The sequence below is a fragment of the Pelophylax lessonae genome (genome assembly GCF_965119305.1).
Source record: "Pelophylax lessonae genome assembly, chromosome: 5".
Lineage (NCBI taxonomy): Eukaryota > Metazoa > Chordata > Amphibia > Anura > Ranidae > Pelophylax > Pelophylax lessonae.
Genome location: NC_138772.1, coordinates 77,243,889 through 77,315,977, shown reverse-complemented (window position 1 = coordinate 77,315,977; position 72,089 = coordinate 77,243,889). Strand labels below are relative to the sequence as shown.

The 72,089-nt window shown below is 43.4% G+C and overlaps 1 protein-coding gene across 1 annotated transcript; it reads right to left on the bottom strand.

Annotated features, from left to right (window-relative positions):
- Window positions 1-48,627: 48,627 nt before the first annotated feature.
- THNSL1 (threonine synthase like 1) lies at window positions 48,628-70,546 on the bottom strand. The gene is made up of 2 exons (XM_082257977.1): window positions 70,499-70,546; window positions 48,628-51,365 (listed from the first exon to the last, which is right to left on the bottom strand). Exon 2 carries the CDS (start codon window positions 51,345-51,347, stop codon window positions 49,128-49,130), a length of 2,220 nt encoding a protein of 739 aa, XP_082114103.1. The 5' UTR covers window positions 51,348-51,365; window positions 70,499-70,546; the 3' UTR covers window positions 48,628-49,127.
- Between the last annotated feature and the right edge of the window lie 1,543 nt (window positions 70,547-72,089).

Genomic DNA, 72,089 nt, shown 5'->3' with positions numbered 1-72,089 from the left:
ATTGTAAGGCTGACAGTTACAAGAATGACTCCCAAAGGCAGAAGCATGATAGGACTTGTAGTTCTACAACTGCTGGAGGGCCACAGGTCAAGCACCCATGTCACAGGGTATGTACCTGGATAGAAAATTGGTTACAGGGGCATGTCCAAAGGGTGACGATAAATAGTGTGTACTCAGAATGGTCTGATGTGGTAAGTGGGGTACCACAAGGCTCTTCCCTGGGCTCAATTCTGTTTTATTTATTAATAACTGATATAGTAGATGGTATAAATAGCTCAATCTCAGTGCTTGCTGAAGATACAAAGTAGGGCAATAACATCACAGCAGGATATAGAAACCTTACAAGAAGACCTCAATAAGATAAAGGGATGGGCAGTTACATGCCACATCTTGAGTATGCCGTCCAGTTCTGGTCATCAGTCCTCAGAAAAGATGTGCTGTAACTGGAAAGAGTCCAGAGAAGGGCGGCAAAGCTAATAAGGGGACTGGAGGATCTCAGTTACGAAGAACGACTACAAACGTTAAACTTTTTCTCCCTGGAGAACAGACACTTAAGAGGAGATATGATAGCTATATACAAACACTTCAGTGGTGATTCTAGCATAGAGAGAAAACTGTTCTAGCCTGGGGAGGACCTTAAGAAGATACGCGGCCACTCAATAAAATTAGAGGAGAAGAAATTTAACCTTAAACTGTGTAGGGGGTTCTTTACTGTTAGAGTAGTTATAATATGGAACTCCTTTCCACAATCGGTGGTGTCAGTGGAAAGTGTTGATAGTTTAAAAAAACTCTTAGATGGGCATCTTTTACAAAGAAATGGGAAATGGTAATGCCATAATCACACACATACACACAGCTATACAGGCTGAACGAAATGAACTGGTGCCTTTATTTGACCTTACCAACTATGAAACTATGAAGTTTGGGGTCAACGCTACCATTGGTTTGAAATTTGTGGTCTTTGGTGGTTATTTAAAAAAAAAAAAACATAATGCTCTGTGTGGATTTTTAACCACCGCCAACAGGGTTAGAAAGGCTAAGGATCGCTTTAAAATACGTAAGGGTGTGCACAGACCAGCCATAGTGTTAAAGGAGAAGTACAGCCAAAGCATCGCCATTTTAAATTTGGTGCCATTTCCACTGGCTTTTGGGATTAGACACTCCACTGTGTCTTTGCAGCCTCTTTATTGATGGTTAGTGTTGAGCGAACACGGACTGTATTATTCGTGTTCGTACCGAATAATTGGATTTTTTGTACCCGAACACGGACACGGACACTTTACTGTATGTTCGGGTAAAAATCCGTGTTCGGTCGTTTTATTTCCGGGTTTTGCATGCTTTGGCGCTCTTTTCATGGCGGGCTTTCAACAGCCAATCAACAATCGTTTAACTGGTGTGCCTTAAGCCATCCCAGCCATGCCTGCAAATGTCTCAGTAGCTGTGATTGGCCGTCTGAAGCATGTGACCAAGTCTTTATAAGTTCGAGGCAGCCGCAGCGGCGTCATTATGCTGCTTAGATTCAGGGACAGAGAGCACACATCAACGTGCTGGCTGCTGATTAGGGAAAGATAGGCAGGAAAAAACCATTTGTGTCCGGATAGAATTGAGGGACAGGTCGGAGTGTTTAGGCAGGGCGAGTTGTAGGCATTTTAGGGATAGAGTCTGCTGAATTATATAGGGTCAGTGTCTTCTACAAACTACAATCGATATTGCTGTGTGGGGGGTGGGGTGAATCTGCACTCAATCCTGATCTACGATCTCTTCTCAATCCTGTTAGGGACAGAGTCTGCTGAATTTTAGGGAAACTGTGTTCTACAAACTACAATCGATATTGCTGTGTGGGGGGTGGGGTGAATCTGCACTCAATCCTGATCTACGATCTCTTCTCAATCCTGTTAGGGACAGAGTCTGCTGAATTTTAGGGAAACTGTGTTCTACAAACTACAATCGATATTGCTGTGTGGGGGGTGGGGTGAATCTGCACTCAATCCTGATCTACGATCTCTTCTCAATCCTGTTAGGGACAGAGTCTGCTGAATTTTAGGGAAACTGTGTTCTACAAACTACAATCGATATTGCTGTGTGGTGTGGGATTGGAGATAGGCAGGTGTCAGTGATCCACATCCATTTTTCTGTGTGTGAGCTGCAGTGAACACAATCTTTTTGGGCTGCAGTGAACACAATCTTTTTGGGCTGCAGTGAACACAATCTTTTTGGGCTGCAGTGAACACAATCTTTTTGGGCTGCAGTGAACACAATCTTTTTGGGCTGCAGTGAACACAATCTTTTTGGGGTGCAGTGAACAAAATCTTTTTGGGGTGCAGTGAACACAATCCTTTTTGGTGTGCAGTGAACACAATCTTTGTGGGGTGCAGTGAACAAAATCCTTTGTGGGGTGCAGTGAACACAATCTTTTTGGGGTGCAGTGAACAAAATCCTTTTTGGGGTGCAGTGAACAACATCCTTTTTGGGGTGCAGTGAACACAATCTTTTTGGGGTGCAGTGAACAAAATCCTTTGTGGGGTGCAGTGAACACAATCTTTTTGGGGTGCAGTGAACACAATCTTTTTGGGGTGGAGTGAACAACATCCTTTTTGGGGTGCAGTGAACAAAATCCTTTTTGGGGTGCAGTGAACAAAATCATTTTTGGGGTGCAGTGAACACAATCTTTTTGGGGTGCAGTGAACACAATCTTTGTGGGGTGCAGTGAACACAATCTTTTTGGGGTGGAGTGAACAACATCCTTTTTGGGGTGCAGTGAACAACATCCTTTTTGGGGTGCAGTGAACACAATCTTTTTGGGGTGCAGTGAACACAATCTTTGTGGGGTACAGTGAACAGAATCTTTGTGGGGTGCAGTGAACAAAATCTTTGGGGGGTACAGTGAACACAATCTTTGTGAGGTGCAGTGAACACAATCTTTGTGGGGTGCAGTGAACACAATCATTGTGGGGTGCAGTGAACTCAATCTTTGTGGGGTACAGTGAACACAATCTCATACTGAAGGTTTGAGGGTGCTGCCTGTTCCATACTCCCCCTACTCCTCATCTAGCCTTTTAGGGGTACAAACAATAGTAATTGGGGCCTAGTGTGGTTGTGTACGTGTGATATACATACACTTTTTTGGGATCATATTTTCTATTCCGCTATTTAATCAAAAACCTTTGGGGATCAGTTAAATTGGGGGATAGTCTGTGTTGGTACGTGTGAGAGAGATCCACCTTTCCAAGTTGTTGGGGTTCATCTCATACTTCTGAAGGTTTGAGGGTGCTGCCTGTTCCATACTCCCCCCTACTCCTAGCCTTTTAGGGGTACAAACAATAGTAATTGGGGCCTAGTGTGGTTGTGTACGTGTGATATACATACACTTTTTTGGGATCATATTTTCTATTCCGCTATTTAATCAAAAACCTCTGGGGATCAGTTAAATTGGGGGATAGTCTGTGTTGGTACGTGTGAGAGAGATCCACCTTTCCAAGTTGTTGGGGTTCATCTCATACTTCTGAAGGTTTGAGGGTGCTGCCTGTTCCATACTCCCCCTACTCCTAGCCTTTTAGGGGTACAAACAATAGTAATTGGGGCCTAGTGTGGTTGTGTACGTGTGATATACATACACTTTTTTGGGATCATATTTTCTATTCCGCTATTTAATCAAAAACCTCTGGGGATCAGTTAAATTGGGGGATAGTCTGTGTTGGTACGTGTGAGAGAGATCCACCTTTCCAAGTTGTTGGGGTTCATCTCATACTTCTGAAGGTTTGAGGGTGCTGCCTGTTCCATACTCCCCCTACTCCTAGCCTTTTAGGGGTACAAACAATAGTAATTGGGGCCTAGTGTGGTTGTGTACGTGTGATATACATACACTTTTTTGGGATCATATTTTCTATTCCGCTATTTAATCAAAAACCTCTGGGGATCAGTTAAATTGGGGGATAGTCTGTGTTGGTACGTGTGAGAGAGATCCACCTTTCCAAGTTGTTGGGGTTCATCTCATACTTCTGAAGGTTTGAGGGTGCTGCCTGTTCCATACTCCCCCTACTCCTAGCCTTTTAGGGGTACAAACAATAGTAATTGGGGCCTAGTGTGGTTGTGTACGTGTGATATACATACACTTTTTTGGGATCATATTTTCTATTCCGCTATTTAATCAAAAACCTCTGGGGATCAGTTAAATTGGGGGATAGTCTGTGTTGGTACGTGTGAGAGAGATCCACCTTTCCAAGTTGTTGGGGTTCATCTCATACTTCTGAAGGTTTGAGGGTGCTGCCTGTTCCATACTCCCCCTACTCCTAGCCTTTTAGGGGTACAAACAATAGTAATTGGGGCCTAGTGTGGTTGTGTACGTGTGATATACATACACTTTTTTGGGATCATATTTTCTATTCCGCTATTTAATCAAAAACCTTTGGGGATCAGTTAAATTGGGGGATAGTCTGTGTTGGTACGTGTGAGAGAGATCCACCTTTCCAAGTTGTTGGGGTTCATCTCATACTTCTGAAGGTTTGAGGGTGCTGCCTGTTCCATACTCCCCCTACTCCTAGCCTTTTAGGGGTACAAACAATAGTAATTGGGGCCTAGTGTGGTTGTGTACGTGTGATATACATACACTTTTTTGGGATCATATTTTCTATTCCGCTATTTAATCAAAAACCTCTGGGGATCAGTTAAATTGGGGGATAGTCTGTGTTGGTACGTGTGAGAGAGATCCACCTTTCCAAGTTGTTGGGGTTCATCTCATACTTCTGAAGGTTTGAGGGTGCTGCCTGTTCCATACTCCCCCTACTCCTAGCCTTTTAGGGGTACAAACAATAGTAATTGGGGCCTAGTGTGGTTGTGTACGTGTGATATACATACACTTTTTTGGGATCATATTTTCTATTCCGCTATTTAATCAAAAACCTCTGGGGATCAGTTAAATTGGGGGATAGTCTGTGTTGGTACGTGTGAGAGAGATCCACCTTTCCAAGTTGTTGGGGTTCATCTCATACTTCTGAAGGTTTGAGGGTGCTGCCTGTTCCATACTCCCCCTACTCCTAGCCTTTTAGGGGTACAAACAATAGTAATTGGGGCCTAGTGTGGTTGTGTACGTGTGATATACATACACTTTTTTGGGATCATATTTTCTATTCCGCTATTTAATCAAAAACCTTTGGGGATCAGTTAAATTGGGGGATAGTCTGTGTTGGTACGTGTGAGAGAGATCCACCTTTCCAAGTTGTTGGGGTTCATCTCATACTTCTGAAGGTTTGAGGGTGCTGCCTGTTCCATACTCCCCCTACTCCTAGCCTTTTAGGGGTACAAACAATAGTAATTGGGGCCTAGTGTGGTTGTGTACGTGTGATATACATACACTTTTTTGGGATCATATTTTCTATTCCGCGATTTAATCAAAAACCTCTGGGGATCAGTTAAATTGGGGGATAGTCTGTGTTGGTACGTGTGAGAGAGATCCACCTTTCCAAGTTGTTGGGGTTCATCTCATACTTCTGAAGGTTTGAGGGTGCTGCCTGTTCCATACTCCCCCCTACTCCTAGCCTTTTAGGGGTACAAACAATAGTAATTGGGGCCTAGTGTGGTTGTGTACGTGTGATATACATACACTTTTTTGGGATCATATTTTCTATTCCGCTATTTAATCAAAAACCTTTGGGGATCAGTTAAATTGGGGGATAGTCTGTGTTGGTACGTGTGAGAGAGATCCACCTTTCCAAGTTGTTGGGGTTCATCTCATACTTCTGAAGGTTTGAGGGTGCTGCCTGTTCCATACCCCCCCTACTCCTCATCTAGCCTTTTAGGGGTACAAACAATAGTAATTGGGGCCTAGTGTGGTTGTGTACGTGCGAGATACATACACTTTTTTTGATCATATTTCCTATTCCGCTATTCAATAAAAACCTTTGAGGATCAATTGAATTGCGGGATAGTCTGTGTCGGTACGTGTGAGAGAGATCCACCTTTCCAAGTTGTTGGGGTTCATCTCATACTTCTGAAGGTTTGAGGGTGCTGCCTGTTCCATACCCCCCCTACTCCTCATCTAGCCTTTTAGGGGTACAAACAATAGTAATTGGGGCCTAGTGTGGTTGTGTACGTGCGAGATACATACACTTTTTTTGATCATATTTCCTATTCCGCTATTCAATAAAAACCTTTGGGGATCAATTAAATTGCGGGATAGTCTGTGTCGGTACGTGTGAGATCCACCTTTCCAAGTTTTTGGGGTTCATCTCATACTTCTGAAGCTTTGAGGGTGCTGCCTGTTCCATACTCCTCCTCCTCCTCATCCATCCTTTTAGGTGTACAAACAATAGTAATTGGGGCCTAGTGTGCTTCTGTACGTGTGAGATACATACACATTTTTTGATCATATTTCCTATTCCGCTATTCAATAAAAACCTTTGGGGATCAATTAAATTGCGGAATAGTCTGTGTCGGTACGTGTGAGATCCACCTTTCCAAGTTTTTGGGGTTCATCTCATACTTCTGAAGCTTTGAGGGTGCTGCCTGTTCCATACTCCTCCTCCTCCTCATCCATCCTTTTAGGTGTACAAACAATAGTAATTGGGGCCTAGTGTGCTTCTGTACGTGTGAGATACATACACATTTTTTGATCATATTTCCTATTCCGCTATTCAATAAAAACCTTTGGGGATCAATTAAATTGCGGAATAGTCTGTGTCGGTACGTGTGAGATCCACCTTTCCAAGTTTTTGGGGTTCATCTCATACTTCTGAAGCTTTGAGGGTGCTGCCTGTTCCATACTCCTCCTCCTCCTCATCCATCCTTTTAGGTGTACAAACAATAGTAATTGGGGCCTAGTGTGTTTCTGTACGTGCGAGATACATACACTTTTTTTGATCATATTTCCTATTCCGCTATTCAATAAAAACCTTTGGGGATCAATTAAATTGCGGGATAGTCTGTGTCGGTACGTGTGAGATCCACCTTTCCAAGTTTTTGGGGTTCATCTCATACTTCTGAAGCTTTGAGGGTGCTGCCTGTTCCATACTCCTCCTCCTCCTCATCCATCCTTTTAGGTGTACAAACAATAGTAATTGGGGCCTAGTGTGCTTCTGTACGTGTGAGATACATACACATTTTTTGATCATATTTCCTATTCCGCTATTCAATAAAAACCTTTGGGGATCAATTAAATTGCGGGATAGTCTGTGTCGGTACGTGTGAGATCCACCTTTCCAAGTTTTTGGGGTTCATCTCATACTTCTGAAGCTTTGAGGGTGCTGCCTGTTCCATACTCCTCCTCCTCCTCATCCATCCTTTTAGGTGTACAAACAATAGTAATTGGGGCCTAGTGTGTTTCTGTACGTGTGAGATACATACACTTTTTTTGATCATATTTCCTATTCCGCTATTCAATAAAAACCTTTGGGGATCAATTGAATTGCGGGATAGTCTGTGTCGGTACGTGTGAGAGAGATCCACCTTTCCAAGTTGTTGGGGTTCATCTCATACTTCTGAAGGTTTGAGGGTGCTGCCTGTTCCATACCCCCCCTACTCCTCATCTAGCCTTTTAGGGGTACAAACAATAGTAATTGGGGCCTAGTGTGGTTGTGTACGTGCGAGATACATACACTTTTTTTGATCATATTTCCTATTCCGCTATTCAATAAAAACCTTTGAGGATCAATTGAATTGCGGGATAGTCTGTGTCGGTACGTGTGAGAGAGATCCACCTTTCCAAGTTGTTGGGGTTCATCTCATACTTCTGAAGGTTTGAGGGTGCTGCCTGTTCCATACTCCCCCTACTCCTCATCTAGCCTTTTAGGGGTACAAACAATAGTAATTGGGGCCTAGTGTGGTTGTGTACGTGTGATATACATACACTTTTTTTGGATCATATTTTCTATTCCGCTATTCAATAAAAACCTTTCTAGGGCAAGATCTTAAATTACAGAAATATGAGGAGACCGTCAAATAAGGGCCGTGGCCTGGGTCGTGGTGCTGCTGGTAGAGCTCCTGTTGCAAGGAGAGGACATGGTCGATCTGTGCCAGCTACACGCACAAGTGAAACACCTTCCTCAAGTGTGAGTAGGCGACAGAACCTGCATCAGTATTTGGTAGGGCATCAAACGCCCCTAGAAGTGATGAGGCCAGAACAAGTTGAGGCGATAGTAGATTGGTTTGCTGCTGACAGTGCCTCCAGTTCCTTCACATTGTCTCCCACCCAGTCTACTGCAGAAAGGTCAGAGTTGGCACCTGCAGCCAATGTCCAACCGTCTTTCACCTCACCCCCTTGCAAATCAGGCCAGCAGTCTGAGCCCCAAGCCATACAGCAGTCTCTTATTCTTTTTGAGGACTCTGTCAGCAGGGTTTCCCAGGGCCATCCACCTAGCCCTGCCCCAGAAGTGGAAGAGATTGAGTGCAGCGATGCCCAACCACTTATTCCTCAAGATGAGTACATGCAAGGATCATCGCAGCACGTCTCCGATGATGACGAAACGCAGGTGCCAACTGCTGCGGCGTTCAGCATTGTGGAGACCGACAAGGAGGGCAGGGGTGAAGACTGGGTGGAAGATGATGTGGAGGACGATGAGGTCCTCGACCCCACATGGAATGAACGTCATGCAGGTGAACTGAGTAGTTTGGAGGAAGAGGCGGTGGTCGCACAGAGCCACCAGCACAGCAGAAGAGGGAGCAGGGTGCAGAAGCGGAGCGGCCGTGCCCTAGACACTACGCCCGCTACTGCCCAACGCAGCAAGGGAACGAGCGCACCAAAGTCAGCTCAAAGGAGTTCTCTAGCGTGGAAGTTCTTTAGAAAATGTGCTGATGACAGGACACGAGTGGTTTGCACCCTGTGCAATCAGAGCTTGAAGCGAGGCATGAACCTTCTCAACCTGAGCACAACCTGCATGATCAGGCATCTAAGTGCAAAGCACGAGCTGCAGTGGAGTACACACCTTCAAAACCAAGAAACGTCTCTGGCTCATCCTGCTTCCTCTTCTGCTGCAGTCTCGGCCGCTCCAGCCACATCTGTAGTGATACCGGCACCTGCCACCCCGCAAACAGACGATCTGTCAGCAACACCACCACCTGGGTCACCAACAACCATCTCCACAATGTCCCGTGGAAGCGTTCAGCTTTCCATCTCCCAAACACTTGAGAGGAAGAGGAAGTACCCCCCTACCCACCCGCGATCCCTGGCCCTGAATGCCAGCATTTCAAAATTATTGGCCTTTGAAATGCTGTCATTCCGTCTGGTGGAGACGCACAGTTTTAAAAACCTTATGTCGGTGGCTGTCCCACAGTACGTCGTGCCCAGCCGCCACTACTTTTCCAGGCAAGCCATCCCTTCCCTGCACAACCAAGTGGGGGAAAAAATCAGGTGTGCACTGCGCAACGCCATCTGTGCCAAGGTCCACCTAACTACGGATACGTGGACCAGTAAGCACGGTCAGGGGCGTTATATCTCCCTAACGGCACACTGGGTAAATGCAGTGGCGGATGGGCCTGAGGCGGATAGCAATTTGGCGCATGTCCTTCCACCACCGAGGATTGCAGGGCGCTTCAGTTTGCCTCCTGTTCCTAACTCCTCCTACTCCGCTTCCTCATCCTCTACCGCCTCCTCATCCGGACAGCGTAACACCTTCACCACCAACTTCAGCACGGCCAGGGGTAAACGACAGCAGGCAGTTTTACAACTTGCCTGTTTGGGGGACAAACCACACACCGCGCAGGAGTTGTGGAGGAGCATGGAACAGCAGACAAATGAGTGGTTGCTGCCAGCGAGCCTCAAGCCCGGCCTGGTGGTGTGCGATAACGGGCGAAATCTCATAGCAGCTCTGGGCCTAGCCGGTTTGACGCACATCCCTTGCCTGGCGCATGTGCTGAATTTGGTGGTGCAGAGGTTCCTTAAAAACTACCCGATATGTCAGAGCTGCTGCAGAAAGTGCGGGCCGTTTGTGCGCACTTTCGGCGTTCTCACCCTGCTGCTGCTCGCCTGGCAGCGCTGCAGCGTAACTTCGGCCTTCCCGCTCACCGCCTCATATGTGACGTGCCCACAAGGTGGAACTCCACCTTGCACATGCTGGAAAGACTGTGCGAGCAGCAGCAGGCCATAGTGGAGTTTCAGCTGCAGCACGCACGCGTGAGTCGCTCTGCGGAACAGCACCACTTCACCACCAATAACTGGGCCTCCATGCGAGACCTGTGTGCCTTGTTGCGCTGTTTTGAGTACTCCACCAACATGGCCAGTGGCAATGACGCCGTTCTCAGCTTAACTATCCCACTTCTATGCCTCCTTGAAAAAACAATTCGGGCGATGATGGAAGAGGATGTGGCACAGGATGAGGAGGAGGAGGAGGATGAAGAGGTAACATTTCCAAGGCTTTCAGGGCAGTCATTCGCAAGGGGCTCCGAGGGTGGGTTCCTGCACACGCAAACGCCAGGGACGCAATTGTCCAGCAGGGGCACAGTTCTGGAGGATGAGGAGGATGAGGAGGAGGAGGAGCTGGAGGAGGAGATGGAACCATGTTCACAGCAGGGTGGCACCCAGGCCAGCTCATGGCCATCACTGGTGCGTGGCTGGGGGGATACAGAGGACACGGACCATACACCTCCCACAGAGGACAGCCTTTCGTCGCCTCTGGGCAGCCTGGCACACATGAGCGATTACATGCTGCAGTGTCTCCACAACGACCGCCGAGTTGCCCACATTCTAACTTGTGCTGATTACTGGGTGGCCACGCTGCTGGATCCCCGTTACAAGGACAACGTACCGTCCTTAATTCACTCACTGGAGCGCGATCGCAAGATGCGCGAGTACAAGCGCACGCTGGTAGACGCCATGCTGCTGGCATTCCCATCTGACAGCGGGGCCACAGTGGAAGCACAAGGCAGAGGAGGAGGAGGAGGAGGTCGCCAACGCAACCAGGGCACCGCCAGCACCTCAGAAGGCAGGGTTAGCATGGCCGAAATGTGGAAAAGCTTTGTCAGCACGCCACAACAAACAGCAGCACCAGCAGCTCAGATGGAACGTCTTAGCAGGAGGCAGCATTTTACCAACATGGTGGAGCAGTATGTGTGCACACGCCTACATGTAGTGAATGACGGGTCTGCCCCCTTCAACTTCTGGGTCTCCAAATTGGGCACATGGCCTGAGCTTGCCCTTTACGCCTTGGAGGTGCTGGCGTGCCCTGCAGCCAGTGTATTATCTGAACGGGTATTTAGCACGGCTGGGGGCGTTATAACAGACAAGCGCAGCCGCCTGTCCAGAGACAATGTGGACAAGCTCACGTTCATTAAAATGAACCAGGCATGGATCCCACGGGACTTTTCCGTACCTTATGCAGAATAGCAATGGATACCGACCTTACCCACCCATTGTTCCATTTTTGCTCTTTCTCACTCTTTTGGGGTGTACCCTCATTTAAAATTTGTGAAAAGAAGCAGTGTTGGCTACCTCGTCCTCCTCCTCAGGGCCAGATTAATGTAGGGTCTATTGGAGCTGCAGCTCCAGGCCCCTACCTTTTATATAGGCCCCGGGTTGGCCATATTCACCGTTACCGCTCTTCTGTCACTTGTAAACACAGAAGTCTGGCTTCTATGCTCGCTTCCCCAGGCAGCACCCTCAGAACCTCCCCACACAGCGTGAAGGCCGGACAAGGAGGGACAGTTGGCGATGCATGGATGTGTTTATGGGCTTCAGAGACAGCATCCCATGTTGAATTAGGCATGCATGGCTGCACCCTTCCTCCTCTGGGTGCATGGCAAGGCACGGCCCTAAGGCCCTTCAAAATCCTCAGCACCAAGCCCATGATGCTGTTAATCCGGCCCTGGTCCTCCTCCACCGCCGCTTCCACCTACACCGCCCATAGGTGTGCGCAGCCTATTGCATTAAGGTGTGCACCCCAAAGTTGAAATACACATGCATGTGTTTGCCAGCAGGGAGAGTAATGTATCGGGGCCATGTACCTGTAGGCAAGGAGAAATAGAGCAGAGCAGGTCCCAGGGAGATCTTTCCCATCTCCTCACTGGCAATGCTATGTGCCCTAGGTGATTAGGGTGTGCCCAGGCACACCCAGCACACCCTGTGCGCACGCCTATGTCACCGCCATATCCACCACCACCTCAACCTCCCTCCTACTCCATATGGGCCTCGTCCTTCAGAGATGAAGAAGAACATTGTTTTATTTTTCTGTTTTTTTTTGTTGTTTTAAGTTATTTCCCTATCCACATTTGTTTGCAGAGCACTTGCCATGCTCTTAATTACGTTTTGCTGCCATTTGCAGCACTCTAGCCCTTTCCTTTGGTGTTTTAGAGCCATTTTAGTGCCTTAAAGTTCGGGTCCCCATTGACTTCAATGGGGTTCGGTGTCCGGGAAAAGTTCGGTAAAAGTCCGGGACACGGACCCGGACTTTTTTTTAAAGTTCGGCCGAACCCGTCGAACACGGACATCTAGGTGTCCGCTCAACCCTATTGATGGTCATTCTGCACATGCACGCTCCATATGACAGAGGGCACGCAGCTGATTCCACACATCCTGCTAGCTCCTCTTGATGTTCTTGGGCTTCCTGCTGCTTTCAGTGGCAAGGTCACATTCAGTATTTAACTTTTAATGCTTCTGCAGGATCTGTGATTACCCCTTAAACTTCTGCTCAAAATACCTAGTATGGCAGATCATAAGTGCAAAGGTCACAGAGCTTCAGGCCCTGTAAGCCTCCAATCTTTTTACACGTTAGGTGTGCCGACTGCGGTCTCACAGCACTCTTCTGATTACTTCTTTACCCTTTTCCTCCTTTTTATTATCCAGGATCAAAAGGGGGATAGGTTGGACTTTAAATGAGGCAAAGACTGGGTAGAGTCATATGCCTCCTTCACTGGTAATGATAAAGGAGGAAGGAGATTTGGGGGTTTAAATGAAGCACACGGCTAAAAGGTGATGAAAAATCAATGTCTAATATCATGTTTCCTAATACATATACACATGAGTTGTGACAAAGTACAGTGAATAAATAGTATTACTCATTAATAACACATAGTACATGTATATACTCATAAATATCGCTGCACCACCATTACTACCATCTGATCAATTACTCGCTTTTACAATCATGATCCATCAATGTATTTTTATAGAGAGGTGTAGGTCACATATTAACAACCCCCCCCCCCCCAGCATGGTGGTGTGGCGATATGTATAAGTATATACATATACTATGTGTTATTAATGATCAATACTATTTATTCACTGTATTTTGTTATGACTCAATATGTGTATATGTATTAATAAACCTGATATTATACATTAATTTTTCATCACCTTATATGTTCTTCATTTAAAGTCCCAAATCTCTTTATTATCCAGGGATTCAATGCTACTTTGTTTAAGTTTATGGGAAAAATTGAGATCATGGTAGCTGACTCAGATAGCAGGGGCCACATCCTCTCCAAATTTCTGATAGATGCAGCCGCTTTGGCGTAATCAGGTAAGGATACTGAGGCTGGTGCCTTATCTATGATAGATGACTTAATACCTGTGGAGTGTGTAATCAAATTCTACTGACATCACACCAAAAACTAAGGACACCATTGCAGCTCTTACTGATGCAGTCTGCAAATGTCAAGACCTGGAACAAACAATCATTTGCACCTAAGGTTACTAGTCTGGGTTTGTTTAAAATCCGTCTGCCTAAAAATCATTTCAAATTAATTTACTATTCCCCCTTTTTAATATAGTTGTCCTAATCCAGACAATTTCTTTGTTCCTCCCAGGTATTTTGCCCAGCAATACCATATGGAGGAGGAGTTCCTAAAAAGACAGACCATCTCCATAGATCTAGTCATTGTATGTCTAAAAAGAATTTACCTGTCCCAGTAGGGGACATTTTGGCATTCAAGGATTTGGTGGTTAGGAGCTTAAAAGCCCCTTCCAGGACCAGCCATGTAGCTTGCTATTGAGGCTATATGACAGACATTAGGTGTCTGAGCTGAGGATAAGACCTGGGTTCATATTCTTCTGTCCTTTAAAAGCAGGAATGTATGCTTGTGGCTTTGCTCTATTGTGTTAATAGCCTGATGGATTATCCACCTTATCTCCAGAATAAGCCTCCTTTCTGTGCATATGTGGAAGAGCCTTTAGCTAAATGTAGCAATATTTCCAGGCATTGGGCCTGAGGTGTTACCATGTTATTGCCATTGTTACCGGAAACACTTCCAACACATTTAAGTTGAAAACCCAAGTGTGAGAGCTGAGACAATGACCATTCCAGCATCTTTGATTTGTCCGACAGTTGTTTATTTTATAATGTGGATGGGAGAAGGGAATGAGTGGGATACTCCTCTGGCTCAACTAGGTTCAACTGGGACACTTTGTAGAAAAATGCCTATTAGCGCTGTCCTGACGTCAGCTGAATGCTGACCAACGCTTCCTGGCGCTGTAAATACTGTTCTGCTGAAAGTGCTGAAACTTCGATTTTAACTCCTTGGTTAACTCAGAAGATCCAGGACTGTAATGATCCTTGACTCTTGACACTCTGTATAGCTCAAAAGTCCTGTGTATGACTCCCTCCAGCCCTTTACTGACTGAGGTAGCTCCTTGTAACTGCTTGTACTGCTGCAACCCTTAACACTGCACATTTAATTTTTCAGGGCCCAACCGCTGGAGCCCCCTCTACACTTCCAGGGTCCTTTCACTAGGCAACCCCCTTTACACTTCAGGGTCCTTTCACTAGGCAACCCCCTTTACACTTGCAGGCTCTAGGATCCCTGGGACCTTCACCGGAGTGGTCCCCTCTACACTAGGCAGACCCCAGGGGCAGTTCACAGTACTCACGACCTTGGAAGGCTTTCCGGGAAATGAACCCCTCTTTCTCCACTGATCCTCGGCACACCGGATCCTCTCTGCAGCTCAGCTCTCTCTTCTGCATACTCAGGCAGGCACCCAAGACTCCTGATCCCTCTGACAGGAGGAGAGACGGCCGTACTCTCCCTCCTGGGACTCTGCTTCTCGCCAAAGACACTGCGTCATGCATTCCCCTCAAATTTATACCCACTCCCAGAAACCTCTGCGGCGGAATCTGCCTTCTGTGGTAGATGCAAGCCCGAATGGGCCACTGACTGGATTTCCTCCACTGCCCAATGAGAATCCTCACACAGAGCCAGTGGGGAGACTCCCCACTCAGTAACCACACCTGGGAGACATGACAGTCCAGCTGAAATCATGGCCCTGCTGTTAGTCAGCCAAGGCCCATTATACGCTTGCCTAGCACCTACCTGTAGGGTGCTACATAAAGAATTTGGTGTACAAAAATTCTGTATAAGAAACACGTGTTAGGCATACCCTTCAATTGGGAGTGCCTCTTTGGTACAGCCCTGGAAAGGTTTATCCAGGAAATCATGCAAAAGGGGGGGGGGGGCAAGAGAGTACCTTTTGCCCCAGCAAAAGAAGATTCAATATCAATCTGAAAGATCCTTTGCCTTTGTAACCAAAATAGTTCTCCACACAATGAAGGGAGGCCCCCACTTGGTAAAGTTGAGGGATTCCTGATAGCCTTTGTCACAACCTAGACCGATTAAATACATTTGGGTTCAGACTATTGTTGCCAGCTAGAGTTTCATTTTCTTCTCCTGGCCCGTTTCCTGTTGTCAAACCTGGCAAGGTCCCCACAAAGACTGGCAGATTTCTATGCTGCTCTGGTATAGCTCCTTTCTCGAGGGGTCCCAAAAGAGGAAAAGGGTTTTTACTCAAACCTATTTACAGTCCCAAAGCCCATAGTTGGCATTCACCCCATTTTGCATCTGTAATTCCCACTTTCCTTTGGGATGAGAAGTTTTGTATCAAAGGTCAGTCATTGCCTCCCAACATCAGGAGAGATTTTCTTGGGTCAGTTGATATAATGGATTCCTACTTGCATATCTCCAACTTCCCAGCACCCAATGCTTCCTTCCCTTTGGCCAAACCACTGCTCCTTGAGTTCTCACCAAGGCACTAGCTCTTGTTCTTGCCCAGCTACCCAAATTAGTATAATTGGAATACTTGGACTATCTTCTCCTGAGGGAATGCTTTAGGCTCTGTCTGTCAATATCAAACTAACAGTTCATAGCCTACAGTGATTCAGGTGGATCCTGAACCTTCAGAAGTCTGTCCTGGAACTGACTCATCACTTGGGGTATCTAGGCCTCCTCCAGGGCACCTCCCTGGTTGCTTTAGGCCACAAGCCCTCCAACCCTCTAACTCTCCATTTCCTGCATAAAGGTTCTGAGGTTCATGGTGGTATTTTTCAAAGCATTTTTGTATGCTTAATTTTGCTCCAGACAATTAATATGAACCACAGCACCACACTTTTACCCCCGTTTTATAAATTAAACGAAAGCATTTAATTCACCTAAAAAAAAAAAAAAAAAAAATACTACAACGACAGGTAGGCCTGCTTGTGAAGAAAAGGAGCTCATATGCTATATGCTATACCATCAAGCTGTTGTGTCATTGGCTAGCTGGAGCTATACCTGCTGTAGTTGTAATTTTTTAAAGAAGACACCTTCCTATCACCTTTAGATCTGTTGAGGCTGCCACTTCCATCAGTAAAAGTAGGTTTAGTACCACTTGAGGAAAAAGTATGTGCCACTGCTAAAACTACCTGAACAAAAAAAAAAATTTTTTTTCCTTTAAAATCTGAATAGAATCTAATTGGGGTTCAGTTGCGTATGTTAAGAAAAACTACTTCTAAAAAATAAAAAAATAAATTCCATGGCTAAATGTCCACTGACAGTATTTTGTCTCTGAGGCTGTCTGTAAAAAATGTTCTGTTCCATAACAGCACATATAACTAAGGGATTCTCCAAGCATGTTATTTAAAGAGATTTTTCATTAAAGCTCTCAAAGTTGCATGGAAAAGCACAATACAGTAGCTCTATTTTTAATGTTATTGATATGTGTCCCACATGACAGTGCCCAGCTTCCCATGCACTTTTTATTTGACAATAGCTTGCTTATTAGCCCTACAAATGATGGTTCAAACTAAATAATAAGATCCCCTTTCCCTGAGACTTCAATTGGGAACCGCAACATTGGAGCAAAATTTACAAAACAGTTTGTGAAGCAAACACAGGCAGATTTTCTAACTCTGATATGCCATCAAATAAATTAGAAGGGTGTCATTTTCCATTAAAAAATAGAGGTCAATATGTTAGAATTAGCTTTTTTTTAAATTTGATTCCCTGTAAGAATGGGCTCAGCATCATCAGTATGGCAATACCTCGTCTTCCTAAAAGAGTCAAAAGGGTATTCTGCCTCCACCTTTGCCCAAATCATTAAACATTGTGTAGAACCCTCCTAGGTAGGTGCTAGAGAGAGGGAGAGAGTATAGTTTTGGATACTTTCTGCTTAACAGAAGGATTGCAGTTAAATCTATATTGTTCTCTGCCTGCCAGAGGTCTGCTCAATGTGCTTAGTGCAACTCAATTTGTCTGAAATGTTCCACACTTGTCCAATAGAGAGGCATATTGGACAGTGGGAGAAACTTGACAAATGAGTGCACAGACATTTAGTACAGCCCTGGTAACTGGCAGAGGAAAGTGCATTGGTGCATGCTGGGATACTGTATAAATGCCAGGAGCACATGTGCTTGGGGTTTTTCAGTTGGAGAACAGAGTCCCAGAGGGAGGGGGCGGCTGCCTCCTCCTCTGTAGAAGTTGCCATGCGGCCTCAGGTGGTCGACCTGGGCATCTAAAGAGATGGAGAGGAAATGAACCCAGAGGTCCTGTAAAGCTGATTGGAAGGGAGACACTGGAAGGATATGATTCTGCATACAGTGAGTACAGATCTGTGTCAAGGGGCCTGACCTGAGGGGGGGCACCCCTGCAGCTAGAAGAGTCAGTGGAAGGGTGTCAGTAAAGGGGATGCTAGAGAGTGTCCTTAAGAAAATGTAGTTCACCAAGTCTATTGCTGGAGAAAGAACAAGGACACTTAACCCTTTCCATGCAAGTATGGTCAAGCAGTGTGACTGCTTCCACAAGCAACCTGGTGAGGCCAAGTGAGAGTTGTCCTTATCAACTGTATATAGTTCCAGTTGGTATATCCCACTATTCCCTTCTCTCATCCAAGTTCCACAATAAATACTAAAAACCAACACCCCTGGACTATTTATTGAGTAATGAGCCATTGGGAGTAAGGATGAATGTGTGAACTGTACCCTAAGTGACTGTCAGTTTCTAACTTAAGCTTGTTCAATGAAGCTTTGATATTAAGCCCCCGTTCACATTGGTGCAATTTGACATGCGATTTAACAGGTTAAATCGCATGTCAAATCGCAGCCTATTGCTGGCAATGGTGGCGTCCCAATCGGTGCGACGCCGACTTTGCAGCACTGCACCAATTTCCAAAAGTAGTTCCTGCACTCCTTTTTGGCGACTTCAGGGGTGACTTCAAAAGACATCTGTGCATAAAGCTGCACAGATGTCTTTAAAGTCACCCCCTGAAGTCGGACTAAAATGCGCTGTCCAGTGTGAACGGGGGTTAAAACATAGAAGCTGATTGGTTACTATGCACAGCTGCACCAAATCCTGTGTGCTCCAGTTTTAGTAATCTCCCTCAATGTCTTACATGCAGTGCAGTAGTGTTACAGTATACCATACTAGGGCAGAATAGACAATGAAACTGTGGTTTGTACATAATCCCATCACAGCCGCATATGGTTTTTCTACATTTACATAAAAAAAAAAATGACTTATTTATTTATTATATTTCAGACTATTTTGTCCAGGTAAATATACAGTATATGAAATATTCAACTTGAACATTTCACATTTTCAGCCAGCAGGTGGCTCTCTAGGCTGCTTTTTATGTTTCTCGAGCTAACTCAACAGGCTTTGATTAAAAAAAAAAACAATTATAGAGCTCCATAGCTCAAGCTTAAATTACACAAACATAGCTGACTGGGTCAGTGGAGTGTCTGGCAATCCTTTTCCCCCTGCTCTGTTCATCTGCATAGAGACAATCAATCAGAGAGAAACAGTCTGAAAACAAAAAACTTCTGCTTTGTTCTCTTTTTGGAAAAACGTGCAGTGCTCTGTGATACCAATGTAATATAATGCACCCTGTGTTATTACTATTATTATTTGAAAAGAAAAGATTTTATATAAATAGCCAAAAAATGTAAAATAGCGTTTGAGAAGCGTACCAGTTTTTGATGGAGTTGTTTTTTATTCAGGGAGCTACTTTAACGAGAAAAGCTGCATGACTTATCACAGTAACTATAATATCCTCTTAAAAAGACAAATTTGTGTGGTGAATCTTTAAGACAATGTAAAAATGTGATTTTTTTTTTTTTATTCCCACATAATAGCACAGATTTGCAAGACAGCCGATAAGACATTTCTCAGCAGCTTGAAAGAGAATATCTAATGTGCAGCTTTTCATAAGGAACAATGTAATATAACATTTTCCGGACAGCTCATTATTAATTCTAAAAGTACTAAGTGACTCCTGTTTCCATTATGATTACAGATGGCAAACATCAACATAGATATAATTTTAATTATGGTTCAGATTAACTTCTGAGAGTTGTCAAAGCTCAGGCTTGAGGTTTTATTCTTTTGTATTCAGCTTGTTTGAAACAGACTATTGCACTGTCAGACACTGAGCATTATGCTAGCTGAGGAATCAGATCCAGATAGATAGCCTGGGTGAAAGTCAATCACCTTTGTCTGGAATGTAATATGGCACATGAAGTTTTATTATAATGGCTACAATCAGTTTCTTATCTCAGTTTCTGTCCACTAGTCCTACTGGGTAGGACCACTTCTTTGATCAGCGTGTAGGCCGGTGCAGTTTATGCTCCTGACTGTAGGTGGTGCTGTTCAGCTGGCTGCTGTGTAGAGGGGAAAGACTTTTGAGTGAAGCTTTGTTCATCTGAAGTCTCCATAGGTGTCAGCAGGAGAGCAGTGGTCCAATTGGATGCTGTTGCCCTGGCTGACCTCCGCAGCCATCTGCACTGTCCCACTGGAGTTGGCATGAACTTTCAAAGTGGACAGTGTAGGAACAGGATCCCCGCTGCCTAGGGACAGTGCATTTAGCACTAGAAAGGGGTTCCAGGCAGAGAGGGACAGTGCAGGTATACTACGCCTGGCTCTGCCATCTGAGAACCCTAGGGAGTTGGGACAAGGACTTGCCTACCTGGTTACTAAAGGCATCTTCACCGCTGTACTACCTGTCAGCCACCCCCTTCACCCCTTCATCAGATGCTGTTCCAGTAACATAGCCCACCAAAGTGCCCTCTCAAGTACAAAGACTGTATTAAAGTACCACCGGTGTTGTTAAGAGCAGGTATACCTGGGTTTCCTGTAATATTGAGGCTCTGTTGCCTAGTGTTTGGAACTGTAAGTGAGCTCCTTGCCAATGTCTTCCATGTGTTAACTGTTACTTCTAAATAGCCAAATAATAAATGTGCCACCTTCCTTGGTCTCTGTGTAACTTTACTCCATCTCGGTTACCTATCAACTGGCCCTGCATAAAAGCGCCACCTAAGGCAGTACTTAAGATCTATTAATAGTCATTCCCGCTATACAGAAAACATCTAATGATCAACGTCTGTAGTTGTAGAGGCCAAAACTTTTGCGCAAACCAATCAATATACACTTATTAGGATTATATTTTACCAAAAATATGCAGCAGAATACATATTGGCCTAAATTGATGAAAGAATTGGATTTCTTACATTTTCTTATTGGGAATATTTTATAGCAGAACGTAAATAATATATTTTTTTTTTTCAAAATTGTGGTTCTTTATTTTGTTTATAGCGCAAAAAATAAAAACCGCAGAGGTGATCAAATACCACCAAAAGAAAGCTCTATTTGTGGGAAAATGACATAAATTTTATTTGGGTACGGCGTTGCATGACCGCACAATTGTCAGTTAAAGCAATGCAATGCCGTATCGCAAAAAATGGCCTAGTCATTAACCACTTTACCACTGGAGGATTTTCCTGCTTTACGTCCAGGCCACTTTTTCAACTTGGCACTGCGTGACTTTAACTGACAATTGCGCGGTCATTTTTCCCACAAACAGAGCTTCCTTTTGGTGGTATTTGATCACCTCTGCGCTTTTCATTTTTTGCGATATTAATAAAAAAAGAGCGAAAATATTGCGAAAAAATCTACATTTTCTACTTTGACAGTTAAGAAATATCCAATATATTCAATTTTTGTCATATATTTAGGCCAAAATGTATTTAGCTACAGGTCTTTGACAAAAAAATCCTCAATGAGCGTATTTCTAACCGCTCTAAGACCGGAAGATTTTACCCCATTCCTGACCAGGCTATATTTTGTGATTCGGCACTGCGTTACTTTAACGGACAATTTTGCGGTCGTGCGACGCTGTACCCAAATTAAATGTATGTCCTTTTTTTCCCCACAAATAGAGATTTCTTTTGGTGGTATTTGATCACCTGTGCGATTTTAAATTTTTGAAAAAAAGAGCGACAATTTTGAAAAGAAAAAACAATATTTTTTACATTCTGATATATAACATTCCCAAAAAAAAATTAAAAAAATCAAAATTTTTTATTATTTCAGGGAAATTTGTTTTCTGCTACTAAATTTTGGTAAAAAAATCATAATAAGCGTATTTTGATTGGTTTGCGCAAAAGTTATCGCGTTTACTAACTACGGGAAAGATTTGTAATTTTTATTGTTTATTTTTTTTTACTAGTAATGGCGGTGATCTGCGATTTTTTTTTTGCGGGACTGTGACATTGCGGCTGACAGATCGGACCCCCTAACAGACATTTTTGACACTTTTGGGGGTACCAGTGACATTACTACAGTAATCAGTGCTATAAATATGCACTGTTACTGTAATAATGACACTGGCAGGGAAGGGGTTAACTTTATTGGTGATCAAGGGGTTAAATGTAGGCCTCATGCTTACTGACGTGTAAGATCACAGATCACAGGTTCAGCTATGCTGAATCCTGTCCCTGTCTGTTACAGAGGAGATCCGCCCGCTTTGTTTACACAAGTGGGCGGATTTCCTCACTCGATCCCCGACGATCGGGGAAGAGCGGCGGTGATCACCGCCTCTCTTCCCCTGGCCCGACTCCCGCTGTGTCTGAATACAGAGTGCGCGCCGCCGAGAGGGGGCGTTGTCCAGTGACGTAGGTCTACGTCGCTGGACGATAACGAGCCACTTTGCCTTAGTACCGGCTCAGTGAGCGGTCGGCAAGTGGTTAAGGGGTAAAATCTTCTGGAGCTGAAGTGGTTAAACAATGATTGCTGCTCTCAATGGTGATTGCAGAGAGGCCAAAAATGTATTTTACTGAATACTAGTGCCTACTTAGGGTCACTACAGATAATAACACTAAACAATAAACACTAAGGGCTCTTTCACACAATGCGATCCGCTCCGGCACTTTTTTTTTTTTTCACGGAGCGGATGACACTTCCGGATGTCATCCGCTCTGTATGTCCGCATATCATCCCATCCGTTTGCGGATGATATACGGACATAATGTATGTCTATGGGCATTGCGGATGTCAGCGGATGACACCGCTGACATCCGATTTTGCATCCGTTCCGTTTTTTAAACGGAACAAAAATAGGGTTCTGTTCAGTTCCAAAAAACGGAACAGAAGTTAAAGGAAGAAAATCAGATGTCAGCGGAGTGTCATCCGCTGACATCCGCAATGCCATTGACATACATTATGTCCGTGTATCATCTGCAAAAAAATAGGATGATATACGGACATGCGGAACGCCCGTGTGAAAGGGCCCTAAGACAAACCGAGAGGGTGAATCTCCCAAATGGGGGTACAGATGGCAATAAACATCTGACAGGTGTTCTAATCATTTTCCATTCTATTAAAAACTACAAAAAAAAGAAAAATATTTTGCTTTTAGTTGTACTTTAAAGTAAACCTACTGTACTTGGAGAGAAACAAGGGAGCTGCTGCCATAGCTGACCTCTTTCCTTCTAAAAAAAGCTAGGTCCACAAGTCTTCAAGCTGATTCAATAGCTTTAACCAGTTTCTGCCCGCACTATAGCCGAAAGACGGCTACAGCGTGGGCCTACAGTTCTGGAAGGACGTCCATGGATGTCCTCCCACGTGTGCCCCTAACTCAGGGGGGCCTTGGACACAGCAGATCATAGATCTGGGTAAAAGGCCAATCACAGGTGCCCTTTACACTGTGATCAGCTGTGTCTAATCACAGCTGGTCAAATTTAAATAGACTTGCTGTTCTTTAGCTCTCCTTTCCTCACACAGAGACAGCATGTTGTTTATCTGATTATCAGTGCAGCCCCATCGGTGCAGCTTATCAATGCCCATCAGTGCTGCCTCATCAGTGCAGCCCCATCAGTGCCTCCTCATCAGCGCAGCTTATCAGTGCCACCTCATCAATGCAGCCTCATCATTGCCCATCATTGCAGCATCATCAATGCAAACCAGTGCAGCCGCATCAGTGTCCATCAGTGCCGCCTCATCAGTGTCGGCTCATTAGTGCACATCATTGCAGCATCATCAATGCAAACCAGTGCAGCCTCATCAGTGTCCATTAGTGCCGTCTCATCACTGTCGGCTCATTAGTGCACATCAGTGCAGCCTCATCAGCGCACATCAGTGAAGAAGAAAAATTACTTTGTTTTTTCAAAATGTTTGGTGTCATTTTCATTTTTATAGCAAAGAAAAGAAAAACCCAGTAGTGATTAAATACTCCAAAAAGCTATCTGTCTCAAAAAAATGATAAAAAGTTTCATATAAGTACAGTGTTGCATAAATGCACAATTGTCATACAAAATGTGAAAGCTTTGAAAGCTGAAGATTGGGCAGGAAGGTGGTGAAAGTGCCTGGTATTGAAGTGGTTAATTAAAGTAGATGTAAACTCAACACTAAAACCTCATAAACTGTTCTACCTTTTGCAAAAAAAAAAATAACAAAATTAATGCATCCATATTGATTTTTAAAAAATGCATTTATTTTTTGCAAGGTGCATCACAGGAGCAATGCTGCATGCTATTTCTCCAGCTGAAGGGCCAGTTCAGTTACAGGGATCAAGTAAATATCAATGAACTACATGTGCAGTGACATCACCAAAGTTGTGCTCCACTGAGATCCATGGCTCCCCCTGGCGTAGGAGAAGATGGGACTTATAGTCTCTCCATTTACAGACAAGAAATGGCAAAATGACAGGAGTCTGCTAAGAGAAGAATCCCTGAATTCATTAAGAGGGGGGGGGGGGGTTACCATAAACAGGGTCAGAATGGTGTATTTAACCTTAAGTCCCGGTTCACATTTGTGCGATGCGAGAACGCTGCAAATATACAGCGTGATCCCGCATTGCATCCGCACCCCTGGCAGTTCACACTGCCATATGCGATACGCTGGGGGTGTCAATTAAATGTTAACGATACCCCCAGTTGCGATTGCATATCGCAGTGGGATCTGCAAGTTCGCACAGAATCGGATTTTCCACCTGCCGAATGGCTGTAACATCGCGCAAACAGAATCGCAGGATGCATGACGCCCAAAAAAGGTACAAGAGCTTCTTTTGTGCGTCATGCGTCCCGCGATTCTGTTTGTGTGATGTTACCGTGATTTGGCAGGCAGAAATCGCTGCAACATCACACAGCGTTTGGGGTGCCATTGCAAATTTATGGGCATCGCACAGGCGTCCCATGATTTGCAATGATTTCCAGATCGCCGGCAGAATCGCGGTGATTCCGCCCGCGATCTGCTACGCCCACATGTCAATGTAGCCTAAATTAAAGCTTTTTTTTAAATAATACCTGGGGATTCTGTCATTTAGGCCCTACTGGAATGGAGCCCACACAGTTGCTGAGCATATGGCTGATATATATGTTATTGCTATTTTGATTCTTTTAAATACTGTGTTTATGTCCACATATTCGATCCAATTGGGAGAATCGCCCAGATCGCATCCAAATGGCATGTCAACAGAGATGGCTATGCAGTGTCATCGCTGCTAGGGCACAGTTGTCTACAACCAGTAGTGCCAGCCCTCCCGCACATTTGCCCATTAGCCCCATAATGTATCCAGCACTGGATCCTAATGCAGGAAGACAGATGCTGGACTGGCCCTGTCAATAGCAGGGGCAGGACAGCAAGAGGAAATTGGGAACCTCCACAGTGGTGGAACACCAGGGCCTGGTTGCTGGTGACATATCTCTTGCTTTCCACCACCATGGGGGGGCCTAAGATGTCAGGAAGGAGGCCCACTGCAGAACATGTGAAAGAGCCCTGCTGTGGGAAAGTAATAAAGGGCCCCTGGATCAGTGGAAATCATACCACGCACACAGGGAAGGCCCCCGGGACCGATGGGTGGGGGTGGTCAGGGTGGCCCCCTATGGTTTCTTGGACCGATGCCCATTGTCACGAATATTTCATGTTTTTGCCTTTTTGATGCCCATTGTCAGTGATTGTGACAAAGTTTTCTGAATATTTCATGTTTAGTCGTTTGATAGCCCTTCATAATGCAAATTTTTATCTATAGGTCATGTTAAAGAGACTCTCCAGCTTCCTTTTCGGAAGTTTGCCTAGGGACTTTTTAGCATCTTGATAAAAGTCCCTATTCAGATTGAAACATTGACGCTCAATTTATTGTATATTGCATGAACAAAACAAAGGTGAATTTGTAACAAGACCTCTGGAGTGCATTCTATTCTTGGGGAAAAAAAAAAAAAATATTTTTATATATATATATATATATATATAGCATTTTATTGTCGGCCCCCCTACTTTTGTACCTGTCCCCCCATGTGCCCCCCCAAATATGAAAGCTGGAGACGCCACTGGCTGAAGGGTCTCCAAAGAGCAGTCCTCCAGCTTGACAGTCTCTGTCTCAGCTACACTGTACATTTCGAGTCAACCTGGTTAGGTCTGGAAGGGCACAGTTTGGCACAGACTCCTTCCCGCGGCAAGGTCTCTCTCCAACTCTCCTCGTGTCTTCTTGGGCATTTTCTTTTATATGCTCCTGCCCCCTGGCGATTACTTTTGGGCACTGTAGGTTGATTTCAGCTTCACAGTGGGGAAAGTCCCCTAATATTCCCAGAATGCTGTGAGCACCTGTATTAGGGCTGTGGCACACAAAAGTGCTAAATGCTGCCATCTTCTGGGGACTAAAGGTTCTGCATTTTCAATAACAATGCATAGTGTTACATGTATTAGCAGTTGAACACAGCACGTGCATAGATGACATTAACTCAGCCTGGGCAAAGACACCGGACTAGAGCTCAACGATTAATTTTTCCTATGTGTGAGAGGAATGCTTAGCATTTTGGTTGTTGAAATTAACATCTACATATGCAGTATCTTTAAAATGTACAATAATAATTTAGTATTGGACCATATACCTTTTTTTTAGAATTAAGATTTAAAATTGAATAGAATATAATAAAAAAGCTTATCTGGTGAGTTTGTAAATGTATATTTATGTGTTTTTCCTGCCAAAGAAATTCTAATTTTTTCATACTTATAAACAATTGCAAGTAGGTATGTGTCAAGGCTGATGGCGGCACAATTGCCACATCCCAAAATTATACAAAAAGCACAAAATGTCCCATAGGGATTTTTAGGGCATAGGCCAGCCAAAGACGTAGGTAAAGTAAAAGTAGTAGACAGCATATACTCAGCAACAAAAAACATCCTCACAGTCTTCTATCTTCCCCCATCAAATGGCACTGCCTCTAAGTGACTTGTGACTTGAACTAAGGTCTCCTGAGAAGTGGATGGAAAGAGGGAGTCAGAAAGCTTAAAAAGGTACAAAACCATTCATCTGATGACTACTGATATACAGCAGCCAAAGTGCACTATATAGGCCGATACAAAGAGAGAAGAGACCTATAAGCTGCACATCACTACAAAACCTTCTGTATGGAAAGTGAAAACAGCCTCAGCCCTGGCGCCATTCAGGCCACTCCACCCTTAATCATATTGGGGTGGTGACCTGGATGGAGCCAGGGCTGAGACTGTTTTTACTTTCCATACATGGGGTTTTGTATTTACGTTTGGCGTATAGGACTCTACTATCTTTGTATCGGTATCCATTCCATGGAGTTGAGACGAGCTTCACTCTTGCCTGCACTCCCAGCAGTTGATAACAGAAGAAAACTCATTGGAGCTTTGAGCAGCACTCGTAATTTGGCAGTGGTTTCCACTATATAGGTAATTATAGATAAAAAGATTGCAAGCTCTCATGAGCAAGGCCCTTCCTTGTCTTAAAATAGATTTTTAGGTAAACCTTTTTTTTATTTTTGGATCGAGCAAGGAAGGATTATAACCGCTGTCAGATTTTTTTTTGCCATCTTTGTCTCCTTGCAGAGATTTACCTTCACTTCCTGTCCTATAGCCAAACAAAAAGTGAGAGGAAATCCCTGCAAATTAAAAGGAATTACTTGGGGACCCCCAGGTCACCAGAATTAGTGTCTCCATTGGAAGATTTCCCCTCTATTACTTTACTGGTGACAACCCAAAATTACAAACATTCAAATTCCGCTCCACTCTATCCAAAACTAAAATAAAAAAAATAAAAAAAAAAGTTTTGCCTATAGTTATATTTTAACTTGTATTGTTAAGCTAGGTTTAGACCTGCATCTAAACCATTACCCCTCTGAAAAGTGTTCTGAACCCAGATTTTGGTTGTGGCGTGTTTATGTGGTTAAAGCCGGGGGTGAGGAGGCATCACATCGCCTGCTCTCTGCCTGTCAAACTGTTCTGAAAAGCAGTCAGAAAACAGAACATTTTGCTGACCTGTTAGACAGGCAGGGAGAAGGCGATGTGGTGCCTCCTCACCACCTGTTTAAACCACATAATTGTAAGTTGTAGGGTGTTTGTGGCACTTCCTCATTTGCTTGAATGGGTCGCGTTTGGTAGGCTTGCTGCCCACCAAGTGCTACACATTATAAAATGACTGCCATGGATGTGAAGCATTGCAACCACATCATGTGAACTCCCCTGTCCTTGCAGCTTAAGAGCAGGTAGTTGGGGTGGCGCTAAATACTAACGATACAATATTTCAAATCCTTTTTCATCTTTAGAATTTTAAATTCCAATACAGTTTAACCTATTAGAGGAGGAGGTCAATGCTGAATGGATCGCTTCATTGGAATAATCTGAATCATTTATAACCATTAAACTAACCACTTCTAACAAATTTAATCACATTTTTTATTAGAGTTCAATTCAGTGTGGGTTTCATTTAATTCTCATCTGCTACTTTTTTTTCCTGTTAGCAAATTTATAGCATCAAAGAGCTAGATATTGTAGAATTAAATCTATAATGGAAATAGGGTATTGTGCCCAGCAGATAGCAAAAAATAAGAAGCCAGTCAGTAATTAACTTCTGCAAGTCGATGGAGCTTTAATTGATGTAAAGGGAAGGATATTTAAATGAAATATTCAAAGACGCACCGACACAGATGCATACAACACCAAGTCCCAAAATGTAAAATATTGGGATTGTGGTTTACTATATTGTGGTTAACCACAGTAAGGGTTCTTACACATAGGCAGCCAAAGACGTGGTAAAAAAAGGTGACCGGCGGTTTTACCACCCCCTGTTGCCCACCCAAATTGTGACAACACATCTGGACAGAGCTTTACAGCCGTGGCCAAATGTTTTGAGAATGACAAAAATATTAATTTTCACAAAGTCTGCGGCTTCAGTCATTTTAGATCTTTTTGTCAGATGTTACTATGGTATACTGAAGTATAATTAGAAGAATTTCATAAGTGTCAAAGGCTTTTATTGACAATTACATTAGGTTTATGCAAAGAGTCAATATTTGCAGTGTTGACCCTTCTTTTTCAAGACCTCTGCAATTCATCCTGAAATGCAGTCAATCAACTTCTGGGCCACATTCTGACTGATGGTAGCCCATTCTTGCACAATTAATGCTGGGAGTCAGAATTTGGGGGTGGGGGGGGGTTTGTTCACCCGCCTCTTGAGGATTGACCATAAGTTCTCAATGGGATTAAGGTCTGAGGAGTTTCCTTGTCATGGACCCAAACTGTCCATGTTTTGTTCCCCAAGCCACTTAGTTATCAATTTTGCCTTATGGCAAGGTGCTCCATCATGCTGGAAAAGGTATTGTTCCTCACCAAATTGTTCTTGGATTGTTGAGAGAAGTTGCTCTAGGAGGATGTTTTTGTACCATTCTTTATACATTGCTTTGTTCTTAGACAAAATTGTAAATGAGCCCACTCATTTGGCTAAGAAGCAACCCCACATATGAATGGTCTCAGGATTCTTTACTGTTGGCATGACACAGGACTGATGGTAGTGATCACCTTTTCTTCTTCGGACAAGGTTTTATCCAGATGCTCCAAACAATCAGAGAAAATTACTTTACCCAGGTCCTCAGTCAGCAGTCCAATCCCTGTACCTTTTGCAGAATATCAGTCAGGATCATTAAGGCTGCAGAGGTGCTCATCACACCTACCCGCCATCCGGAGCCCGGCGTGTACGATCAGCCTTCTATCATGGAAGTAGTGGATTGCAGTGTCTTTGAGCTTTAAGTATGTTTTTTTACATGTATTCCCATTGGCCTTTTAAATAAAGAAGAATGTTTAGGTACTTCACTATGGACCTGCATGTTTCCTTTTTGCGGTCATATCTGGAGGCAGGGGGGCTCCATCCAGCTTTGTCCAGGATGCCATTGGATGTGGAGTTAACCTGAGCATGTCTGACCGTTTATAATTTTATGATCCACAGGATCTGGTAATAGGCTTTGCTGAGGGTTGACACAAGGTGGTCGAAGCATCTTGCTAACTGAGATGAAAGCCCAGTACACACGACCAGAAAATCAGACAACAGATCGTCCATTTTTTTTTTTTTTTTGCATGCCAGTCGCATATTGAACATTAAGTGTTTACTAAAGTTTTGAAAATTCTCGTATGACAGAATAAATATTCAGGAAGTGATGTAATGTGTTGTAGTGTGTTTGTATTATATTTTCGAATGACAACTGTACTAATTAATAAGAAAAATTTCCGTGCTTGTCTGATCGGATAATATTGGATGAAATGTCATGATCGGCTCTCGAAAGCTTTGTACTAACGATCTGATTATCATACGATCGCTTTGTAACCGGTACTTTTCAGATTGTGTGTACGGGCCTTAGGCGCATGAACAGTCCTTGTCTATGTTATCTAGACATTTATTATTATTTGCACAGTAATATCTAACACATGTTATGTAATTCATAATTGTCATTTTATGTGTGTGTTTATGGGTACTTTTGTCACTTTTTTTGTGTGCTTTGAAAGTTTAAGCACTATTCTTATAAGTAGGCACTTTACTGTCTAATAGAGGTGAGTTTAGCACTACTCTTGAAGTTTCTTTTTGGATTGTCTGAAATGTCAATTCAGGGCACAGGAAATGTACCAGGGCCAGGGATACTGTTAGAAATCACAGTTCCCCACCCCCAAGAAAATATCAAAAATACATTTTTACACTAAAATCATTATTAGCGGACACAAACACAACATAACTTACAAAATTCCTACTAATGCTAAAAGATAAAGCTGTACTGAATTAATAAATAATGCTGTGTGTGTGTGAATTAGGTGTTGGGGCTCATTCATATAGGATATGGGTGCTGTGGCCTGTACAGTGCGAATCACCAGTTAGTTTATGTGGCCATAACTGATGCCACCTGGAGCTGTGTGCAGGCAGCTTATGTTACATTATGGGGACGTATACATGGCTGTACGGTACAAACACAGCTGCAAGTCCTAGTTTGACAGGTCCTAATTTGACAGGTGTACGGCCCTGAACACAGACAGTGTGTATTCAGGGCCACTCACCCACACCTGCACACCTGTCAAGTTAGGACCTGCAGCTGTGTTCATACAGCCTCCCATCACACCAAAAAAGTTGTAGTCGTGGACTTTTTAGGGTATATAGAAAATGACATCACAAAAGGCAATTATATAAAAGCACAGAATTTATTGTAGACTAATTTTAAAATCATATGTAACACCATGTCCATTGTGGGGTTCACACATTATTTTAACCAATAATTCACATGTGGACTTAACACGTTTCAAATGATTTTCCTCAGGAGCATATGTGAATGAATATCCTTATCATGGAACTCAATCTCTTTAAAATCAAGAAAATACGTAGTTTGCTGCAACTGAATGAATGTGTGACATCTTTTCCAAAAGAGGGACACCAAGAAGCGACAGTTGCTAAAACAGCTCAACTCCCTGTCAGGGAGCACCATCACCAATCACCTAGGCCCATAAGTAAAAGGAGGGGACAACTGTTTTTATTCCAGTCAATTGGGTAGAGATATGAGGTTGCCCTTACCTCCACAGCAGTCCAGACAATCAAATATGATACATGGTCCATTCATTTGTATTTTTCCTAACTCCATAGGAGCTTTTCGTTTGGTTTGTTCTTATTTTATTATACTGTTCTCATTTTTAAAATCTCAATACATTCTTTGAAGCTAAATAGCTGTCCCGGTGCATCCCTGGGATACTGTATAAAAGTCAGGAGCACATGTGCTGCGGGGTCTTTGGCTGGTGAGCAGAGTCCCGGAGGCAGGGTAGTGGCTGCCTCCTCCTCTGTAGCAGTGGCACGTGGCATCAGGAGGTCATCCTGAGGGCCAGAGGAATGGAGCTGAACCCAGCGGTCCAGGAAAGCTGACTGAGGGGGGACACTGGAGACCCTGGAAAAACAGTATTGTGAGTACAGAGGATTGTGTCTAGGGGCCTGACCTGAGGGGAGCCACCATGGAGTAGAATAGTCAAAGGACAGGTGTCAGTGGTCAAGAAAGAGGATGCTTGGAAAGTGTCCTGAAGAGAATTTAGTTAATCAAGTTATCTGGATAGATACCAAAGTCACCAAAGTCACCTAAGTGGCAGGGGGAACCAACAGCCTGGCTGTATCAAGAATTAGAAGTCATCCATCTTGTTAATTTGGAGTATCCCACTATTCCCTTCTCCCATCCCTATTTAAAATAAAACAACAAAAACAACTACATATACCTGGATTGATAATTGGCTAAGCCAAGAAGTGTTAAATTGTGGATGCCAGTATTGCTAATGGTAACTCAGGGGGACCCGAAAGTGTAATATTCAGCAGTCCTCAAGGGGGCAGTGCTACACAATGGAAGGCATCCACCGTGTCCATATCACACAGCAAACTGTTTTATAATGATCATTCTAATCCACACGTGGATTATTGGATGAAAGAATGTGTGCACCCACAACAGACAAGGTGTCACATTATAGACTGACCATTTCTTTGTCAGTGGGCAAACGTACAAAATCAGCAGTGGATCAAATACTTTTTTCCCTCACTGTACATTATCATATTTCTGTGGTCATGTGTAAAGATGTGATATATGTATTGTTCAGGGGCAGACTGGCAACTTTCAGCCCAGGGGGAAAGTACAAACCAGAGGCCCATGGTGCAGCGACTCGTCCCCCCCCCCCTCCCACTCTACCTCTTCCTGTCCTCCTGACCCCCATTCCAGGCTGAAGCTCCACTCCAGGTACTCTCTACTCATCGGCTGAATCCGGGTTCCCAACCTAGTCAGCAGGGGGGAGTTGGGACAGCTTGGTTGGGGCTGGCCGGAGGGGGGGGGGTGGAGAGTCTCCAGTAGGGCATTAAACTGGCCTCTGCTCAGACACAATTCACACCATTCATGTTGGGGGGGGGGTCTGCGCTCTGTCCTTGAAGGTCAGCAGTGGGGGCTTTTTACTTCTCTTCACCAGGAATCCTTTAGGTATGTCTGTAGCAGAAGTGGTGCAGCCTTTTTACAGGGCATCAGAGCGGCCCAGGGGGCAATTGCCCCCCGGCCCCCTGGCCCAGTCCTCCCCTGGTATTGTTCTCTCTCTCTCACATTTCCACCAGACGTATTTAGCTCCAGAAGAAGCGCTCTCCTTAGCGCAAAACTAGTGGAGCACAGTTTAAGCTCCTACCATACAGAACTGAATTACCCACAGTTGGCTATTGTTGACCCCCTGTCACCTTTGTTCAGAGAATACCTTTCAGGTTTCCGTTTATGTTAACATATTTTGGGGCAACCACCCAACCTGGGGACACTTCACTATTTACCTATATTTTCACTTGCAGTCCGAGTTAGGACTACAGACCATGTGTTAACCGAATGTCAGTTTTTAATCAATTGTATATATGTATACGTATTTTACAAGTTTCTTTTTCGTTTTTTGCTACAAAAAAAGTATCCTATCCCCCCCGCCCCACTTTCCCCCCCCCTACCCTTCCCCCCCCCCACCTTGTTATGGTTGTGGTAATTATCGTTTTTCATGGGTGTAGTTTTAACAGTTGCTTGTGGGTGACATGCCCAGTGTATTAGTTCATTGTAACTGCATACCCTTTTGCCCTTTGTTGTTAAAGTTTTGAAATACTAATAAATATTTCTTTAAAAAAATGTAAAAAAAAGTGTATTTGTGTCCTGCAAAAATATTGCCTCTTTTGCTGCGTTAACTCTGCTACACACAGTGCCAAACTTACTGGCCAATTTTTAGTACAACTGGTGTGATAGACCAGTGGCCCCCCAATACCACATATTGAAGTGGGTTGTTATCTGAGTATACTTTTAGAAGTGGATTTGTGTCCTGCAAAAATATTGCCTCTTTTGCTGCGTTAACTCTGCTACACACAGTGCCAAACTTACTGGCCAATTTTTTGTACAACTGGTGTGATAAACCAGTGGCCCCCCCAATACCACATATTGAAGTGGGGTGTTATCTGAGTATACTTGACTAAGTGTATTTGTGTCCTGCAAAAATATTGCCTCTTTTGCTGCGTTAACTCTGCTACACAAAGTGCCAAACTTACTAGCCAATTTTTTATACAACTGGTGTCATAAACCAGTGGCCCCCCAATACCACATATTGAAGTGGGGTGTTATCTGAGTATACTTTTCTAAGTGTATTTGTGTCCTGCAAAAATATTGCCTCTTTTGCTGCGTTAACTCTGCTACACACAGTGTCAAAATTACTGGCCAATGTTTTGTACAACCGGTGTACAACCAGTGCCCCCCCCCCCAATACCACAGGTTGAAGTGGGGTGTTATTTAACAGTATACTTTTATAACAGTGTATTTTAGTCCTGCAAAAATTTGGCCCCTTTTGCTGCATTAACTGTGCTACACACAGTGACAACAGTTACTGGCCAATTTTTTGTAGAACTGGTGTGATAAACCAGTGGCCCCCAAATACCACAGATTGAAGCGGGGTGTTATATACCTAGTTCCACATATACTGCGCTTCTCTAGAGACTTTTGTCACAGGGTAATTAAAAAATGACAGGCAGAGGAAGAGGCAGGCCCTTACGCAGGGGTGGTAGGGGTAGGGCAGAAGCAGTAGGCCGGAGTGTGAAGTTTCAGAAGGTGCGTTCGATTACGTCAAAGGACGCACCAGACTTGGTTGAGTGGCTCACTCAGCCTTCCTCTTCTGCACCCTCCTCATCCTCTCTATCTGCACCCTCTTCACTCTCTGCTGTGTGCACCCCCAAAGACACCACCACCAACACCACCACCATATACCCTCCGCTTGAGTCACAAATTATTTTCCGATCCATCACCAGACATTTGCGATGCGCAGCCATTCTTGGCATCGGATCAGGAAGAGGAGGTAGCAACAGCCGCCACTAAGCAGTCTGACGACAGTACCCAGATCAGCCCAAGGAGGTTGGTCCCCGCTGTTGCTGCCTACTCCGAGATCTCGAATGTTAGTGGTGGGGAAGGTGACGTTAATGATGACGTGTCTATGGACGTCACATGGGTGTCCACAAGAGAGGAAGAGGAGGGGAGTTCAGAGGGAGAGACAGACCAGCAGATAGGGAGGAGAAGCAGGCAGAACTTACATTACACAGGAGGGACACAGCAGACTGCAAATGTATCAGGAGCGAGCCATCAACCATGTACAGTAACATCTGGCACTCCCAGGACGCCGGCACATGGCTCCGCAGTGTGGGCTTTTTTTAATGTGTCCGCTGCTGACAATAGTGTTGCCATCTGCAGCCTTTGCAGTCAACGCATAAGTCGCGGTAAGCCCAACACTTACCTAGGGACGACCGCCTTAAGAAGGCACCTGGACTCCCATCATCGAGCCCAGTGGGAGCAACGCGGTCAGAACCCACAAAGCCACACTCCAGGCTCTCACCGTCCAGCCTCTTCTCCTTCTCCTTTCTCCTCACAATTGTCCTCCACTCCACTTTCCATCATGCCATCCTCACTTTGTTCTGGAAAAAGGCAGGCTTCTGTGGCCCAAATGTTGGAGCGTAAAAAAATGATAACCCTCTTGCCCAACGGGTGACTGCTGGCTTGTCGGAACTGATAGCCCGCCAACTACTGCCATATCAACTGGTGGACTCGGAGGCCTTTTCGGAAATTTGTGGCCATTGGAACACCACAATGGAAGGTCCCAGGCAGGAAATATTTCTCACAGAAGGGCATTCCAGAGCTGTATGGCCATGTTCAGTGGCAAGTGAATGTATCTCTGGCACACAGTGTCGGTGCCAAGATACATCTGACCACTGACCCATGCAAACACGGGCAGGAAAGGTATATAACTTTTACTGCCCACTGGGTGAACCTTCTGACGGCCGTCAAGCATGTAACCCGTGGCACCCGTGTAGATTTGGTTTTACCGCCACGGATTGCATGCAGGCCTGCCTCTTCTTCTTCTCCTCCTCCTACTCCATTCTCCCTCTCCTCCTCGGCTGACTCCTCCTTTTCTGCTGCTACGTCTCTTCCGCTGCGCCGCCCAAGATCCCCAGAACCTATTCCACATGCCAGGTGAGATGTTGCCATGCTGTGCTGTGTCTGTTGTGCCTGGAAGCCAAGAGCCACACTGGTCCTGCACTCCTTTCAGCTTTGCGTTCACAGGCAGATCAGTGGCTTACACCGCTTGGTAAAGTGGTGTGCGACAACAGTGCCAATCTGCTGAGCGCTGAAACAGGGCAAAATTACACACGTGCCATGCATGGCACACGTCCTGAACCTGGTCGTGCAGAAATTTGTTGCCAAATACCCTGGGGTCCAGGATGTCTTGTGGCAGGCCAGGAAAATCTCGGGCCATTTCAGAAGATCTTACACAGCCATGGCTCGCCTTGCTGACATTCAGCGGCGACACAACCTGCCCGTCAGGCGTCTTATTTGTGACTGCCTGACGCGATGGAACTCAACGTTGTATATGCTTGATAGGCTGCTCCAGCAGAAACGTGCTGTTAACGACTACCTGTACGAACTCTGCGGCAGGACAGGTTCTGGCCCTGGGGAGCTTGGGTTTTTTTTTCACCTCACCAGTGGCTGCTCATGTGCGACGCATGCAGACTTCTGCAACCATTTGATGAGATCACCAAACTGGTCAGTCACGGCCAGGGCGTCATCAGTGACATCATACCTTACGCCTTCTTTCTGGAGCGTGCATTGCGTTGTGTCATTGATCAAACCGTCGAGGAGCAGGAGCAGGAAGATGAGGAAGTCGCAATGTTGGATGAATTCCCAGGGGGTGCTACTCCATCTGAGACAAGTCAACAACAGGAGTCTGAAGAGAAGTCAGAGGAGGATGGTGCCGGGGCGGATGAGGAGGAGCAAGAAGAGCATGCTTTAAACCTTTCTGGGATCCCTGGTGTTGTCCCTGGATGGGGGGAGGAGAACGAGGATGACATTATCCTGGATGATGAGCTGGAGCCAGGCCACTACACCGCGTCCAGTTTAGTGCGAAAGGGGGCCTTCATGCTCTGGTGTTTTAAGGGGGACCCCCGTATAAAAAGCATAAAGGGCAAGGACCAGTACTGGGTGGCAACATACTTAGACCCCCCCGGTACAAACAAAAAATGGCGGAAATGTTACCATCACCTTGCTGCGAGAAATGCTGCATTCTACTTTTGCGTGCGCTGGCAGATGAATTTCCACTCACAGAGAAACAGTAGTAGGGTAGCAATCCAACAGCGCCTGCAAGAAGAGGGCGGTTTGAAGATGTGTTGGTCACTTCAGATATGAGATCCTTTTTTCAGCCAACCAATCGACAGCTGTACTCCGGATCCAGCATCAGGGAACGCCTAGTCCGACAGGTGTCCGACTACATCGGGTTAACGGCCGATGTGGACGCTCTGAGGAGTGATGAACGCAGGGACGTCTTTTCCACTGGGCATGCCCGGCGGTTGCCTGGGGGCCCCACTTGCCAAGTGGCCCCACATGAATGGTGGCATGTCCCTGCTGGTCTAGGCCCCCCCCCCCGTTCCGTTATCCGCCGGCCCGGGCCCCCCCCTTATTGCTTCCTCCCCTCCGGCGGCGGCCGTGGCTCGAGTCTGCACTGCAGTGCACACTGGTTGCTAAGGCCAGCCCGATTGGCATCTAGCAACCAGTGACGTGAGCAGAGCAGACCCAGGATGCACAGCGCCGCAGCGGAGGACTCGGAGGAGGATCCTCCTCCTCGTCGGCTCTTCCTCCTCACTCCTCTCCTCTGGTTCCGTCTCGACCCTAGAAGACTGGCTCCGCCTCCACCCACCTCCTCCCATGTGCAGCCATTGTAAAGGTAAGGCTGCCACAGCCTGTCAGGCTGATTGATTAAATTATATATTTTTTTAACTCTCTCATGGCAATGATGGGATCAACTCGATGACACAAGAGACAGACAACTACCTGTCCTGGCTGGAGGATATACCTTACTATATATTGGTCCCTGGCCTGTAATATGTATATAGTAAGGTATATATCCTCCAGGTAGTAGTTGTACTCTCTTGTAGTATAGTGTTCCCTGTAATGTGTATATAGTCTAAACAGTATACATATTACAGGGAACACTATATACTACAAGAGAGTATAACTACTACCTGGAGGATATATACCTTACTATATACATATTACAGGGACCAATATATACTACAAGACAAGATACAACTACCTGGAGTATATACCTTACTAACTATATACATATTACATGGAACACTATATACTACAAGAGACTCTTGTAGTATATAGTGTTCCCTGTAATATGTATATAGTAAGGTATATACTCCAGGTAGTTGTACTCTCTTGTAGTATATAGTGTTCCCTGTAATATGTATATAGTAAGGTATATACTCCAGGTAGTTGTACTCTCTTGTAGTATATAGTGTTCCCTGTAATGTGTATATAGTCTATATACATATTACAGGGAACACTATATACTACAAGAGAGTACAACTACTACCTTGAATATATACATATTACAGGGACCAATATATACTACAAGAGACAACTACCTGGAGGATATACCTTACTATATACATATTACAGGGACCAATATATACTACAAGAGACAACTACCTGGAGTATATACCTTACTATATACATGTTACAGGGAATCCTATATACTACAAGAGACTCTTGTAGTATATAGTGTTCCCTGTAATATTTATATAGTAAGGTATATACTCCAGGTAGTTGTACTCTCTTGTAGTATATAGTGTTCCCTGTAATATGTATATAGTAAGGTATATCCTCCAGGTAGTTGTACTCTCTTGTAGTATATAGTGTTCCCTGTAATGTGTATATAGTCTATATACATATTACAGGGAACACTATATACTACAAGAGAGTACAACTACTACCTGGAGTATATATACCTTACTTTATACATATTACAGGGACCAATATATACTACAAGAGACAACTACCTGGAGGATATACCTTACTATATAAATATTACAGGGAACACTATATACTACAAGAGACTCTTGTAGTATATAGTGTTCCCTGTAATATGTATATAGAAAAGTATATACTCCAGGTAGTTGTACTCTCTTGTAGTATATATTGGTCCCTGTAATATGTATATAGTAAGGTATATATTCCAGGTAGTTGTACTCTCTTGTAGTATATATTGGTCCCTGTAATATGTATATAGTAAGGTATATATCCTCCAGGTAGTAGTTGTACTCTCTTGTAGTATATAGTGTTCCCTGTAATATGTATATAGACTATATACACATTACAGGGAACACTATATACTACAAGAGAGTACAACTACCTGGAGTATATACCTTACTATATACATATTACAGGGATAATTTGCATTTTTAGTCGTGGGTGATTGTGTAGGTAGGGGGCCCCAGTGCACTGCATTGCCCAGGGGCCTATAAGGTTCTTAAGATGGCACTGGATGAACCCCTGGACTACTGGGTGGGTAGGCTTCACCTCTGGCCAGAGCTTGCACAATTTGCAAAGGAACTGTTGGCTTGTCCCCCGTCCAGTGTCCTGTCCGAAAGGACGTTTAGCGCGCCAGGAGGGATCGTGACCGATAAGCGCACTCGCCTAGCTCATGACAGTGTTGACTACCTCACATTTATAAAAATGAATGAGTCATGGATCTCTGAGGAATTCAACACATGTGACCAGTAGACCATGTTTGATTACAATTCCTCATAACAGGCCACAAATATCCGCCAGACCGCCATCCATCCACAACAATTCATGGTCCTTGTCTTCGGTAAATACAGCGGCATAAAAGGCATTTCATGTCCATTGAATGCCTAATTTTTGGAGCCTTTCATGGCCGACAATAATTTTTTCTGTCAATGCCTAATGTGTTGGAGATACAACAACTTTAAAGCTTAGCCTATAAACTGCAGTTCATGAATCGGACACTAGATGTCGCTAATGCTCAGTGATATGGTATGCATTTCCTATGATGTGTTGTAATTTCCTGTACACTGTACTGTACTTGTTGGTTATCTTTTTCTGTCTGTGTTTTCTTACCATGAGAAAGTGACATCTGTGCTTTCTGTGTTATGTTCCAATAAAGAAGCCAGTTCCTGTTACTCCACAATGTCTGATCTGAATGGACTCCGCTGCACCCAGTGATCGCACTCTGCAACATAATGTACCTCCAGTCACAGAATACAACGTTCTTAGCTGTCAGGTAAACCCATGTGGGCTAATTTGTGGGGCCTGTACTGGCCGACACTTACTTCTGTATCCTGTTAATGCCTAATGTACCTTCAGCCACAGAATACGTTCTTAGCTGTCAGGTAAACCCATGTGGGCTAATTTTTGGGGCCTATACTGGCCGACACTTACTTATTTATCCTGTGAATGCCTAATGTACCTTCAGCCACAGAATAAAACATTCTTACCTGTCAGGTAAACACATGAGGGCTAATTTTTGGGGCCTGTACTGGCCGACACTTACTTCTGATCCTGTCAATGCCTAATGTACCTTCAGCCACAGAATGCAACATTCTTAGCTGTCAGGTAAACCCATGTGGGCTAATTTTTGGGGCCAGGAATGGCCGACACTTACTTCTGATCCTGTGAATGCCTAATGTACCTTCAGCCACAGAATACTACGTTCTTAGCTGTCAGGTAAACCCATGTGGGCTAATTTTTGGGGCCTATACTGGCCGACACTTACTTCTGTACCCCGTGAAGGCCTAATGAACCTTAAGCCACAGAATACTACGTTCTTAGCTGTCAGGTAAACGCATGTGGGCTAATTTTTGGGGCCTGGAATGGCCGACACTTACTTCTTTATCCTGTGAATGCCTACTTTTTCAGACTGGAATTGAAAATCAATGGGTCTGTAAACGCTCCGCCAAATTGTGGACCCATTATACAGACGTGTGAATGGACCCTATATGTATTGGACATGTATTTACCGGCTGCTGTCAGTTCTGGCTGATTTAGAAAAAAAAAAATACTTTTTTTGCTGTAAAAAAAATAAAAAATTTTAGGGCAACTTTTCCAATAGCAATACTTCTGTTATGACAGTGTCCATGTGGTGGGGCAATATGTGCACAGCTAGTAAGTATTTTGTGGCTGCAAATATGACCTAAAGGTTTTTAAAGTTTGCTTCCCATTAAAGTCAATGGGGCCCACCGCGAACTTGCAGTTCGCGAACATTTGAGAAAGTTTGTGGCTAACGTTCGCGAACCGCCCCGGCCGATGTTCGTCCATCACTACTTCAGACCAGGCGTGGAACAGTTTGACAACTTTTACTGTACTTCTCATGGCATAGCAAACAACCAGCATAACAAACTCCAGAACCTAAACTAAGGGTGATGGCTGCCCAGGCATACCTTTACAGGTGCTAGTCCAAATCTAGTCCAATGGCTGGTAGTGTCCACCTGAACACTGGCATCTTGTGTGGATTACATGCTGATTCGTGGGGTCTCCGTTTCTGTGAACTGTGGCATTTTTTCTCAATCCACCACCAGACTTTCCAGGGTCTTCATCAAACTGGATCAAACTGGATTTTGCCCCTATTTATGTCTAACACTGGGTGGAAGGCCAGCCCAAGACAAAAACCCTGGAACTGCGGTGTTGAATAGTTAAACCATGCCCCAGCAAGCCAACAACCCAACAAGAATAAACTCAAGCTGTAGGCAACCTGCCTAGACAGTTGCAAACAGATGTATTAAGACAGCCCCCTTATAACCTCTCCCACTCCCAGCAAACCTCAGTGTCCTTAAATGTTTGATGTATTTTCTCTACTGAGAGAAGCAAATGGTGGAAATGTCTCCGTAGATCCTTCTATTAATGATCAGACTGCACTATAGCCACTATGACTTGTAGGCTTAAGGATGGTGCCTCTCGACCATACCCTGACTCCGCGGCAAGGAAGACACAGGACTGGTCTGTGCACTAGATCCTGTGTTACGCACTCACCTTGGCACATGGTGCAATGCATTGAGTCAGCCACAGGGTGATAGACATGTTCAAAGCCAAAATCCATCAGCCCTGTTTCTGAAGGCCCCCTAAAAGGTATGCCCATAGCTTCCAACTGTCCTTCATTAGGAGAAATGTCCCTCATTTAAGACCAAATCCCATTTTCCCCCAAGAGGACCTGGTTGTCCCTTTTTTGGTCTGATGTGTACATCTCTATACAAAATGTAATATTTCACACCAAAAGTGTTATGCTGGACTACATTTTTTATCCAACTTCCATATTACTGCATTTATTATTTTGAAAAAACAATAATAAGAAAATAAATAGAATTCAATTGTGAATATAATTGTGTGGTTTACCCAATTATTTTCTGCATTTCATGCAGCAAAAGAGGGGTTAAGTGTACATACGGTCAATGGGAGAGATCGTCATACCCTTTTACTTATACCTTAGTGAGTCTGGAATTGCTAGTGGTGTGATTCCCCGAGCGCTATTAAGTACAATGGTATCTGTCCGTCTGTTATGTTTCACTAATACATGGCAGCGAAGGGTTAATAGCACAGATGGACATATGGGCTGGATTGTCTAACAGTCTTGCGGTGACCTGTGTTAATGAGCTCAGGTGAGATTGAGTCCTGATTGGACGTTGTGAATAGTGATAAGTCCGGTAGTCAGAGCGTGTGGCCACCCCCTTTGACAAAGTCAGGAAGTGACGAAACGCGTCGGGGGCGTGGCCACACAATGCACCGTAGGATCGGTCGGGTTCCAGTTTAACAACGCTGTGGCATCAGGGCCGAAGTGAGCACCCCAATCCCCGCTTACATTCTTTATCTTTGGTTGATGTGCTTCATAAACTATTTCATATGTACCTGCAATTTAGCGGATGTTATTTGAATAAAGGGTCTTTTACGTTACTGCACTAGTGGGGCTCTTCTGTTCTGTTCTTTTTACATGCAATGAGCAGAAAAGGGGCTGCCCAGTAACCAGGGATCTATGGTTATCTTCATCCTGATTGCCGTGGTGGAATATATTAGCGCTGTTAGCCCGACCCATGAGAGTGGAGGGCAATACGTGGGGGTGAGTTGCTTGGCTGAGGGGAGTGCAGCACAGAGGTGGTGGGTCTCCTGGGTGTTTCTCTACTCAGTAGGCACTGGAATCTCACGGATCATCCGATTATTACTATTCTTTTGGATTTTTAAATGGTTGTGGTCTGTTTCCTTTATTTTCTGTTGAGTTGCTCACAGTGAAATTGGACTTTTTTATTTACCACGATTCACCATTTGATATTTGTTGGATTGCTTATGCCCTATTATTATTTATTCACACATATGTTACCATGTTTTGATGAATTATATTTGTGCCCGGCTAGTGTTTCATTTTTCACTATTATTTATAGGTATATATTTTTACGTCGCAGCACATTGATATTCATTTGTTCCATTCTGTCACGAGTTTGGAGCAGGATCAGTTTTTAAGCGCGAGAGCCTGCTATATTTTTATTTTCTGCATATTGAATCACTGTGGTCTGCGTAATAATAGCCTACATATTATGTGCTAAAAGGGCTCCCTCTTTTAAGTTGTAATGTATGCGTTTGCCCACCAGGAGGGTGAATACTGGATGGGACTGGTTCCATTCCTGGGACTTTTTTGATTTGATGCTGTGGACATAGATAAGTCAGGTCCTTGCACTTTAACCCAGGGTACCCCCTTCTGGTTTGCATGAAACAGGGGGTCACAACTCTCTACACTTGTTGCAGTCATGCTTGTGGAGCAAACTGCAACACTTCAAATGAAGCGTTGAGTGTTATATCAGTGTACATCATTAATTTGATGCTGTTTTTTTTTTTTCTACAGCCATGGGCACCACTGCACCTGCACACCAGGTCTACTACTCATACTTGGAGATTGCTGCCTGTAATAGCTCCTGAACCCTGCTATTGCATGGAGCAGAATGATCTCCAGACATCTCCTGGAAGCCCGTAGACTTCAGTGCTTAGCAAAGGACGGCTTTATCCTCTTTCACTCCACAATGTTTGGTCATGAGAACCCCCTTGCGGACTGCTTCGCTCCATCATGGCAGATCATTGGCAAAAGGGGACAAGGTCTAAAGGGTCTTACTAGCTTGCTCTCTGCCAACAGCTCTGGAGATGTTAACAATGTCTCCCTTGATGACCCCTGTTTGAGGTTTATCTGCACTCAGAATTGTTCCCCTTATACTTCCTCAGCCAGAGAGGATGCTGTTCATGGGGGAACGACCCTTTGGTGAATGCTTGGACACCTTCATCAAGGACACCAGTAGTAAGTGTGCCCTTTACGATAATAAAATGAAGGCAAAAATCAATAAAAAAAATAATTTTCTTACAATTAACTTTAACGTATCTCAGGTAACATTAAAGCAGTAGTAAATTCCTATTAAGAAAAAGAAAAAAAAAATTGCCCCCTTGCAGGTTTAGGTCATAATGCACTAGTAAGTATGCACCGTATACTAGTACATCATGAGAGACTTACCTTCAAACTGAGCCCTCCAGTGCTGGGCTGTCACAGCTCCCCCTGCTCCTCAGCACTTCCATCTTAACACAGTCTTCCACGTTCTGAATCTTCAGCTGCTTGAATGGCCGGGCTGCAGTGACGTCACTCCCACACATGGGCACAGGAGTCACTTTGCCGCTACACACAGAGCTGTAAAAGCGCTCTAAGTTGCGCATGCGACTCAAATCACATTTATTACAGAAAAGACCTCTAACTCTGCTCTATCTCTAGACCTCTGTTGGTGGGTTTTTCAGAAGACAGTTTACTACCACTTTTAAGTGGTTAACTTGAACTACTCTATATCCAAGTCCAGATGTTATACAAAAGAGAATACATCAAGGAAAAAATTCACAGAGAGAAATATGGAGGTCATTGCAGATCTTCTGAAAATGCTAGTTGTCTGGCTGTTTTTAAGGTTCACTGTTCTGGAATAAATAACACAGAACAAACATTCAGCTAGTGAAGTCAGGGGACAGAATTACAGATCTTGAACTTGTTATGGTTCAATGATTTTTTAAGTCTTTGCATCAGCATGATAGCCAGGCAAGTAGAGTTTTCAAATCTATGCCTAAAAAATGTTATTAGTATTTTAGTTTAGTTTATCCTTTAAAAATGCTTTTCGGTTTACTCCATCAGTTGTACTTACCAGGTGCAGCCACCAGAGGTCACTTGAATTCAAAAAAGAAATTTACATGGACACCAGTGATATTTTCTTGGTTACAGATGTAGAAGTAAATCACACACATAGCAAACACAAAACCAAACTATATATATTTTTTTTATTTGCATGTTCCTGTTAATTTACAGTACAGTAAAACAGTAAAATGGTCTTTATAAGACAAAAGGGAAATAACCCTAATTTTAAAAGCAACGGGGAAATGCAGTATGCTTTAAATAAGGCACAGGATAAAAAAAGGCAGTTTTCTCAGTTCCTTCTGTAGCACGCTCCTACATTTAAAGTGAAACTATTATAGCCCAGGTTACATTTTATTTTAATTTTGAAGGTTATAATGCTTTGAACAATATGTTTTATACCCTATATTTACTATTAATGTAAACTCTTTATTTTACAAATAAAGGGTAAAGAGCCAGTTCACACTGGAGCGACCTGTCAGGCGACCTGGTCGCCTGACACGTCGCCGTAGGTCGCCTGCCATAGAGAAGCTGTGGACCCGTTCTAATAGGAGCGACACAAGTCGCTCCGACTTAGAAAAAGGGTCCGGAGCTTCTTTGGGGCGACCCGAAGCGACCTGCATTGACTTCAATGTTATGAAGTCCGTGCCGGCCGCTCCGACTTGTGAGGTCGCCCCGGCAAGTCGGATCGCTCTAATGTGAACCGGCTCAAAGTGTTTGTAAAGTAATATTTTTTTATTTTATTGAAAATAATAAACATGTTGCACTTACCTGCACTGTGCAGTGGTATTGCATAGAGCAGCTCCTTTATGATTCCAGACTTCCAGATTCTGATAAGCCCCACCTGCCGCCACCTGCAGACTCCCACAACCCTGACCCAAAGCCCTTGTCCTCATCAACATAGGGACAAGGTGCTTTGCCAGGGGGGTCCTTCTCATATTGAGAGGGCATGTGGCCTAGAATGGTTCAGGCTGCATGCTCGGATAAGGGTCTGATATGGATTTTGTAAAGTTCCCATGCCTTTTTGTTGTTTTTTTTTTTTTTTTTTTTGGTATAGGGTCCCCTTAAAATCCACACCAGACCCAAAGAACCTGGTATGGATTGTGGGGGGGACCCCACATCATTATTTTTTTTAATTTTACTGATAAGCTCTGTTGTTTACATTCCACTGTCAGCCCAGAATCCCAGGCTGACAGCAGGGATGAGTCATAGTTGTTAGGACACTGGCGGGTGCCAGGTTCTTAAAGCGGAGTTCCACTTAAAAGTGGAACTTCCGCTTTAAGTGGTCCCGACCCCCTGACATGCAACATTTGGCATGTCATTTTTTTTTTTTTGGGGTGGGGGTACCTAGTTTTGATAGGTACCCGCTCCCACTCCCGCTCGGGTCGCCTAGGCGGCTGGGTCGGAAGTTCTCCTCTCCCCCTCCCTCCCTGCAATCTTCTGGGACACGTCACAGGTCCAAGAAGATTGCCTGGCCAGTTATGACGTGCAGCGCGACTCGCGCATGCGCAGTGTGCACCCAGCTGTGAAACTGCCATTATTTATTATGTTGAGTAACTGACCTGGAGCAAGTTCAGCATAAATCAAAGTGTAAAAGCGCCAACCACAAAAAGTCTAAAGTCAAAATGTTAAAAAATAAGTATGGGTTTAAATTTATTTCCAGTAGTATACTTACCTAGGTGGATGCAACGGATGCTGCATCTATCCCCCAGCGCCTCTACACTGAGAACCAAGCGATCGAACACAGCCAATCGCTCAGATCTCAAAGCTCCCCGAGAGCTGGTGACTGTCAATCAGCAGTTCTCTGCTCTACTCCCTCCTCGCTCACTGGACTATATACATATATATATATATATATATATATATATATTTTTTTTTTTTTTTTTATTTGCAATATTTTTTTTTCCTGTGGAGTTATCCTTTAGGGTACACCCAACTTTAGGGCTTAGACTCTTAGTAGGTTGCTCAGAACTGCTGTTCTGGCTGATATATATAATAAAATTTTGACATCAAACTTGTGTTTGGTGCTCATACCTGAATAGGTGATTGCAACTTTTGCATTTTTAAAGCAATTTGTTGCTTTGGCATTCAGCGACTGATATTCAGCAGTGTTTTATATTGGCTGCAAAACAGGTAGCGACAATCAATCTCAATGCATCTCTATGGAATGCTGCTCAAATTACTGAAGGAGAACAATTTGTAGAAAAGCACAACCAATGCTGTAGCACTATTTTCAGCTACTATACTGCGATTAAATCACTAGCTGCATTGTTGGCTTTAGTGATTTGTAGCAGCAATTAAGCTCTGCTACAAAATCGCACATCTGACTTAAGCCTAAGACAATATTAATCTAACGTACAATATACTGTATATGTAACATGTTATGTCAATTGATGGCGCTATACAATTACGTATAATAAATAATAAATGTCTATATGCACTTTACAGAAAATCATTCCGCAGAACCAAAAATATATGGTAAGCTGCAATATTAATAGTGGTACAAAACTACATCCTTATGTACCTGTATGTTCCTTTAATTGTGTTCCCAAACTTCGATTGAGCTCAAAACCCAAGGAGCTGGTATGGAAACATCAATTTTTTGAATCAAAGTTATGTTCTGAACTGCCCCTCCTGTAAATATGGGTTACTTTATCAAACCAACCACATTCAAAGACAACAACAAAGTGCAAGATGTGGGCTGGTTGGCCTTTGACTTTACTTCCCACAGTCGGGGATTTATTAAAACTGGTGCAGCTGTGCATGGTAGCCAATCAGCCTATAACTTCAGCTTGTTCAATTAAGCTTTGGCAATAAAACCTGAAAGCTGATTGGTTTCGATATAGAAGTGCACCAGATTTTGCACTCTCTTGCTTTAGTAAATAACCCCCAGTCTGAATTGGCATAATAAAATGGAATACCAGAAACATTAAAAAGACATTGCTGTTTTAATAAAAAGAGTTGATGCTATTCACTTACCAAGGGAAATACTTTAAAAAGTGTCCAAATAATTTATCAAATAGGATGAAGCTTTTTCAATTTGAACACCCAATTATGTGTAAGGGAAGAAATAATTTTTACTTGGTTGGATGTTTGAAGTGAACAGAGGTTTATCCTACACACTAGACTAAGTGAACATTCATTTTACAGTGTAAAAATACACTTTGTAAAGTGAACAGTCTTTATTACTTTAGTAAATCAACCCCTATTAAATATTTCAGTGGCAAAAGTAGTTTATTTAAAAAACTGAGACTGGCAAGAGGTTAGCTGGCAACCACTTGACCTTGCCCATCTAAGTCTATAATAGCATATCCTAGAGCAACCAAAAAGACACTAAATGTTGCAACTTTTTACATTTTTTCCCATGAAAAAGGCAGTGACAACAGTAGGTTAGCTGAAAAAATGATCAGAGGAGGTGTGGTCTTCCTGTAGGGTAAGGAATAGCAGCAAAATCTCAAAACAGCATTAGACTCTGCCACACTTTTCTCAGAATAGAGAAATCAGTTTTGAGTGACATTGCCATTTATCTAATTACCCCTAAAATCATTTTGTAGTGATATTCAGCTGCATTGGACTAAGAGCCGGTTCACATTAGCGCGACTTGTCAGCCTGACAAGTCGCGCTCCCTCGCGGTCCATTGACCGCTACAGGACCCGTTCTAATAGGAGCGACACAAGTCGTTCCGACTTAGAAAAAGGGTCCTGTACTATTTCGGGGCGACCTCGGAGCGACTTGCATAGACTTCCATTATGTGAAGTCCATGCAAGTCGCTCCGAAGTCGTGGTGCAATGTAATGCACAAGTCGCCCCCGAAGTAGTAAGGAGTCGTGTCGCCTCAGTGTGAACCGACTCTAAATGCCATCAGTTTAGTTATGATCGCACTCCATTTGCTGTTCAAATAACGAACAAGCTTTTGCTACTAGTAACCCATCTGAAAAAGCCATTTCTTTAAATGAATGATATAAGGGTGTGGTGTCATTCATACCACTTAAATCCGGAATTACACATTCAGCACAGTCCATGGACTGCGATCATAGCAACATAACAGACCCTAAAGGAAACACCATCAATTTTGTCATCATCCTCTGGCAGTGTTCAGAGACATGACTTGTTTTCCTACAACTCACAATGCCTTCCAACCCAAACACATTACATTAGTCATTTTCTCAAACTAATTTTAGCCCATTCGAGCGAAGGTCTTTCCTTTTTCAAATTAGCATTGAAATAGCTTTCCTGAAACATTTCCCTAATCTGCTTGAGTGTACGCTTTTTGGCTACAGTTTGTTTTTCTACTGTATCAAATGTCTGGATTTTCAAGGAGATTTTTTGCAGGAAAGATTATAGCTGCCACGACTGCTAGTAAGCCCTCAAGAATAGTTTTTGAAGGTAATTTTCAACGTGGCCCATGATGCGGTTTGAATCGGCTTCCAAAACGCAGCTCTTATGAGACTCTCGGTCTTTAAGCATTGTTAAGAGTGCCCTGTGAGCAGGAGGCAAGGGACGGAAGGAATTTAACAGATGGAGCTGGCTTAATGGGCTTTGCTTGATTTCTTCAATCCTCAAAGCTTGCAAAATAACAGGTGCAAACTTAGAATAATGAGCTGTATATGAAATGATAACTGGACAAGTACGGTCTTGCACCCTGTCCGCCACAACTTTGGCAATTGCTGTGTGTGTGTCCATGATATATCCACTTGTACTATGTACAGAGCGTATTGCGGACAAGCAGTCTGCCTCAGAGCACCAGCTGCCAATAATGTCCTTCTGGAGATTTTTGAATACATTTTCCGGCAGCTGAAAATGACCTTGACTTTGTAACTGACTGTAGAGTTTCTTAACAAGCTCACCATCCTGGTTAGAGATAAGATGTAAATACCTCTCTAAGTTTGATGATTTAAGTATATCAATTGACGGTGAATGGGATGGCAATAATTTCTGACCTCTGAGGTCATAACATCCGGTTTTGATAAAACTGGTCAAAATGTGGTTTTGATTGGAGGCACAAATGAATTTTCGAATGGGTATTCCCATCTCTTTTGCGTAAATGGCAGCAAGTAAGTTGCCAAAGTTACCGGTGGGAATACATACATCAATTGGGTTCCCAAAAGTTATAAAACCCTGATTGACAAGATCAAGATAAGCAGAAGCATGGTACACAACTTGAGGCAGCAGCCTGGCCCAGTTGATAGAATTGGCAGTACTAAGAGTAGTTCCATATTCAGCTGTAAGAAAGCCGGTGTAATCAGGATTGGTGCATATTCCTTTTATTGCAGTCTGACAAAAATCAAAATCAGATTTCACTCCCAGTGCCAATCCGTTATCTCCTTGACAAGCAATTATTTGTGATTTTTGTATCTGGCTTATTCCATTTTCGGGGTAGAGACAGAAGACGGCCATCCTTCTCCTGTCAAGGTCACTGAGGCGGCTAAACCCGTCCAGAACAGCACTACCTGTGTCTCCAGAAGTAGCTGCAAGGACTAGATAGTTACATGTTTTGGGGACACAATAAGCAAACAAGTGAGGCATAAACTGCAAGGCCAAGTCCTTGAAAGAAGCAGTTGGTCCATGAAAGAGTTCAAGAATGAACTGATTGCCAGACAAATGCCTGATAGGGGCAATTTTTCTACAAGCAAAATTTTCACCATATGCCTTTTCAATAATTTCTCCTAAAACAACAGCTGGGACATCGGTTGGGTGGATGCATCTTTCTAGAATTATCTGTGCCCTTTCAGCATAAGTTGACTTAACCAATCTTTCCCACTCGCCAGCAGTAAGCTTTGGTAGACCATTTTTGGGAACGTAGAGTCCACCATCAGCAGCTAATCCCTCAATGACAACATCACTAAAATATTTTGCTTTGTCTTGGCTCGTTTCAGCTTCACAGCTTTTGGATCTTGTAGAAACAAAAGTATCAGAGTCTACAGTCTGATATTTTTTTACTGCATCAATTACTTTTTCAGCCAAAACCTCTACAGTATCTCCACTCTGGCAGAGTACACGCACATCATGCCACTTTTTATAAAAATGCTTCCTTTTCTGAAGTATATCGCCAATTGAAGCTCTGGACTTTTGCCCAACAATACGATCTACTTTCATTCCTTCGAGCCTCTCAATTATATCCTGTGAATTAACATCAAGATAAACAACTAAGCCATTTTTCTTTGTGTGTTCCATGCTACTAGTGTGAAGAGGGTTGGAGCCCGTAAGGGAAATCACACTTCCAGATGCTGAAAACTTTAAAAGGGCTTTTCCTTCCTCTTCTAAAAACTGCTCATCGCCAACTTCCTGCAATTTATTGGACACACTCATGTTCCAGTCTTTTTCAAGGACATCGTCATCCACATCTATAAAAGGACAGCCCAGCTTGTGGCCAAGAATTCTACCAACTGAGGTCTTCCCGGACCCTGGAGGACCCATCAAGATAAGATTCTTTTCTCCTACAAGGGAACTGAGGGTGGAAAGCCATAACTTCAGCAGTCTGGAATGTGCTGCTGGCTTTGAAAATAGAATGTGAAACATTTTATTCCTGGAATGTTGGTTAAAAAGGCGGGCACCTGCCATTGACTTGGTAAACATGTAAACTTTATGTGAAATCTGTTAACACATTTAAAAGAAAACAAATTAATAAGGCACATGGTAATGTACAGTTTGAAAATACAATTTAAATGGCAAAAATGGCAAGTAAAATATAAAAACATACTTGAGGCAAGAAAATATTGAGATACATTTATATGCAATACAAAAAAAAAAGAATCTTGTCCTTGCATTAATATTGCAACCAATTCTCGTTTCCATTACCTACTAGAGACTCATGTTGAAAGCTCTCTGTGTCAGAAGCTGGATGTATGTTTTTTTAAACATTAGAATTAGGTTTTAGAAATAAATACAGAAAAAAATTATTAATACAATAAAAGGATATGTACTTGATTACATATTATAAGAATATAAACATCTTACAGAGTGTGTTAAATGCAACAGATTGATTATTATTATAAGAAAAGGAAAGAAAAAAAATAATAAAAAGAGTCAAAAGGAAAAGAACGTTTAAAGCTGAACTCCGGGATGCACCTTAATTTTCTCCTAAACTTCCCTTCCCCTACATCAAAGAAGCTGTTTTTCCTGTATCTTAGATAATTATACTAAAATCAGACTTTTAAAATACTGCAAAATCATTTTTACTCTCACAGGGGAGATATATCTGGCTGTTGGAATAAGAATCATTGAGGTACCTGACATCACATCCTTTGGCCAGTTGACATGCCCCACTGAATTTCATGTCCCATGGATGTGGGATGGATGTGGGTGCACTATAGGCAGGTACAGTGCATTTTGTTTACTACTCCTGCATGCATAGTTGCACACTTCTGAGCTCGGGAGAGTGTTTAAATGCCCTGTCAATTAGGTCCTACAGACATGGTGAGTGGATCAGACGAGGAGTATCTTTTACGTCATTGGCATAATTACATCATTGCTGATCGATAGGAAGCATGCAGGGGTAGTTACAAGACTTGTGGCCCTGCCCAAGAGAGGCCATAGCTGTCATTAGTCTTAATAGGGAGTGAGCCCTGGCAAGCAGAACATTACAGACCAATTTTTTAGTGACTGTTACACTGTTAAAAAGGTGCATTTTTAGTTTTGACTACAGTTAAGCTTTATTGCTAGCCAACAAAATATAAGAATATAGAAAATATATAGGGAAACTATTTAAGAAAGAAAGCTGCTTAAAGCTGAACCAAAGTCAGCAACATTTACCTCTCCTTCAAATGGTCCAAAGTCCGGCTGGCACTGTCTTTATTGGCTGGCGCAAGAGGATGTCAATCCTGTGCATGTGCTGGAGTTCAGTCTTACCGCCATACAGGCACTGTGCTGGAATGTACACTGAGCTGTGTATGCAATATCCTCAGAAAATTACACTGCTGTCACTTTGGTGTCGTTGCGTGGACGCCAAAGGCAACCCATACATTGATCATTTTTTTTTGTTCAACTAGTTGGTTGAACAAAAAAAATAATAAATGATCCGATTCCCCCATGCACACATTTGAGGTGGGTGGGGGAAATCACTCTGCTGTGCTACTGTAAATCTCACAGGCTGGTTGCATACTTCTGTACAACCAGGGTGTCCATACATGGATCTAAATTTGGCTTGTCCCCTCTGAACCAGACAAATTTTGATCCATGTATGGCTGCCTTTATTGGAGCCTCCCATATGTCTTCAGAACTTTCTTCTCAGGACTAACACAGTATATTCAAATGAACATTAAATAAGTATAAGGCCTCCTTTTAAATTAGCGTTTTTAAGCATTTTTTAGCTTTTTTTTTTTTTTTTTGCAAAACTATACTTCGACAAAAGTTTATGGCTCAAAAATGCTCATACGTGCCAAATAGCAGCTTTTTACAGCTGAAAAACTCATCTTCTAACCCACTGGTTCTGGGTTTTTTTCCAGCCAGAAAATGCTCCTACTAAAAACTGTTGAAAACAGCCTATGTGTGCATGGACACATAGGATAACATGCTGGGGAGTTTACTTGCTGTAGAAAAAAAGGACTGAAGCCAAAAACAACAGCTGTAAAAACGTCCAGTGTGAATGAGGCCGAGCATTTAATTACGATATTGCTTGCCGTAAACAGAACATATATGGTCAAAAGTACATTGAACAATTGATACACATCATTTGAAGAGGGGGTTCTACTCCAAGATGTCATACTTTGAGCTCTCACTCCTCCTTGCCTTGTGTCTGGGTGCCTTTTCAGGGTAATCCATCTTTCTGTATATACTCTGTATATATTGATTCTGTTTATTAACTGCGGAATATCATTTTGACCTTATATGTTCTATTAACTGGAAGCATTATTGTAATTAAATACTTTTCCTTTATACCTATTAAATGTGCATTGCTGTACTGTATAGTGTGCTAGTCCTGATCTTCTGTTTTTGGTACCATTTTGGGGATTAATAGAATTATATACCCTTTGGAGACTTTAGCGCCTACTGCTCCACTTCTTTCCTGCCTTAGACAACCACCATTGACGAGAAAGCCGCTCCAGGTGAGCACATTAGTCATCCATCCACACCATATCCAGGGTTTAGGTGAAGGTGCTAGCACAGCTCGTCTGCAGATACACAATCAAAAGAAATCCGGAATTCGCTGCAACACTTCACCTTTTATGATCCTTCATGCAAAAAACTTCAAAGACTGTGTGGGGTACAGTAAAAGTTGACACGTTTCGCCCTGTGATTAGTGCTTACTCATAACCTTGTCTGAGTTTATGAGTAAGAGCTAGTCACAGCACAAAATGTGTCAACTTTTACTGTACCCCACACTGTCTGATATTTTTTGCATGAAGGATCAATAAAGATGAAGTGTTGCAGCAAATTCCAGATTTCTTTTGATTGTATTTCCCGTTTTACTTTGGATTGGTGTGCTACGGTAGGATCTATTTACTGTCCCACTGGCATCTCTCCCGTCTTTAGAATTACAAATTCCAGAATATCCAACTGGCACCTCTCCTATCTCTGAAAAACTACAAATCCCAGCGTTCACATTTCCCATACTGACAAACACATTCTGCTCTAACTAGACTGACCAGACTCATGTTGGACTCCCTGATAGCCACAGAAATCTACAATCCCTTCCTTTTCCACACCCCATACTGTGACTTCTTATATGTTCAATGGTGGACATACAGAAAATGTTTTTTAAAAAGCCTTACGTCGGTTTGCCTGGGAGAGCCACACTGCCGCAGTAACTAGGTGGTGTGTGGTCGGCAACCGGTCAGAAAATAACCAGTGATTTGATTATAAATATTTTTTTGTGTTTTCTTCACATCTTTATAGAAAAAAAAAAAAAAAAAAGAAGACGAAGACAAGCCTTTCCCAGTCTTTGACAAGCTCTAAAAAACAGGGCCCTCTGATTCCTCTTGAATTGTATTGTAAGTTGTACTGTAACTTTTTTGGTGCTTTATACAGTAAATCCTGTATAATGATAATGACAAATCTACAGTGCATTGCGAAAGTATTCGGCCCCCTTGAACTTTTCGACCTTTTGCCACATTTCAGGCTGCAAACATAAAGATATAAAACTGTAATTTTTTTTGAAAAATCAACAAGTGGGACACAATCATGAAGTGGAACGAAATTTATTAGATATTTCAAACTTTTTTAAACAATAAAAAACTGAAAAATTGGGCGTGCAAAATAATTCAGCCCCCTTGAGTTAATACTTTGTAGCGCCACCTTTTGCTGCGATTACAGCTGTAAGTCGCTTGGGGTATGTCTCTATCAGTTTTGCACATCGAGAGACTGAAATTTTTGCCCATTCCTCCTTGCAAAACAACTCGAGCTCGGTGAAGTTGGATGGAGAGCTTTGTGAACAGCAGTTTTCAGTTCTTTCCACAGATTCTCGATTGGATTCGGGTCTGGACTTTGACTTGGCCATTCTAACACCTGGATATGTTTATTTGTGAACCATTCCATTGTAGATTTTGCTTTATGTTTTGGATCATTGTCTTGTTGGAAAACAAATCTCCGTCCTAGTCTCAGGTCTTTTGCAGACTCCATCAGGTTTTCTTCCAGAATGGTCCTGTATTTGGCTCCATCCATCTTCCCATCAATTTTAACCATCTTCCCTGTCTCTGCTGAAGAAAAGCAGGCCCAAACCATGATGCTGCCACCACCATGTTTGACAGTGGGGATGGTGTGTTCAGGGTGATGAGCTGTGTTGCTTTTACACCAAACATAACGTTTTACATTGTTGCCAAAAAGTTCGATTTTGGTTTCATCTGACCAGAGCACCTTCTTCCACATGTTTGGTGTGTCTCCCAGGTGGCTTGTGGCAAACTTTAAACTACACTTTTTATGGATATCTTTAAGAAATTACTTTCTTCTTGCCACTCTTCCATAAAGGCCAGATTTGTGCAGTATACGACTGATTGTTGTCCTATGGACAGAGTCTCCCACCTCAGCTGTAGATCTCTGCAGTTCATCCAGAGTGATCATGGGCCTCTTGGCTGCATCTCTGATCAGTCTTCTCCTTGTATGAGCTGAAAGTTTAGAGGGACGGCCAGGTCTTCGTAGATTTGCAGTGGTCTGATACTCCTTCCATTTCAATATTATCGCTTGCACAGTGCTCCTTGGGATGTTTAAAGCTTGGGAAATCTTTTTGTATCCAAATCCGGCTTTAAACTTCTCCACAACAGTATCTCGGACCTGATTGGTGTGTTCCTTGTTCTTCATGATGCTCTCTGCGCTTTAAACGGACCTCTGAGACTATCACAGTGCAGGTGCATTTATACGGAGACTTGATTACACACAGGTGGATTCTATTTATCATCATTAGTCATTTAGGTCAACATTGGATCATTCAGAGATCCTCACTGAACTTCTGGAGAAAGTTTGCTGCACTGAAAGTAAAGGGGCTAAATAATTTTGCACTCCCAATTTTTCAGTTTTTTATTTGTTAAAAAAGTTTGAAATCTTAAAAATTTTAAAAGTTCAAGGGGGCCGAATACTTTCGCAATGCACTGTAGATGTTAACCACTTGCCGACCGCCGCACGACTATCTACGTCGGCGGTCAGCCCCTCACAGGCAAACTAACGTAGGGCTACGTTGCTTGCTTGTGAGGGTCTAGGGAGCGAGCGCGCGCCCCCCGGGGCGCGCTCCCGCTCCCGCGTGGTCACGGACCCCCCCGCGCGTGTGACCAGCGGACCCGATGTCCGCCGGTCACTCGGCGATCGGCGGGGGAGAGGGAGAATGTCAGGCAGCTTGTGTAAACAAACTGCCTGTCATTCTCCTCGCTGCAAAGACACTGATAAAACGGATCTGGTATGTAGATCCGTTGATCAGTGTCCTTACAGCTAGAGCCACAGCCAATCACAGTAGAAACCACGCCCCTAGGGACACACACAGCCCCTCCCTTCCAAATAAAGTTAACCCCTTCACTACCAGTGTATTTTTACAGTAACAGTGCATATGTATAGCACTGATTACTGTAGAAATGTCACTGGTAACCCCAAAAGTGTCAAAAATGTCAGTCAAGGGTCCGATCTGTCCGCCGCAATGTCGCAGTACCGCAAAAAAAATCGCAGATCGCCGCCATTACGCGTTAAAAAAAAAACAACAAAAATGACAAAAATCTTTCCCTTTGTTAGTAAACGCGATAACTTTTGCGCAAACCAATCAAAATACGCTTTTTGCGATTTTTTTTACCAAACATAGGTAGCATAAAATAAATTGGCCGAAAATTTTTAAAAATTTTGATTTTTACATTTTTTTTTGGGGGAATTTCATATAAAAAAATGTGAAAAATATTGTTATTTTTGCAAAATTGACGCTCTTTTTTTGTTTATAGCGCGTGATCAAAAAATCGCACAGGTGATCAAATACCACCAAAAGAAAGCTCTGTTTGTGGGAAAAAAAGGACGTCAAATTCGTTTAGGTACAGCGTCGCACGACCGCGCAATTGTGCGTTAAATTCACGCAGTGCCGAATCGCAAAATACCCCCTGGTCGGAATGGGGGTAAAATCTTCCGGGGCTTAAGTGGTTAAGGGCAACCTATTTGCTATTCTTTTAGCCATTTTAGGTTAAAGGATGCTACAATGTCTTTCAAAACTCCTATCTGGCTTTATAAAGTTTCTTTCCTTCAAATGTAAAGTTTGGCAGCCACCAGCATGAGTAATTATACACCTTCGATGAACAGTGACTGAAAGGTTGAGTGGTTTCCAGACAGTAATTAGCAATACTACAAGGTCATAGCTACTTGAAGAAATGCCAAGTGTGTCCTAAGCGAACAAACGGCAAAGTCAGAAACTGTTTTCAATTGATTCTAACAGTCTCTTCCTCCCAGTGGAATAAGGTTTGGAAAATGCCGAGAGTCATTATCTGTTACTGCAATTTTATTCATTAATGCTACTTAAATTTATTTTGTGCTGAACTCGGACTTCCCAATCGACATAGTAGGCCTTTAACTAAAACTATTGTCATCTCAAAGGCCTCGGATTAGGTGATATTGCTTTGGTTTATTTTAGATGTTAAGTTAAATTTTAGGTTATGGTGATTTTTTAAGAATATCTCAGTGTAATACAAAAATATTAAAGTGTATCTCTCCAATACATGCACATTTTTGCCATTGTATAAAGCAGTAATAAACCTAAAACATTATATTGCAGCTTACTAATTCTTAGATGGGATAGCTGCATTCAGTTTCTTTTTTATTATTATTATACAGGATTTATATAGCGCCAACAGTTTGCGCAGCGCTTAACAAAATGAAGGCAGACATTACAGTTACAATACAATTTGGAACAAGAGGAATCAGAGGGCCCTGCTTGTTAGAGCTTACAATGTAAAAGGGAGGGTCAATTGATACAAAAGGTAATAGCTGTGGGGGATGAGCTGATGGAGAAAGTGAAACAGTGTTATTAGTTAGTAGCCGGATAGGCTTCTCTAAAGAGAAGGGTTTTCAGGGATCGTCTAAAGATGGATAGATTAGGGGACAGTCGGACAGTTTGGGGTAGAGAGTTCCAAAGAATGGGAGAAGCTCTGGAGAAATCCTGGAGGCTAGCATGGGAAGAGGTGACAAGGGAGCTAAAGAACAGAAGGTCTTGGGAGGACCGAAGAGAGCGGCTTGATTGATATTTTGAGATAAGGCTAGTGATGTAGCTGGGGGCAGAGTTGTGGATGGCTTTGTAAACTATTGTTAGCACTTTGAATTTTATTTGTTGGGTGAGTGGAAGCCAATGAAGGGATTGGCAGAGAGGGGTAGAGGACACTGAACGGTTGGTAAGGTGGATAAGTCTTGCAGCAGCATTCAATATGGATTGAAGGGGGGATAATCTATGCAAGGGTAATCCAATGAGGAGGGAGTTGCAATAGTCGAGGCGAGAGATAACCAAGGTGTGAATTAAAAGCTTGGTGGTGTCGTTGGTTAAAAAGGGCCATATTCTAGCGAAGTTGCGGAGGTTAAGGCGGCATGATTTGGACAGGGATTGGATGTGAGCCTGAAAGGACAGTGCAGAGTCCAGGGTTACCCCTAGCATCCTGGCATGTGTGGAAGGACTGATAGTTGTTCCTCTGATCTTGACAGAGAATTCTGAGGAAGGGGCACGTGGAGGAGGAAATATTATGAGCTCAGTTTTAGATAGATTCAGTTTGAGGAAGTGGTGTGACATCCAGGCTGATATGTCGGTTAGTAGATCAGTGATGAGGGAGGAGACTGATGGGGTGAGCTGAGGGGTAGAGAGGTAGATTTGGGTATCATCAGCATAGAAATGGTAGTGGAAGCCATGGGAGGCTATTAGCTGACCCAGGGAGGTATAGATTGAGAATAGTAGCGGTCTAAGGACAGAACCTTGGGGGACCCCAACAGTAAGAGGAGTGGCAGGGGAGTAAGCGGAATTGTAAGTGACACTGAAGGTGCGGTGAGATAGGTAAGATTCGACCAATGGAGAGCACAGTCACGGAGACAGAGCAAACTGAGTTTTTTGAGAAGGAGGGGGTGGTCAACAGTATCAAAGGCAGCAGAGAGGTCCAAGAGTAAGAGTATTGAGTAGGGACTATTGTTTTTATTTTTTATGCTTTCTTTCTTCTATTTTCATCTGTTGATCTGGCCAGTAAGCCCATTGTTTTTCAAAAAATCTCTTGCAGATGTATCAGTTACAGGGATGAGAAACAATTTACCACTGACAGGGCTTTATTCATGTAAAACCTTTATCCCAAAAGGAAAAAAAACTGTTTGCTGTAACTACTTATAAATTGTGAGATGAAATTTGTCTTCAGTTTTTTAGTGTATTTAATCCACTTTCAAACCAGGCCAATTCTGAAACTTCTCTCCTAAATGTATAAATCTACTTTTTTTTTGCTAGAAAATTACTTAGAACCCCCAAACATATGTATATATATATATATATACATACACACATACACACACACAGTATCTCACAGAAGTAAGTACACCCCTCACATTTTTGTAAATATTTTATTATATCTTTTCATGTGACAACACTGAATAAATTACACTTTGCTACAATGTAAAGTAGTGAGTGTACAGCTTGTATAAAAGTGTCAATTTTCTGTCCCATTAAAATAACTCAACACACAGCCATTAATGTCTAAACTGCTGGCAGCAAAAGTGAGTACACCCCTAAGTGAAAATGTCCAAATTGGGCCCAATTAGCCATTTTCCCTCGCCGGTGTCATGTGAATTGTTAGTGTTAAAAGGTCTCATGTGTAAATGGGGAGCAGGTGTGTTAAATTTGGCGTTATCGCACTCACCCTCTCATACTAGTCACTGGAAGTTCAACATGGCACCTCTTGGCAAAGAACTCTCTGGGGATCTGAAAAAAGGAATTGTTGCTCTACATAAAGATGGCCTAGGTTATAGGAAAATTTCCAAGACCCTGAGACTGAGCTGCAGTATGGTGGCCAAGACCATACAGCGGTTTACCAGGACAGTTTCCACTCATAACAGGCTTTACCATGGTCGACCTATGAAGTTGAGTGCACGTGCTCAGCGTCATATCCAGAGGTTGTCTTTGGAAAATAGACTTATGAGTACTGCCAGCATTGCTGCAGAGGTTGAAGGGGTGGGGGTTCAGCCTGTCAGTGCTCAGACCATACGCCGCACACTGCATCAGATTGGTCTGCATGGCTGTCATCCCAGAAGGAAGCCTCTTCTAAAGATGATGCACAAGAAAGCCCACAAATAGTTTGCTGAAGACAAGTAGTCTAAGGACATGGATTACTGGAACCATGTCCTGTGGTCTGATGAGACCAAGATAAACATATTTGGTTCAGATGGTGTCAAGCATGTGTGGTGACAACCAGGTGAGAAGTACAAAGACAAGTGTGTCTTGCCTACAGTCAAGCATGGTGGCGGGAGTGTCATGGTCTGGGGCTGCATGAGTGTTGCCGGCACTGGGGAGCTACAGTTCATTGAGGAAACCATGAATGCAAACATGTACTGTGACATACTAAAGCAGAGCATGATACCCTCCCTTCGGAGACTGGGCTGCAGAGCAGGATTCCAACAAGATAACGACCCCAAACACACCTCCAAGACGACCACTGCCTTGCTAAAGAAGCTGAGGGTAAAGGTGATGGACTGGCCAAGCATGTCTCCAGACCAAAACCCTATTGAGCATCTGTGGGGCATCCTCAAAAGGGAAGGTGGAGGAGCGCAAGGTCTCTAACATCCACCAGCTCCGTGATGCCATCATGGAGGAGTGGAAGAGGACTCCAGTGGAAACCTGTGAAGCTCTGGTGAACTCCATGCCCAAGAGAGTTAAAGAGGAAGTAAACCCTCCTCTGACACTTGTACCTATAGGTAAGTCTATGATAAGGCTTACCTATAGGTACTGTAAATATCTCCTAAACATGCACCGTTTAGGAGATATTTACCTGACATGCAGCCAGTGACGTCACTGGCGCATGCGCTCTGAAGGAACGGCCGCTCGTGCCGTTCCTTCAGAGACCCGTGCCGTGACCGTCGATCCCGGAAAACGGGCGACTGGACATGTCGCCCGTCATACAGGTTAGCGGATGGCACGGCGGGGGGCTCGTTCTAAGGTAAGTATTTCATAATGAGCTAGTATGCGGTGCATACTAGCTCATTATGTGTTTCTCTTACAGGTTGCAAACAGAAGAGAATTTTTTTTTTCAGGTTTACAACCTCTTTAAAGCAGTGCTGGAAAATAATGGTGGCCGCACAAAATATTGACACTTTGGGCCCAATTTGGACATTGTGACTTAGGGGTGTATTCACATTTGTTGCCAGTGGTTTAGACATTAATGGCTTTGTGTTGAGTTATTTTGAGGGGACAGCAAGTTTACACTGTTATACAAGCTGTATACTCCCTACTTTACATTGTAGAAAACTGTAATTTCTTCAGTGTTGTCACAAGAAAAGATATAATAAAATATTTACAAAAATGTGAGGGGTGTACTCACTTCTGTGAGATACTGTGTATATATATATATATATATATATATATATATATATATATATATATATATATATATATATATATATATATTAGCAGAGGCCCTACAGAATAAAATGATGGGTGTTGCAATTCTTTTATGTCACACAGTATTTGCAGCGTTTTTTCAAAAGTTTTTGGAAAAATTACACTTTAATGAATTTTATTGCGCACAAACACAAAATAATAACCAATTTTTGGAAACAAATACAATATTAGGTTACGCCAAGCAAATAGATACCTAACATATCGTGCTTTATAATTGGGCCTGCCCTTAGAATGGCGTCATACTACAGTACTTAAAATTGTCCATAGGTGACACTTTAAATGCCTATACAGGTTACTAGTTTGTAGATACACAGGAGGTCTGGTGCTAGAATTATTGTTCTCACTCTGATAGTTGCGACAATACCTCACATGTGTGGTGCAATCACCTTTTACATATGAGTGCAGGAGTAATCTCTGTTTTCGCATTTGCGCCTAAGCACAGGGTAACGGAGGTGCTTTCAAAATATATATATATTTTATTATAATTATTTATTTTATACAAAACTTTTTTTTTACAGTCTTTAATTTTTTATTTTTTTTTATAACTTTATTACTATCACAAGGGATGAACAACATATTTTGTGACAGCATAGACCCTGACAGGTCCTCTCTCTTTATGGAGAGATCTGGGGTCTATTAAACCCCAAATCTATCCTCTGGCCTCCAATGCAGCCAATCAGACACAGATCGGTCTGATCGGCTGCTTTCCTGGCAGCGAACGGGCAGGTAAACAGAGAGGCGGAACCAGAAGGGACGACATACTCGTCACTTCCTGTTTCCAGGGTCACAGACAGGGATGAACGTTAGTTCCTCTCTCTCTGTTGTAATCGAATGGAAGAGCCCGGAAAGGCGGTGCCATCAGCGGTGGGGGGGGGGGGACTCCTTTCCACCACTCGCAGAAATGATTCAGTTGCTATTCAGCCACTGAATCACTTCTGCTGAAAAGGGAATCGCCAGCTGAAAATTTTCATACCGGGATGATGCTTGCAGGTGCAAGTATCATCCCGGTATAACCACTGCAACCCGAGGACGTCAATGGACGTCCTACAGGCGCCAAGTGGATAAATCTGCTAGTAAATCTAACACTCCCCTTCCCCCAACTGGCAATGCTGATGTCTAAAGATGCCCCTGTGCTCCTTCATCCAGAGTGGAGGCACTCTAATACAGGTGTTACTGGCTAGATCACAAGGTGAAAACAGAGAGAAAACCATAAATTAAAGAAAATTAGTACAGCCACTACTTTTAATGATTGTTGCTGCAATATATTACATTTTTGGTTTTGGATTTAATATCACTTTAGGTTACATTTTAAGTTATTTAAGAATTTTTTAAGAATATGTCAGCGCAATACTGATAAAAATATAGGATTTTTTTTTTAAAGGTTAACTTTATTGTTTGCAAATGAACAGGTACAAACTACATGTAAACTACATGTAAACATTGTCAGAATATCCAGTCAGTGAAGAACCAGCAAGCAAGTACTGAAAAACGTATCAGAACATGACTTATGTAGAGAGAGGGGGAAAAAAAACACACACAATCCCATCACAAAATGCAATGAGGATACGATTATTAGGCTCCATTTACATAATGGTGACGGGTTTGAGGTGCCATTGCAAATCACGGGAATAACACGGGCATCCTGCGATTTTCAATGATTCGGGATCGCGGGCAGGATCTTGCCGATTCTATCCTCGATCCCGAATCATTACAAATCGCGGGACGCCCATGCTATTCCCATGATTTTCAATGGCACCCCAAACACAATGCAATTTTGCCGTGATTTTCGCCCAACGACTCGCAGTAAAAATCGTGCAAAAGGAATCTCGGGTCCTGTTGCACAAAAAAAGTACAAGAACTTCTTTTAGGCGACAGGCATCCCGCGATTCTGTTTGTGCGATTTTACAGCGATTCGTCGGGTGACTATTGTGGCAAAATCGCCCTGCGTTTGGGGTGCCATTGCAAATCACGGGAATTCGCACGGACGTCCCCCGATTTGCAATGAATCGGGATTGCAGCGATTCTGTCCTCGATCCGGTATGCCAGCATGTGAACGAAGCCTCAGGTGAAATGGGTTGTTCAGACTCTACCAATGGGGTCCAGATTTTGTTACAATTCTTAGGGCAATCCCTGGCTTTGTATGTAAGTTTGCATAGTGGAGTCGCCTGATTGACTAAATTGAGCCAAAAAGTTATAGTAAGGAGGGCTTGCAATTTTCAATGCATAGCTATAGACTTCTTGGCATAGAACAGGACCAATCGCAGGAAAAAATTTATTTCGGCAGAGGCTGTCATCATCTATATAACCTAGTAGGCAACGTAATGGATTACAAATATTAGGCAGTTGTGTGAGTAAGCTGATAGAAGCAGTTACTTCTTACCAAAAGGCTCCAATAGGTGGACACTCCCAGACCATATGGAAGAATGTGCCATCCACTGAGGAGCATTTAGAGCAGACAGGGGAGGATAACTTACCAATGGGATAAAGGAGACAAAGAATAGTATGATCTATAAAGAAACATATAGTGGCCATACACTATATGAAAAATCGGCCGAAATTCAGTCATTTGGACAGTTCGTTCGTTTTTCGGCCAGTTAATGGGCACAAATCGGTAATCAGTTGTGATGTTTTTGAGCCAAAAAAAACGAAAAATTTGGAAATTTTCTGCCGAATGAAGGCTAAATTGAAAGGTTAAAAGAGAAGTATGGCTTTAAATTTTTTTCCAGTATTATACTTACCTAGGTGGATGCTACATCTGTTCCCCGGCGCTTCCACACTGAGAACCGAGAGATCAAACACCGCCGATCACTCCGTTCTGACAGTTCTCCGCTCTGCCCCCTCCTCGCTCACTGGAGCGCTGGGCTGTGAAGGGGGCTTTGGCTGTACATCTACTTTAATGTGTTTCTCATCCAAACTTTTTGCACTAGGTATGTGTGCAAAAACGTAAAAAAAAAACGATTCATTTATGAATTAATTATGTCCATTGAAAGATTTATCAGTCATTACATGATGGCCCGATCATCTGCTCTCACAGCCGAGTGTTCGTTTTCAAAAATGAGTTAGAATGCTTTTTCGTATAGTGTATGGTCAGCATTCTGTCTGTGTGCCCTGAGTGATGGTCAGCCCAGAAGAATGAATGTGTGGTGGGAGACTGGAGTCACTCATATCCTGTCGGCTTCTGAACCAGGAATCCCTGTGGGCAGAGGAAGAGGAGTGCTTAAGATGTTGCAGGAGCCGGGGCCAGTAGCACCTGTTTGTACAACAGTGTGCCAAGTAAGGGAAACCCACACTACAGAGGCAATGTGCATGCAGGTAGTGAGGGCCGAGGAGCGGCCACCTGATGCACGGGAAGACTGTAGTGGCAGATACCAGTACCGTTTCAACAATGGCAGAGGGGAGTCGATGGCCTGCGGTGAGGAAGACTGTGAGTGTGAGAAGTGAGGAAGAGAGCGGGGCCATTGATGTGGGGTCTCCTAGCTTTCAACATCGCTGTGGATCCTTGGAGGAAGGGATTTATGTTTGGAAGTCAGAGGAAGAGACATATTGGGACTGGGGAACGGATCAACAGAGCAGTTCGGCCAGTCCTGGCATTCATGATGAGGAGACAAGGGATTCAGTGGTACGTGGACAGTGTGCCAAGAATCTGGGGTTCTGCAAGGCCTACGCTACACGGGTCCCAGACCTAGCCCCACCTCAAACCTATGCCCAGGCTCAGGAACAAAACAAGGCCTATGCCTCCCTCATCACAAGAAAGGAGACCTTATACTCCCCACCTGGGAGAGGCAACATACAAACCCTCCCCAGGTTCTCCAGACTGAAATGGCTGATACAGAGAAAGGTGGCCTTGGAATACGGATACGACTATCCTTATGCTCCTAGGGAAATAATGTTGGAGATAGAGGCCAGGAGAGAAGCTTGCTGTGTGGGATTTTCTCTACATCCCAAAACCCCACTGCAACCAGTCTAAGACCGAGCTGTGGAAGATGTTTCAATCTGTTAAAGCCAATTGGAATTTGGAGCGGGCTATCTACATTGACCATGTGGTGGGCCGCCGCCCAAACGCATCTGGCCAGGCTTGGTCTATCCGTGTGAAAGACTCTGAAGGGAAAATTGCTTGGATCCCACATCCTGACTACTATTGCTAAGGATGCCGGATGTTACCCTTTGCAGAACTGTGTGTTAAGGCTGGCTAGCCTAAGTTGCTTGAAGAAGAAGAGGGGCTACAGTTCATAGTTCAAGTTCATTCTTAGGGGCAAAGCCCTATTCCCAATACCCCTTTCCCTTCTATCCTTGCAAAGGGGAGTGAGAAATCTGCAAAACTGTCACCACTGGATGGTTTCATCAAAGAGGGCCAACCCTCTAACTATATAAAGAGACTCTTGCTAAAGAAGGACTCTAGTGATTAAATAACTTTGCTAAAATGGAGATCCTTTGGGCCATCGGGCCAGGATCATTCACTACCTTAGAGTTAAAGGGACACTCTGGAAAGAAATTTCGGCCATCGGGCCATAGAGGAGGATCTTTTTACAGAGATACTTTTTTTAAAAGACACTTTGTGAAGATTCTGTCGGGCCAGTTGAAGGAACTTTGTACAAGTTGCTACCTCGGGAGAGCAGGTAGTGGCTTGAAGTGTCTTTGGAGAAGGGGGTGCCAGAATGTGAGGGGCCCCTGAAGAGACTGATAACCCTCACAAGTTTGCTCAAGCTCCAGCAAACAATTTGTCCCAAAGAAGACATGTTGCCTCGGTGCTGCGAGTGGGAAGGACACTTTGAGCATCAGTCGGATGGACTCCGCATGTCTTCATGAACTTGTGGGCTTGACTGAAATAGGAGGATAGTCAGTGCCCAGGTGCTAAAAAGGGACTGTGCCTATTTCAGTCACAAATATGTGACACATAAAGTGAGGTAGATAGTTAGTTTGATAGGGTTTGGTTGTCTTATAAAAATATAAAACAATCCTTATTCGTGATCCATCATGTCCATGAAAATGCCCATTACTCGGGTGAAAAGCATTGACGTAATTTCCGGTACGGCTGGAACGCATCGTCACTTCCGGTCTGCTTCCTGGATGTCAGTGGAACGCACGCTATAGCAGCGTCCACCACCATTGTTGGTTTTCTATGCCATGCGGTTTTTTTCTCATATATTTTGTAAGTATGTTTTATATGCGTTGGGGGAATAAATAACCATAAACATACTATACTATTGGTCCTTTTTTCTTTTATCTGGGATTAATGGAGGTCCAACTCGGAGTGATCCCATATAAGGCATCCATAATCCTGGAATTATCCCTACTAAGAGCCTGATTGTCAGAGCCATTTATGATCTTGTCAAGCGATTGAGTCTTATATTTGTGGTGAGTAGGGAACCGAGAGGGTCTGGCCACTCACTTGAGCACCGTTTGAACGATCGTTTTTTTGCACCTGAGCACTTTATTGGACACAATATTATTTAACCACTTGCCGACCGCCGCACGACTATCTACGGCGGCGGTCAGCCCCTCACAGGCAAAGTGACGTAGGTCTACGTCGCTCGCCTGTGAGGGTTTAGGGAGCGAGCGCGCGCCGCCGGAGGCGCGCTCCCGCTCCCGCGTGGTCACGGACCCCCCCGCGCGTGTGACCGGCGGACCCGATCGCCGCCGGCCACTCTGCGATCGGCGGGGGAGAGGGAGAAAGTCAGGCAGCTTGTGTAAACAAGCTGCCTGTCATTCTCCTCTCTGTATGAGAGCTGATCACATGGATCTACTATGTAGATCCATTGATCACTCTGCATACAGTTGAAGCCACAGCCAATCACAGTTAGAATCACGCCCCTAGGGACACACACAGCCCCTCCCTCTCAAATAAAGTTAACCCCTTCACTACCAGTGTATTTTTACAGTAACAGTGCATATATATAGCACTGATTACTGTAGAAATGTCACTGGTAACCCCAAAAGTGTCAAAAATGTCAGTCAAGGGTCCGATCTTTCCGCCGCAATGTCGCAGTACCGCAAAAAAAATCGCAGATCGCCGCCATTACGCGTTAAAAAAAAAACAACAAAAATGACAAAAATCTTTCCCTTTGTTAGTAAACGCAATAACTTTTGCGCAAACCAATCAAAATACGCTTTTTGCGATTTTTTTTACCAAACATAGGTAGCATAAAACAAATTGGCCGAAAATATTAAAAAATTTTGATTTTTACATTTTTTTTGGGGGGAATTTCATATAAAAAAAAGGGAAAAATATTGCTATTTTTGCAAAATTTACGCTCTTTTTTTGTTTATAGCGCGTGATCAAAAAATCGCACAGGTGATCAAATACCGCCAAAAGAAAGCTCTGTTTGTGGGAAAAAAAGGACGCCAAATTCGTTTAGGTACAGCTTCGCACGACCGCGCAATTGTCCGTTAAAGTCACGCAGTGCCGAATCGCAAAATACCCTCTGGTCGTTTAGCAGCCAAATCCTCCGGGGCTTAAGTGGTTAAGGACTGTTTGATCATTTTGTCACCATTAATAATAATAACTTATTGGACACATCACGAATAAGGATTGTTTTATATTTTTATAACACATGTTTACTTTCTATATATTGAAATGCTAGCGCTGTTTTAAATTAATTTTGTATATTTCTCTAAGAATTACTTAGATGCACAGCAGCTGCATTAATTTGTAACACGGATATTTAGTTATATAGCACCAGTAGCGCGGGTTTTAATTTCATTTATCTCACAGGGTTTGGTTGTCACCTGTCCCAGGAGTAACAGCCGAACGCAGAGTCAAGTGTGCCGGAAGTGACATCTACCAGAATGTGTAGCTAGGGACTTTGCGGTGAGAAGGTCGCCTCTGAGGAGAGGGCAGTGTCACCGGTTTAGGTAGAAATGTTTTATAATGTGTTTAACTACAGTTTCTTTCCTTTGCAGGCTCGCACTGGATTTCCGGGTCTGGCTAGGCCCTCCATCATTTGCAATGTAAATATTGTGTCTAGTTAGTCAGTCAGGATGACATTTTTCACCTGCACCTGCAGATTTTTGTTTGGCAGGGGGTGCTTTAAGTTTAATGTGCCTATTGTTTGTAAATTACTTTTGTGCAGAGATATATATATTTTTCCATGTAATTTAATAGGTCTCTTGACTTTGTACATTTGTTTTTTCCCTTTTCCCCCTTTCCAGGTTTGTGGGATACTCCTCAAAATTTAAAAAAAAAAATAATAATTTTTGTAGGGGGCGGCTGCCCGAGAGCCAGTGAGGACATGGCTCGTTTGGTGGGGAGGAGTGTAGCACCCTCTTAGGTAGGTGCTAGAGAGTGAGTATAGTTTTTGGCTCTATCCGCCTATCAGAGGAGCAGCAGGTAAATTTTATATTGCTCTCTGCTTAACAGGGAGCAGGATCTGTGAGTTAGGTCTGCTCAATGTGCTCAGTGTGTGATTCATGTGGGGAGGCACATTGGACAGTGGAGGAAGCCTGGCCAATGAGTACACAGGCTTTGATACAGGCCCAGTGATTGGCACAGACTGGTTGTGTCGGAGCATTGTGGGGTGTAGTATAAAAGCCAGGAGCACATGTGCTTGGGGTCTTTGGCTGGTGAGCAGAGTCCCAGAAGGAGGGTGGCAGCTGCCTCCTCTTCTGCAGCAGTTGGTGTATGGTCACAGGCCGTCAGCCTGGTGAGCCAGAAGTGACTAGCTGAACCCAGAGGTCCAGAAGAGCTGACTAGGAGGAGTTCAGACACTGGAGGACCTGAAAAACAGTATCATGAGTACAGGGGATCGTGTCTAAGGGCCTGACCAGGAAGGGGGTCACCCCGGAATAGAGTAATCAGAGGACAGGTGTCAGCTGGTGGAGTGAAAGGGGGTGCTAGGCGAGTACCCTGAAGATAAGTGCTAAGCAAGTGTTTATTCAGGAACTTTACCTCAGATTCATCTAGTGGCAAGGTGAAACTACGGCCTAGCCGCATCCTCAGATAGAAGTCCTCAGCATTGTGAATAGTTCAAGTTCTGAAGTATCCCACTCTTCCCTTCTCCCATCCCAATATAAAATAAAACAACAAACACAACAACCCCTAGACTGTTCATTGACTGAGCCGGAGAGTAAAGTGTTATGTTTCGGCATGCAGTTGCTACCGGTAACCCAGAGGGACTTGAAAAGTTGGGAAATCCAGCAGCCCTCAAGGGGGCAGTGCTACAAATTCAAGAGCTTAGAAGGATAATATCCCTGGAAGCTATCTTAGGGGCTCATTCACATTGGTAGGGGTTTGCGTACAATTTCCTGTACAAATCAATGACAGGCTGCGTTTCATACTGGTAACTGCACAGCCGAGCATATACTTGCATACAGGAATGATGCGGGCTCCAAAACGCAAACAGTGTGGAGGGGATTTACTATAATTGGAGCACACAGAAACTGGTGCAGCTGTACATGCTAGCCAATCAACTTCCAGGTTGTATTGCACAAATTGAAGTTAGACACTGATTGGTTACAATGCACAGCTGCACCAGATTATGTGTGCTCCTGTTTTAGTAAATCTCCCCCTATATATGTGTATACATACACACACATATATATATATATATATATATATATATATATATATATATATATATATATATATATATATATGAGCTATGTTCATAAATCCTCTGCTATGATTGCACATTTCAATAATATATTAAATAATATGACATCATATAGAATGTATACAGGTGTAAAATGGCAGCTGTGTGCACCTTACCTGCGGACACCAGGCTGTTTACATGTGCACTGACAGCAACAGAGCAAGCAAGAGCGCTCTCCTCCCCCCTCGCCACAGTCCCAACACACTTCCCAGCATGCTTCACTTTCCTTCTGTTAAAAGGGCAACCTCGTAAAAGGGCAATATGAAGAAAGCATGTCAGGGTGCACAACACTGCTGAATGGTGATGATGGTTTTAATTCAGTTCAGGAAAAAAAAATGTCTCCCATCAGATAGAAAAGAGTAAAACTTTTAAATGACAAAATCCCTAAAATGATGTTAAAGCGGTATTAACCACTTAAGGACCAAGCCTATTTTTGACACTTTTTGTTTACAAGTTAAAATCAGTATTTTTTGCCTAAAAACTACTTAGAACCCCCAAACATTATATATATTTTTTTAGCAAAGACTCTGGAGAATAAAATGGCGGTCATTGCAATATTTTTTGTCGTGCGGTATTTGCGCAGCGGTCTTTCAAACGCCATTTTTTTGGAAATCACATTTCACTGTATTTAGAAAATCTAAACAGTAAAGTTAGCCCATTTTTTTTCTTTATTATGAAAGATGATGTCACGCCGAGTAAATAGATACCCAACATGTTACGGTTTAAAATTGCGCACAGCCGCGGAATGGCGACAAACTACGGTCAATAAAAATCTCCATAGGCGACGCTTTAAACATTTTTAACGGTTACCAGTTTAAAGTTAGAGTGTAGCTCTTTGATCTTAATTATTGCTCACGCTCTGGCGATCGTGGCGATACCTCACATGTGTGGTTTGAACAGCGATTTCATTTGCGGTGCGACTTCCGTATACGTTTTCTTTCGTGCGCAAGCTCCAGGCAACGGGAGCGGCTACATTTTTTTTTCCTATTTATTTTATTAATTTTTTTAAATTTGAACACTGTTTTTTAAAAAAAAAAAAAAAAAAAAAAACTGATCACTTTTAGTGCTGTCACAAGCAATGTAAACATCCCTTGTGACAGCAATATGCAGTGACAGGTACTCTTTATGGAGGGATCGAGGGTCTAAAAGACCCCAGACCCCTCCACTACACTTCTATGTATTCAAAGCGCCGAAAACTGCATTTTTGAATACATTCACTTTTTGAATCTGCCGCCTTTAGCAGCTGAGTAACCCGGATGTGATATCATGGACGCTGCCTCCGGGTTACGTCATCGGAGACACGGATGTGGCTTAGATCGGGACTCCATTCAGCCGGCGGACGCGCTGGCTGGTTGCTCGGGTCTCCCTTGCGATCTGATTCTGGTGCGGACCCAAAAAGGATTCTGTGTGAGTCGTGTCTGAATGTGATGCAAATTCAGCCATACTATCTGTATGGCTGAATTTGCATCGCACAGACATCGCATGTGATTTTCAGAGCAGTGTGCTCCGAATCACATGCAATGTCTGACAGCACACATATGTGAAACGGGACTTAGGGTTTTTTCCCTCTGCTTTCACCTGTTGATCTGGCCAGTAACACACCTCCTGTTCAGTAGTAGAGTGCCCCCACTCTGGATGAAGGAGCACATGGAGGAGTTTAAAAATTCCCCTCCATGTTATTCTATGGCCTCATGCGCACACTTTTAG

What these genes read in the sequence shown, in the direction of transcription:
- THNSL1 (XM_082257977.1), bottom strand. Translation starts at nt 51,347, where the DNA reads ATGTTTACCAAGTCAATGGCAGGTGCCCGCCTTTTTAACCAACATTCC.